The following is a 72089-nucleotide window of genomic DNA, read 5'->3' as shown; positions in this document are numbered from 1 at the left end:
ACTAAGAGTAATATCTGATTACAATTGCTCAAGCACACAAGCAAGAGACTTCCTTTGCTCAAGCACACAAGCAAGAGACTTCCTTTGCTCAAGAACACAATCAAGAGACTTCCTAACTAAACAAAATTACACAGAAAATTGTTTAAGGTTGAACACTTGATATACAATCAGAGGTGCTCACAATACAAATCAGATACAGACTCAATGGACTTAAGAATTTCTAAGATATGACTATAAGACACAGAAATTCTAAGTGAATGCAGAACAATTTCAGCAGAGGTTTGGCACTTGTAAAAATGTTGTGAGTCTTTCGTTCAGCGTTCTTGCATTACCAAAACTCTAAGTCTTCACTTCTTTATATAGAGGTGTGAAAGAGACGTTGTGAAAATGCCAGCACACCAAAGAGTCGTTGTTGAAGCTTGATCTTTCACCTTTGATCTTTTGCCTGATTTGGTTGTTGTCCTATGAAGAACAAATTTGAAATCCATTCCTTATCCAAAGGAACATATATGCAGGCGAAACCGTATTCTGGAGCTGTTTTCTTGTCCTGTAGCGTGGACACAAAACAGAGTAGTGGAGAACGTGGTTGTACAATTCGTACAAAGTACAATGTCAACGCTTTCGTCCAAATTGCAAGCACAAGCCTTCAAACACCTTTGAAATGACCGTTGCAAAATTCCACTAATCCTTTGTTTGTGTTTTCGAATCCAATAGACAGCTTTTGCATTGATAATTCTTCAATTCTTGAATCTTTTGCAAATCCAGTTGAGATCCAGCTTCTGGTGAAATAGCTTCTGATGAGGCAGCTTCTGATGATGTAACTTCTGATGATATGACTTCTGGACTTCTTGTCTTCAGGAGCACTATTCTTACTTCAGAAGCGTCTTAACTTCAGGAGCACTATCCTTACTTCAGAAGCGACTTAACTTCAGAAGCGCTTTTTCTCTTCAGTAACAAGTTGCCTTCAGGAGCGTCCAAGCTTCAAATTTTTGTTGTTTCCTTTGCTCTTTATTTGCTCATTTAGAACCAATGATGATGTAACTTTATAATTATGGTCCTGTACACTTGAACAAATATTAGCTAGTCCAATTTACAATTTTTAATACCTTGTTATCATCAAAACTCTTTAAGGTTCATTGTTAAACACATTTTGTTCCAACAATCTCCCCCTTTTTGATGATGACAAACAAAAGTATTTAAAATTGATCAATTGTTGTTAATCTAATTAACAAGTTGACTTTGGGGTTCTGAGGTTTGTAAGCTCAGAATCTGAGGTTTGTAAGCTCAAACTCCCCCTGAGTCTGATAGTCTTTAAGGTGAGGTTTGTAAGCTCCCCCTAAGTTCTATCCAGGTTAATTAAATTCATTTTTCGCACAATAAAATTATCAGAGCTAAAAAAAGATTGAATCATTGAAAGAATTAACTTATAGATAAGAAGAATGGTTCAATTAATTTTACTTGAATTTTGATACTCCTTCGTTCGTTCATAGCTTATACCAATAAGGTAAAAAAAATGATAGAAGTTTTTCAAAAAATTTCAAATGCCATTAATGGGGCTCAGAGCCTTTAAATACTTGTCACATATACTCCCCCTTTTGTCATTATCAAAAAAAATTGAAATAAATGTAAGCATAAAAGACAAAAAGATATGAGAAAAACTCAAACATGAGAGAGTATAATAGGAAATTAACTAAATAAATCAGACCAAAGTCTATGAACATGAATATCCAATTATCAGAAGCAGCTAAGCAGTCAGAATCAGTAAGCATTCAGAAGCATAGAAAAGTAAAACAAGATGGTTTCAGAAGCAAGGACTAAGAATTTAAAACAAACAACAAACAAAAATAACACAAAGGTGTGCAACTAAGGGTTGGTTTGTTGTTGTTTCTTCATCTTCTCCATTTCTTCAATTTTCTTCTGCAACAGTTCTTCAAGCTGTTGTTGCCTCTGGAGAAGAGCCTGTTCCCTTTCCTTAGCCTCTTGCTGCTGCTGTGCCATCTGTTTCTTCAGAAGCTTACACAACCTTGCTTCTCTGGTCAAGTAGTCCTTTTCTGAGAAGAAAGGCTGGTTTGCCAGGAGCAGTGTAGAACTTCTTACTCTGAGATTCTGCTTCAGATGCTCCATTAATTTCCTGACAGAAGCTTCCTTGCTTCTGATGCACTTAGCCTTTACATTTTCAATAAGCTCAGCTGCCCGGTTCTGAAGAGATGCCCAGGAGTCTTCATATGCGTTGGTGAGATCAATTGACCTTCTTTGATCCACCAGATTATGCATTTGACTAAGGATTGTGAGAAGCTCAGCATTAATATATCCAGATTCCAGGATGTTTGTGGGTGGTTGTTCAAGGGTTTCAAGATCAGAATCACTGATTTCCAGGTCTTGAACAGGGTTAGGAACTGGAATGGTAAAGTGTGTTTGTGTGTTTGAAGATGAAGGCTGGTCAGAAGCAATGTGTGTGGTAGAGGTTGAGGCTTGAACATTGACTTGAGAGTTGTCAACATCCATGGGAGTTGGTTCTGGGGAGTGTTCAGTTTCAGTTGGTGGTTGTTGTGGTGAAGTTGATGTTTGAGTGTTGAGTTGGGGGTCAATGGTAGTTATTGGTGATTGTGGGGGTGTTGTGGGTTTATGTGGTTCAGGTGTGTGTTGATGGGGGTTTTCTGAAACAACATTTTCAGAAGCAGATGCTTCTGGAGTTGTTTCAGAGGCCTTTTCTGAGGTAAGCTTGTCTTTGGGTAAGTCACCTGAATAGTGTAGAATAAGATTGTCTAAGACAGAAGTGTCTTCTATTGGTTCAGGTACTGATGGTGAAGAGGGTGAAATGGGGATAGAGGTGACTGGAATCTGGATTACCTGAACTGCAGGGCCAGCTTCAGAAGTGATCTTCTGTGGACCAGCAGCTTGAGGAACTACTTCTGAATTTCCATCTTCTGGAGCATCTTCAAAAATGATCATCATTTCGTCTTCCTCATTGTCTTCATTAGTCTTACCAGCAATTTTTCTTACTTCGGCCAATTTCTCTTTGTAGAACCTATCACAATCTTCCATACCTAAAGCCTTGAGCTTTTCATCTCTTTGATGAATGTATTGTGCTTTTTGTTCCTTTTTGTCTGATATAAGATCAGAAGCACGTTCATCTGCCATCCTTTTCATTCTTGGAGTCATCTCAACCATAGGACTCACAAGTTGAAGGGGAGCCTTCTTCTTCTTCAGCTTGGGCTCAGCCTCTTCTTTCTCTATTTCTTCAAGAGCTTCCTCCAGCTGCTCTTTGGTGATTACCAAATCTGCCTTACCTTTTCTTCTTTTCTGAGGAATAGAAGCAGCACCAACCTTCTGCATCTTTCCTTTATCCTTGATAGAAACAGGTTTAGCTTCAGACTTAGCAACTTTTTGCTTTTCAGATTTAGCAATAGCAGCTTCTGACTCAGTACTAGTTCTGGCCCTCTTTCCTTTAGTAGGAGCAGCATCATATTCTGAACTAGTTCTGGCCCTCTTCCCTTTAGGTGCATCAGAAACAGCAGCTTCTGACACAGCAACTGCCTTGGCCTTCTTGCCTTTCCCTTTAGCAAGAGCAGTTTCCTCCTGAGAACTCGCATCTTCCTCCAAGACGTACTCAGCTACTAATCTAGCTAAGTGTTCAGGATTACTTTCCTTAACTATGGAAGGAAAGTCCCTGATAATCTCAGATTCTTCTGTGGTCATCTCCAACCACTTCTCATCTTTAGGAGCTGTCTTGAATATGTGCATAGAATGCAGTGTCTTGCTACTGATAGTCTTCTCTGCAGTAGAAACTTCGAAGCATTTATCAGAAGCATCCCTTGTTCTTCTCAATAAATCCAGCACTCTCCCTTGATAAAAGATCTCAGAGAGCAATCTTCCATAGGGCACTTGTTTCCTTCCTTTGACTGTGCCTTCATTAATAGCCCAGCAGAGATGATCCAATACATATCTTGGGAAGTTTATCTTTTCCAGATTGGTCATGAAATAAATTGCTAGCTTCTGTTGGTTGTTGGGTTGGTCAGACCCTCCTGCTCTTTGAAAGAAGCAATCATTACTGAATTTCACCAACATTCTGTTGTGAATCTCCATTTCAGAAGGCTTAGCATCTTTGTTACCACCCAGAAGAGTGTTGTAGTAGTTTTGCAGCAGGACATCATCCTTCTTAACTATTTCTTGAAACCTTCCTTCTGCATTCATTCTACAAGCTTTAGCAATAATCTCCTCTGTGATGATTACGGGAATACCCATCACTTCAGACCTTATCTCAAGGCTACTGAAGGAAGTGGGATTCAACTCAATCTCCTTCTTTCCTTTCTTCGACCCAGCTTGTTTACCTGCTACCTTCACAGGCTTTCCATTGACGATTTCAGCCCTTAACCAGAAATCTTTGACCAAGTTCGCATATGTTGGCCCATTTAGCATCTTGAAGTATCCGGACAGTTTCTGAGTTTCTACATAACCTTCCATGTCCACTTCGTACTTCTTGAGTGAAGTGAAGTCCACTGGCGATTCTACTTGAACTATTAAGGATTCCCATGGAATATCCATAGTCTTTTCTTTGTAGACGGACCCAGATTCTGGTACGCTTTGCATGTTTGATGTAGATTCTGAAACTTTTGAGCTTGATGATGCCATTTGATGATTGACGAAGATTTGAAGAAGATGAAGATTTTAGGGTTCTAAGGTTGAGAGAATGCGCTTACTTCGCAAGAGGTTTGAGAGCAAATGTGTTTGTTGTGAGTGAGTAGTATGTGAATTGTCAAAGTGTTAAAAGTAAAACGATTGCAATTCAAAAGAGACAAACAAACATAACATTAATAACAAAATTGGGGGCGCGTGAAAAGTACTTTCAAAGCTATTAAATCATCATTGCCCTTTTAGTTATACACCAACACATACAGGCCACGTAAGAAGTTCACAGAGTAACTACCAAGTTAGTGAGCCAGAAGTTACTTTTTAAAAGGTAACTTCCAACGTTTCCACTAATTCAACTATTCAGAAGCAACAAATCCAACTTCTGGACTTCAGATGCTGACGTCATCATCAGAAGCGAGTTTTCCTCAGAACCTCAATAAAGAGCTTCTGATGGACTACCGCTTCTGAACTAACTTCAGAACCTAAAACCCTATTCAGGAGCAAGCAAGCATTTAATCAGATACAAAGTGCATGTTCAAATTTTTCTTTATAAAATCAAATCTTTCAACAGTTAAAGGCTTAGTAAATATATCAGCCCATTGATTTTCAGTATCAATGAATTGTATATCTAAAATTCCTTTTTGAACATAATCTCTGATAAAATGGTGTTTGATTTCAATGTGCTTAGCTCTTGAATGCAAAATTGGATTTTTAGACAAACAAATAGCAGCAGTATTATCACAATAAATGGGAATACTGTTAGCAGTTATCTGATAATCTTCCAACTGATGTTTCATCCAAAGTAGTTGTGTACAACAACTTGCAGCTGAAATGTATTCTGCTTCTGCTGTAGACATAGCAATAGTTGTTTGTCTTTTGTTAGCCCAGGATATAAGATTATCACCCAGAAATTGACAATTGCCACTGGTTGACTTTCTTTCAATCCTATCACCAGCATAATCAGCGTCACAGAATCCAATTAGCTTATAATCTAAGGATTTCCTATAAAGGAGTCCAAGATTAGTTGTTCCTTTCAAATACCTGAAGATTCTCTTGACAGCAGTCATATGAGATTCTCTAGGATCTGATTGGAATCTTGCACACAAGCATACACTGAATAAAATATCTGGCCTAGATGCAGTGAGGTATAACAAAGAACCAATCATACCTCTATACAGCTTCTGATCTACTTTAGCTCCTTCATCTTCTTTGCTTAAGTTGCACGTAGGGTGCATTGGAGTGTTCATCACTTTACAATCTTCAAGTTTGAATTTCTTCAGAAGCTCCTTTGTGTACTTTGATTGATGAACATAGACTCCATCTTTGCATTGATTGATTTGAATGCCAAGGAAGAACTTCAGCTCTCCCATCATGCTCATTTCAAATTCATCCTGCATTAACTCAGAAAATTCCTTGCAAAGAGATGCATTAGTAGAACCAAATATTATATCATCAACATATATTTGCACAACAAGAATATCTTTCCCAAGGGTCCTTCTGAAGAGTGTAGTATCAACCTGTCCTCTTTTAAAATCATTTTTGATTAAGAAATTACTTAGTCTATCATACCAAGCTCTGGGAGCTTGTTTCAAGCCATATAGTGATTTCTTCAGTTTAAAAACATGGTCAGGATATTTAATATCCTCAAATCCAGGAGGTTGCTTGACATACACTTCTTCTTCTATGACACCATTTAGAAATGCACTCTTGACATCCATTTGATATAATATTATGCCATGATTAACTGCATAGGAAAGAAGTAACCTGATTGCTTCCAATCTTGCAACTGGAGCAAACGTTTCAGTGTAATCAATGCCTTCTTGTTGACTATACCCTTGTGCAACAAGCCTGGCTTTGTTTCTTGTTACTTCACCTTGCTCATTCAGCTTGTTTCTGAATACCCATTTTGTTCCAATAATGTTCTTGTGCTGAGGTTTGGGTACCAGATCCCACACATCATTTCTTTGAAATTGATTCAACTCTTCTTGCATAGCTAGGATCCATCCATCATCTGAAAGTGCTTCATCAACTGTTGTAGGTTCAATCATTGAGATTAGTCCAATCATTGACTCTTCTTGTCTGAAATGTGATCTTGTTCTTCTTGGACTATCTTTGTTTCCAATGATTAGCTCCTCAGGATGTGAAGACTTGTGTTTGAATGTGTTTCTGGGAGGATTTTCTTGATGTGAGCCATCTTGTGCTTCATCAGAAGCAGGTTCATCTTGCGCTTCTGACGTGGGTTCAGCTTCTGGACTATCTTCAGACTCAGCTATCTGATCAGGTTCTGGAGTGGCTTCAGGAACCTGTATCTCTGCAAAACTTTCAACTTGCTTTGAAGTTTTATCTTCAAGCTCCTTGTCATCAAATTTAACGTGCATAGATTCTTCAACACAGAGTGTTTCTGAATTATACACTCTGTATGCCTTTGACCTTTCAGAGTAACCTAAAAAGATTCCTCTTTGGCCCTTGGCATCAAATTTCTTTAGGTAGAGCTTGTTGTTCAGAATGTAACATGTACATCCAAATTGATGAAAGTAAGAGATATTGGGTTTTCTTCCTTTAAAGAGTTCATATGCTGTTTTTTCCAAAATAGGTCTAATATAGATCCTGTTTTGAACATAGCATGCTGTATTCACTGCTTCTGCCCAAAAATGTTTTGGTAAATTGTTTTCATGAATCATGGTTCTGGCCATTTCTTGTAAAGTTCTATTCTTTCTCTCTACAACCCCATTTTGTTGTGGTGTTCTAGGAGAAGAGAATTCATGGAAAATTCCATGTTTTTCACAAAAAGCTTCAAATGGCTCATTTTCAAATTCTCCACCATGATCACTTCTGATTTTCAAAATTTTTGATTCTTTTTCAGATTGAATTTGAGTGCAGAAGCTACTGAATACATCACACGCAACATCTTTACTCTTTATGAATTTCACCCAAGTCCATCTGCTGTAATCATCAACAATGACTAATCCATATCTACTTCCATATAAGGATGCAGTACTCACTGGTCCAAATAAATCAATATGGAGTAATTCTAAAGGTCTTGAGGTTGAAACAATGTCTTTGGTTTTAAAAGATGATTTCACAATTTTCCCTCTCTGACATGCACCACAGAGTGCATCTGAATGATAGTCAATGTCTGGTAGCCCTTTCACAAGTTGTAACTTACTAAGCTTAGAGATTAACCTCCAGTTAGCATGTCCCAACCTTCTGTGCCACATCCATTTCTTATCATTCACTGATAGTAGGCAAATCACCTTCTGATCAGCCAGTTCAGAAAAATTGATTTTATAGACATTGTCAACTCTCTTTCCCTTGAACACAATGGATTTGTCTTCCTTGTTGATTACTGTACAGTTGGGTTTTTCAAAAAGCACATCATAACCATTATCACAAAATTGACTAATGCTCAAAAGGTTATGTTCAAGACTATCTACCAACCATACATTATTAATTGAGGTAGAGGAATTACCAATAGTTCCTGTACCTATGATCTTACCTGACTGGTTGCCTCCAAATTTCACATTTCCTCCCTCTTTCATTGTTAGGCTAAGGAACATGGACTTGTCTCCTGTCATGTGTCTTGAGCAACCGCTGTCTAGGTACCATGATCTTTGCTTTGGCACTGCTCTTAGACATACCTGCATCATTGACATTTTTAGTTTTAGGTACCCATTGTTCTATGGGTCCTGGAAGGTTAGTACTTAAGGCTTTACTCTTCACTTCTTGTACCTTGTGCTGTGAGTTGGGTTGCTTCTGATTAACCATCACCTTAGGTTTTGGTACTTCAGAAGCAGTAACTGTCTTCTTCTGAAACTTAGACTTCAGAACCCCAGATTTTGGTTTCACCAGACTCTGAGGAATAGGTTCTGATCTTTTCAGGATCCTAACCCTTGAAGTCTTGGAATCAGATTTGATCATAGCCTTTGACTTAGAGTTCTTTGGCTTTGAAGTAATCTTAGCCTTAGAACTAGAAGCTTCAGGTTCTGATTGAACAACAGTTTCCAACTCAGCCCCTTCTGGTACAAAGAATGTTTTCAGACCTTCCTTGATGCATTCACAACAAGACTTTAGATTGGTTTTCTCAAGTTTCACTTCTGGAAAACCAATTCCTCTGCCATTGTTCTTGTAAATGCTATAAATCATAGAAGTTACTTTGCTTCTGTCAATGCCAGATATAATGAAATCTTCAAGAGCAATTTCATGATTACTTAAAGGTTTTTCATTACACTTTTCTTGTAGCTTCTGACATAAGAACTTGAGCTGATCTTCATATGTTTTACACATGAAGTCAAAGCCCCTAAGTCCTTGTTCAGAAGCTTTCAGATCCAATAGAGTTGATTTTTGCTGTTGTACCAAATCAGCATATTTTTCTTTTAAATCCTTCAACTCATTGGTTCTTACTTCAAAATGTGTAAGAAGTTCTTTAAGTGACTCAACAAGTTCATCTCTGGGAATTTTGGAATATACCTCGTTTTCATCTTCTGAGTCTGAATCTGATCCAGCTTCTGAAGTTGCTGTTGCTACCAACCCAACAGCTACCTTTGCATCTTCATCAGCTTCCTCTTTATCAGATCCATATTCACTACCCAAATCATCCCAGGTTGCCATTAAACTCTGCTTAATCTGCTTCTTGAATTTGCTTGGTTTGAATGTAGACCTCTTTGACTTGTCCTTTGACTTTTCTCTTTGAAGATCAGGGCATTCAGCAATGAAGTGTCCTGGCTTCTTACAGTTGAAGCATCCCTTCTGATCTTCTTTCCTTGAGCTTCTGGAGTTACCCCTTTTGGCGAGAAACTTTCTGTTCTTCTTGGCCAGATATTGAAGTCTGTTTGAGAGCATGGCCATTTCAGCAGCATCTGGTTCAGAATCTGAACTTGACTGTTCTTCCTCTTCAGATTCAACCACTCTGAGAGCTTTTGATGACTTGCCTTTGGATGGAAGAGCTATTGATTTACTCTTCTTAGTGGACTCATGTTCATTAAGACTTAACTCATGAACTTTGAGAGAACTAACAAGATCTTCGACACTTAAAGTGTTTAAATCTTTAGCTTCCTCAATGGCAGTCACCTTCGGTCTCCATCTGGCAGGTAAGCTTCTGAGAATCTTGCTTACATGATCAGAAGCAACATAGCTCTTCTTTAGAATCTGTAGCCCAGAAACTAAGGTTTGAAACCTTGAGTACATCTCCTCAATAGTTTCATCATCCTTCATCTTGAATAACTCATACTGATGTACAAGCAGAAGAGCCTTTGCTTCTTTGACCTTCTTGCTCCCTTCATAATTTGAACAGAGAGAAGCAAACATAGCTTTAGCAGTGGATTTGTCACTCATTTTCATGTACTCTGCTTTGGGTATGGCAGTGACAAGAGCTCCTCTGATAATATGATGCTTCTTGTAGAGTTTCCTCAGTTCTGGAGTATGTTTCTTTCTATCCACAGCAGCTCCTTCTTCATCAAGGACTAAATCACCAACACCATCTTCCAGAATATCCCATAATTCTTCATCTAGGCTCATGATGTAACTGTAAAAATTGGTCTTCCACCAAGAGAACTCTTCAGCATCTCCATTGAACTTTGGAACTTTTCCAACACTGGTTTTCTTACTATCACTATAATCATGTGAGACATTTTTATAGCTAGTATCACCAGAACCATTAGGAGGAGGAGTAGTCATGTTTTTCTCAGATCTTTGACTGTTGCACGGTTAAGTGTTACACAACAGACCAAGGCTCTAGATACCAATTGAAGGTGAGAAAAACACAAGAAGGGGGGTTGAATTGTGTTTTGAAAAATTCTTCGTTTCTCCTAAACAACTGAATACACTGATCAGAAGCTAAGTGAGACAGCTTCTGAAGTGATGATCAGAATCTAAATGCAGCGGAATAAAACAGAGAGAGAGAAGAAGAACGACACAAAGCAATTATACTGGTTCCTTCCACAAACCAGAAGTAGTACAGTCCCCCTTGCACTTCCAAGGAGATTTCACTAAGAGTAATATCTGATTACAATTGCTCAAGCACACAAGCAAGAGACTTCCTTTGCTCAAGCACACAAGCAAGAGACTTCCTTTGCTCAAGAACACAATCAAGAGACTTCCTAACTAAACAAAATTACACAGAAAATTGTTTAAGGTTGAACACTTGATATACAATCAGAGGTGCTCACAATACAAATCAGATACAGACTCAATGGACTTAAGAATTTCTAAGATATGACTATAAGACACAGAAATTCTAAGTGAATGCAGAACAATTTCAGCAGAGGTTTGGCACTTGTAAAAATGTTGTGAGTCTTTCGTTCAGCGTTCTTGCATTACCAAAACTCTAAGTCTTCACTTCTTTATATAGAGGTGTGAAAGAGACGTTGTGAAATTGCCAGCACACCAAAGAGTCGTTGTTGAAGCTTGATCTTTCACCTTTGATCTTTTGCCTGATTTGGTTGTTGTCCTATGAAGAACAAATTTGAAATCCATTCCTTATCCAAAGGAACATATATGCAGGCAAAACCGTATTCTGGAGCTGTTTTCTTGTCCTGTAGCGTGGACACAAAACAGAGTAGTGGAGAACGTGGTTGTACAATTCGTACAAAGTACAATGTCAACGCTTTCGTCCAAATTGCAAGCACAAGCCTTCAAACACCTTTGAAATGACCGTTGCAAAATTCCACTAATCCTTTGTTTGTGTTTTCGAATCCAATAGACAGCTTTTGCATTGATAATTCTTCAATTCTTGAATCTTTTGCAAATCCAGTTGAGATCCAGCTTCTGGTGAAATAGCTTCTGATGAGGCAGCTTCTGATGATGCAGCTTCTGATGATATGACTTCTGGACTTCTTGTCTTCAGGAGCACTATTCTTACTTCAGAAGCGTCTTAACTTCAGGAGCACTATCCTTACTTCAGAAGCGACTTAACTTCAGGAGCGCTTTTTCTCTTCAGTAACAAGTTGCCTTCAGGAGCGTCCAAGCTTCAAATTTTTGTTGTTTCCTTTGCTCTTTATTTGCTCATTTAGAACCAATGATGATGTAACTTTATAATTATGGTCATGTACACTTGAACAAATATTAGCTAGTCCAATTTACAATTTTTAATACCTTGTTATCATCAAAACTCTTTAAGGTTCATTGTTAAACACATTTTGTTCCAACAAATTTTTCAACATGAAAAAATAAAAATCCCAATAAGACGGAAGATAAAAAAAACACCGCACAAAGACAGGAAATTAAAACAAATACAGTCGCGCAAAGACGACGAAATCACAAAAACAAACGAAAGAAGACTAAAAACATGTGGAACTCACTAATTTAGCTTTAAAAAGGATAAACAATTCACATGGATGATTTTGGGTCAAAATTGACCATAAATCACCCCTCTTTGATAGATCAAGAAGTATTTAAATAAAATATTGAAAGACAAATTCTCAATTAAAGCAAATTATAATTTATTTATTTTCATATTCTCATTTTAGTGAAATTAATCGTGATCTAAGGACCTTTACGGCTAAAATCTTAGCTCCGTAACGGTTGCCACAAATTCCCTTGTGTATCTCGTTCATCGTGTATTATGGTTCCTATTCTTCGAGGCGCACCCGTAACAGTTAAGAAAATTCTCTTCTATATAACTTGTCAGTTTTGACAGTATAATGTGGTGCAGATTGCTTGATCGTACGAGCTTGCTCCTTGCCTTCATGAAGCATCTCAAGTAAAAGGTAATCTCATATCTCATCGATCCAGGTCAAAATTAGCTGGGACAACACACACACACATACACTTCCATCTCCAAGATGGACGGTGCTTATAGGGTTTGAAAAGCACAAACTTGTGTTGACTAGAGGTTTCATGCTTGCCGGCTTCGAAAATTCATCCACCTTGGTCTTTTGATCTCGTGGCATATTGTTCATGTAAACTTCAACAAATGTTTTCATAAGCAATCCAACCTTGTTTAAATATCTTACTAAAATGTCTTCCTTTGCTTGACATTCATAGTTGACATGATTAACTACGAGTTTTGAGTTATTGTTGACACAAAGGTGAAAAATTCCCATCTCCCACGCGAGTTGGAAGCCAACAATCAACGCTTCATATTCTACCTAATTGTTGCCACTCTTCAAGTTGAACCTCAAGACCTGATATATGTTGGCCAACAATTCCTTCCAGAATGATACCTTCTTCAATTTCGTTAATCTTGGATGATCCATCCACTGACAACATCCATTGATCCTTGTTCGGAGTGTTAACAATTCAACAACTAAATAAGCTAGTGCTTGAGACTTGATAGCTTCTTTTGGTTAGAAATCAATTTGGAATAATGAAAGTTCCACATACCAAATAACCATCCTACTTGACATCAGAGGTTTATGAAAGATCTTTTTGATTGGAAAAAAATGTCTTTACTGTCATAGGATGAGAATGGAAGTAGTTTCGCAGCTTCCGAGACGTAATGACCAGGGCGAAGGCAAGCTTCTCAAGTTTTTTGTAGCGTAACTTTGCTCCTTGTATAACCTTACTGACACAGTATACAAGGTGTTAAGTTCCCTATCTTTCTTGGACTATTGCCAAACTGAGTGTGACATCTGCGCATAGTGATGCGACCTACCAGTCTTTTTACTTCTTTGATAGAGCTCATATTGCACATTTTCATGATAGATTTACATTTGTCGGGGTTGATCTTTATGCCTTTATGGGTTATCATGAAGCCCATGAATTTTCCTCTTTGCACCCCAAAAGTGCACTTCTCGAGGTTGAGACGCATATTATATCTTTTATCTACATAAAGGTGATTTTTAAGTCCTCAGAATGGGAGTCCTTACCTAGTGTATTTATAACCATGTCGTCCATCCAAATTTCAATATTCTCCCCTGCAAACACTTTATCTAGGGGTGTACAAAGGATGGGTTAGGTCAGGTTTTATGTGACCCAAACTTGATCCTCACATTAAACCAGACCATTTTTTAGACCCAAACCCGTTCATGAATTTGATCAACCTCGATGAGGTTCAGGTGTAACAAGGACATGAAAATATGAAGACAAGATCGGGTTTGTTCAAGATAAGTCGCCAATACATACATTTTTATAAAAAATAAAAAAAAACTAATCAACAATTTTTTTTGAATCAAAGCAAACAACAAGATAATCAAAGTATCCTAAGAAGCAACAACATAATTAAAAGTAGTATATGAAACAACAACATAATCAAAAGTAGCACATTCTTACAAACTAATCAAAAGTGGTAGCAACATTATATTACAAATTAATCGACATTTGGTATTATATATGACCAAAATAAACGATGCATAGATTAAAGAGTATAATCGTTACTAAAAAATCAACGGTTTGAGATGGTGTGAGATTGAATTGGAGAAGTGACGACATGAGACTGTGTTAGATGAGGCGAGGAGCGACATGCGAAGTGAACCCTAGGTTGAAGTTCGAAATAGAAATTGAGTATTGTGAACGTCAAATAGTCTCTTGTGGAAGAGACCGAGCCTGAGATGATATTTAAAATAATATTAAAAAAACATTGTCCTCAAAATAAAATTGGGACTGGACGGGTAACTCAACCTCAGTCCTTCTTTCAGTTATGCCCATGCATTGTCCCATATTTTTTGTCCATATTTTCCTTTTGACCAAGTTAAACCCAACCTATTGATTTCAGAACTGATCGTAAGACAGGGCCGAGTTTTGTACACCTCTAACTTTATCCACGAGCATCTCGTATGTAACTCTTGCATTCTTTAAACCGAAAGACATAACTTGATAATAATAGTTGGGGTTTTTTTTTTTTTTGAGAGGAATAATAGTTGGGGTTGATTGTCATAATGACCGTCTTCGATGCATATTTTAGGCTTGTAAGGATTTGATTGTATCATGAAAAAGTGTCTAAGGAGTTGAGAAAATTCATAACAACATATACCACCATTATGACAATTAAAAAATTAACTACCGACTAGGCGCTAACTTTTTCCTCGACAAAATTATTCTTACCAACTCAATTATTCTTTAAATTCAAATTTAAACTTAAATCTAAAATCCACCCCCCGAAAATATAGGAAATTTGAAGACTAACTATCTTTTAGTTAAATATGTTTTTTTCTAAAAATTTGCTCTTAATAATCTAATCAATTTTTAAAAATTAAATTTAAAAACACTTAAACGAATTAAGTTAAAGTTAATATTTTACAATATAATACAGTAATATATTAGTGTGACGAAATACAATAGAACAGATATATTAGATAGAAAAAAAAAAGATATATTAGATAGAATGACCAGAATGCCCTCAATTATCCTATACTGAATGTGACAAAATCCCAAATGACAAATGGACCACACTTTTTTTACCAAACAATTATTTAAAATATCAAGTTTCGTTTTCATGCTGAGGCTAAAACCATAAACATTATCTTCATTTCCATTGCTTCTCGTGTCTTAAAATTTGGGTGAGTGTAGTGTAGAGTGAAGGAGAGTTCCACTCATATTCAGATGTTATTCTCTATGAAACCTCTTAGCATCAAGCAACCACTATTATTATTTGCATCACTTTCTAAACCGTCATTATTACATAATAATGATAAAGGCATATTCAAAGAGAGGAGGCACATAAAATATTCTTCTTCATTTAATTCATGCTGCATAGTTCATGCATTAAAGGAAGATTCAAAGCAATATGAGATAGACCCAGAGAAGGCCAAAGAAGCCCTCAAAGAGCTTGACCAGAAAATTCAATCTATCTCTACTAGAGAAGTTTCCTCTCCAAAACTCAAGGGTGTTGGAACAAAATGTGTTTAACAATGAACCTTAAAGAGTTTTGATGATAACAAGGTATTAAAAATTGTAAATTGGTCTAGCTAATATTTGTTCAAGTGTACAGGACCATAATTATAAAGTTACATCATCATTGGTTCTGAATGAGCAAATAAAGAGCTATGGAAACAACAAAAATTTGAAGCTTGGACGCTCCTGAAGGCAACTTGCTACTGAAGAGAAAAAGCGCTCCTGAAGTCAAGCTGCTCCTGAAGAAATAGCGCTCCTGAAGTAAGCTGCTCCTGAAGAATAGTGCTCCTGAAGACAAGAGGTCCAGAAGCCACATCATCAGAAGTTGCATCATCAGAAGCTGCAGAAGTCATCTCATCAGAAGCTGCATCATCAGAAGCTGCATCATCAGAAGCCGCATCATCAGAAGCTGCCTCATCAGAAGCCATTTCACCAGAAGTTGAATATCAACTGGATTTGCAAAGAATCAAGAATTGAAGAATTATCAATGCAAAAGCTGTCTATTGGATTCGAAAACACAAACAAAGGATTAGTGGAGTTTGCAACGGTCATTTCAAAGGTGTTTGAAGGCGTGTGTTTGCAATTTGGACGAAAGCGTTGACATTGTACTTTGTACGAATTGTACAACCACGTTCTCCACTACTCTGTTTTGTGTCCGCGCTACAGGACAAGAAAACAGCTCCAGAATACGGTTTCGCCTGCATAGATGTTCCTTTGGATAAGGAATGGATTTCAAATTTGTTCTTCATAGGACAACAACCAAATCAGGCAAAAGATCATTGGTGAAAGATCAAGCTTCAACAACGACTCTTTGGTGTGCTGGCAATTTCACAACGTCTCTTTCACACCTCTATATAAAGGAGTGAAGACCTAGAGAATTGGCAATGCAAGAACGCTGAACAAAAGACTCACAAGATTTTCACAAGTACCAAACCTCTGCTGAAATTGTTCTGCATTCACTTAGAATTTCTGTGTCTCAAAGTCATATCTTAGAAATTCTTAAGTCCATTGAGTCTGTATCTGATTTGTATTGTGAGCACCTCTGATTGTATATCAAGTGTTCAACCTTAAACAATTTTCTGTGTAATTTTGTTTAGTTAGGAAGTCTCTTGCAGTTGTGCTTGAGCAGGAAGTCTCTTGATTGTGTTCTTGAGCAAAGGAAGTCTCTTGCTTGTGTGCTTGAGCATTGGAAGTCTCTTGCTTGTGTGCTTGAGCATTTGTAATCAGATATTACTCATAGTGAAATCTCCTTGGAAGTGCAAGGGGGACTGGACTACTTCCGGATTGTGGAAGGAACCAGTATAATTGCTTTGTGTCGTTCTTCTTCTCTATCTCTGTTTTATTCCGCTGCATTTAGATTCTGATTATCACTTCAGAAGCTGTCTCGCTTAGCTTCTGATCAGTGTGTTCAGTTTTTAGGAGAAACGAAGAATTTTTCAAAACACAATTCAACCCCCCTTCTTGTGTTTTTTCTCACCTTCAATTGGTATCTAGAGCCTTGGTCTGTTGTGTAACACTTAACCGTGCAACAGTCAAAGATCTGAGAAAAACATGACTACTCCTCCTCCTAATGGTTCTGGTTCTAGTGATACTAGCTATAAACATGTCTCACATGATTATAGTGATAGTAAGAAAACCAGTGTTGGAAAAGTTCCAAAGTTCAATGGAGATGCTGAAGAGTTCTCTTGGTGGAAGACCAACTTTTACAGTTACATCATGAGCCTGGATGAAGAATTATGGGATATTCTGGAAGATGGTGTTGGTGATTTGGTCCTTGATGAAGAAGGAGCTGCTGTGGATAGAAAGAAACATACTCCAGAACTGAGGAAACTTTACAAGAAGCATCATATTATCAGAGGAGCTCTTGTCACTGCCATACCCAAAGCAGAATACATGAAGATGAGTAACAAATCCACTGCTAAAGCTATGTTTGCTTCTCTCTGTTCAAATTATGAAGGGAGCAAGAAGGTCAAAGAAGCAAAGGCTCTCCTGCTTGTACATCAGTATGAGTTATTCAAGATTAAGGATGATGAAACTATTGAGGAGATGTACTCAAGGTTTCAAACCTTAGTTTCTGGGCTACAGATTCTAAAGAAGAGCTATGTTGCTTCTGATCATGTAAGCAAGATTCTCAGAAGCTTACCTGCCAGATGGAGACCAAAAGTGACTGCCATTGAGGAAGCTAAAGATTTAAACACTTTAAGTGTCGAAGATCTTGTTAGTTCTCTCAAAGTTCATGAGTTAAGTCTTAATGAACATGAGTCTACTAAGAAGAGTAAATCAATAGCTCTTCCATCCAAAGGCAAGTCATCAAAAGCTCTCAAAGTGGTTGAATCTGAAGAGGAAGAACAGTCAAGTTCAGATTCTGAACCAGATGCTGCTGAAATGGCCATGCTCTCAAACAGACTTCAATATCTGGCCAAGAAGAACAGAAAGTTTCTCTCCAGAAGGGGTAACTCCAGAAGCTCAAAGAAAGAAGATCAGAAGGGATGCTTCAACTGTAAGAAGCCTGGACACTTCATTGCTGAATGCCCTGATCTTCAAAGAGAAAAGTCAAAGGACAAGTCAAAAAGGTCTACATTCAAACCAAGCAAATTCAAGAAGCAGATTAAGCAGAGTTTAATGGCAACCTGGGATGATTTGGGTAGTGAATCTGGATCTGATAAAGAGGAAGCTGATGAAGATGCAAAGGTAGCTGTTGGGTTGGTAGCAACAGCAACTTCAGAAGCTGGATCAGATTCAGACTCAGAAGATGAAAATGAGGTATATTCCAAAATTCCCAGAGATGAACTTGTTGAGTCACTTAAAGAACTTCTTACACATTTTGAAGTAAGAACCAATGAGTTGAAGGATTTAAAAGAAAAATATGCTGATTTGGTACAACAGCAAAAATCAACTCTATTGGATCTGAAAGCTTCTGAACAAGGACTTAGGGGCTTTGACTTCATGTGTAAAACATATGAAGACCAGCTCAGGTTCTTATGTCAGAAGCTACAAGAAAAGTGTAATGAAAAACCTTTAAGTAATCATGAAATTGCTCTTGAAGATTTCATTATATCTGGCATTGACAGAAGCAGAGTGGCTTCTATGATTTATAGCATTTACAAGAACAATGGCAGAGGAATTGGTTTTCCAGAAGTGAAACTGGAGAAAACCAATCTAAAGTCTTGTTGTGAATGCATCAAGGAGGGTCTGAAAACATTCTTTGTACCAGAAGGGGCTGAGTTGGAAACTGTTGTTCAATCAGAACCTGAAGCTTCTAGTTCTAAAGCTAAGATTACTTCAAAGCCAAAGAACTCTAAGTCAAAGGCTATGATCAAATCTGATTCCAAGACTTCAAAGGTTAGGATCCTGAAAAGATCAGAACCTATTCCTCAGAGTCTGGTGAAACCAAAATCTGGGGTTCTGAAGTCTAAGTTTCAGAAGAAGACAGTTACTGCTTCTGAAGTACCAAAACCTAAGGTGATGGTTAATCAGAAGCAACCCAACTCACAGCACAAGGTACAAGAAGTGAAGAGTAAAGCCTTAAGTACTAACCTTCCAGGACCCATAGAACAATGGGTACCTAAATCTAAAAATGTCAATGATGCAGGTATGTCTAAGAGCAGTGCCAAAGCAAAGGTCATGGTACCTAGACAGCGGTTGCTCAAGACACATGACAGGAGACAAGTCCATGTTCCTCAGCCTAACAATGAAAGAGGGAGGAAATGTGAAATTTGGAGGCAACCAGTCAGGCAAGATCATAGGTACAGGAACTATTGGTAATTCCTCTACCTCAATTAATAATGTATGGTTGGTAGATGGTCTTGAACATAACCTTTTGAGCATTAGTCAATTTTGTGATAATGGTTATGATGTGCTTTTTGAAAAACCCAACTGTACAGTAATCAACAAGGAAGACAAATCCATTGTGTTCAAGGGGAAGAGAGTTGACAATGTCTATAAAATCAATTTTTCTGAACTGGCTGATCAGAAGGTGGTTTGCCTACTATCAGTGAATGATAAGAAATGGATGTGGCACAGAAGGTTGGGACATGCTAACTGGAGGTTAATCTCTAAGCTTAGTAAGTTACAACTTGTGAAAGGGCTACCAGACATTGACTATCATTCAGATGCACTCTGTGGTGCATGTCAGAGAGGGAAAATTGTGAAATCATCTTTTAAAACCAAAGACATTGTTTCAACCTCAAGACCTTTAGAATTACTCCATATTGATTTATTTGGACCAGTGAGTACTGCATCCTTATATGGAAGTAGATATGGATTAGTCATTGTTGATGATTACAGCAGATGGACTTGGGTGAAATTCATTAAGAGTAAAGATGTTGCGTGTGATGTATTCAGTAGCTTCTGCACTCAAATTCAATCTGAAAAAGAATCAAAAATTTTGAAAGTCAGAAGTGATCATGGTGGAGAATTTGAAAATGAGCCATTTGAAGCTTTTTGTGAAAAACATGGAATTTTCCATGAATTCTCTTCTCCTAGAACACCACAACAAAATGGGGTTGTAGAGAGAAAGAATAGAACTTTACAAGAAATGGCCAGAACCATGATTCATGAAAACAATTTACCAAAACATTTTTGGGCAGAAGCAGTGAATACAGCATGCTATGTTCAAAACAGGATCTATATTAGACCTATTTTGGAGAAAACAGCATATGAACTCTTTAAAGGAAGAAAACCCAATATCTCTTACTTTCATCAATTTGGATGTACTTGTTACATTCTGAACAACAAGCTCTACCTAAAGAAATTTGATGCCAAGGCCCAAAGAGGAATCTTTTTAGGTTACTCTGAAAGGTCAAAGGCATACAGAGTGTATAATTCAGAAACACTCTGTGTTGAAGAATCTATGCACGTTAAATTTGATGACAAGGAGCTTGAAGATAAAACTTCAAAGCAAGGTGAAAGTTTTGCAGAGATACAGGTTCCTGAAGCTACTCCAGAACCTGATCAGATAGCTGAGTCTGAAGATAGTCCAGAAGCTGAACCCACATCAGAAGCGCAAGATGAAACTGCTTCTGATGAAGCACAAGATGGCTCACATCAAGAAGATCCTCCCAGAAACACATTCAAACACAAGTCTTCACATCCTGAAGAGCTAATCATTGGAAACAAAGATAGTCCAAGAAGAACAAGATCACATTTCAGACAAGAAGAGTCAATGATTGGACTAATCTCAATGATTGAACCTACAACAGTTGATGAAGCACTTTCAGATGATGGATGGATCCTAGCTATGCAAGAAGAGTTGAATCAATTTCAAAGAAATGATGTGTGGGATCTGGTACCCAAACCTCAGCACAAGAACATTATTGGAACAAAATGGGTATTCAGAAACAAGCTGAATGAGCAAGGTGAAGTAACAAGAAACAAAGCCAGGCTTGTTGCACAAGGGTATAGTCAACAAGAAGGCATTGATTACACTGAAACGTTTGCTCCAGTTGCAAGATTGGAAGCAATCAGGTTACTTCTTTCCTATGCAGTTAATCATGGCATAATATTATATCAGATGGACGTCAAGAGTGCATTTCTCAATGGTGTCATAGAAGAAGAAGTGTATGTTAAGCAACCTCCTGGATTTGAGGATATTAAATATCCTGACCATGTTTTTAAACTGAAGAAATCACTATATGGCTTGAAACAAGCTCCCAGAGCTTGGTATGATAGACTAAGTAATTTCTTAATCAAGAATGATTTTAAGAGAGGACAGGTTGACACTACACTCTTCAGAAGGACCCTTGGGAAAGATATTCTTGTTGTGCAAATATATGTTGATGATATAATATTTGGTTCTACTAATGCATCTCTTTGCAAGGAATTTTCTGAGTTAATGCAGGATGAATTTGAAATGAGCATGATGGGAGAGCTGAAGTTCTTCCTTGGCATTCAAATCAATCAATGCAAAGATGGAGTCTATGTTCATCAATCAAAGTACACAAAGGAGCTTCTGAAGAAGTTCAAACTTGAAGATTGTAAAGTGATGAACACTCCAATGCATCCTACGTGCAACCTGAGCAAAGAAGATGAAGGAACTAAAGTAGATCAGAAGCTGTATAGAGGTATGATTGGTTCTTTGTTATACCTCACTGCATCTAGGCCAGATATTTTATTCAGTGTATGCTTGTGTGCAAGATTCCAATCAGATCCTAGAGAATCTCATATGACTGCTGTCAAGAGAATCTTCAGGTATTTGAAGGGAACAACTAATCTTGGACTCCTTTATAGGAAATCCTTAGATTATAAGCTAATTGGATTCTGTGATGCTGATTATGCTGGTGATAGGATTGAAAGAAAATCAACCAGTGGCAATTGTCAATTTCTGGGTGATAATCTTATATCCTGGGCTAGCAAAAGACAAACAACTATTGCTATGTCTACAGCAGAAGCAGAATACATTTCAGCTGCAAGTTGTTGTACACAACTACTTTGGATGAAACATCAGTTGGAAGATTATCAGATAACTGCTAACAGTATTCCCATTTATTGTGATAATACTGCTGCTATTTGTTTGTCTAAAAATCCAATTTTGCATTCAAGAGCGAAGCACATTGAAATCAAACATCATTTTATCAGAGATTATGTTCAAAAAGGAATTTTAGATATACAATTCATTGATACTGAAAATCAATGGGCTGATATATTTACTAAGCCTTTAACTGTTGAAAGATTTGATTTTATAAAGAAAAATTTGAACATGCACTTTGTATCTGATTAAATGCTTGCTTGCTCCTGAATAGGATTTTAGGTTCTGAAGTTAGTTCAGAAGCGGTAGTCCATCAGAAGCTCTTTATTGAGGTTCTGAGGAAAACTCGCTTCTGATGATGACGTCAGCATCTGAAGTCCAGAAGCTGGATTTGTTGCTTCTGAATAGTTGAATTAGTGGAAACGTTGGAAGTTACCTTTTAAAAAGTAACTTCTGGCCCACTAACTTGGTAGTTACTCTGTGAACTTCTTACGTGGCCTGTATGTGTTGGTGTATAACTAAAAAGGGCAATGATGATTTAAAAGCTTTGAAAGTACTTTTCACGCGCCCCCAATTTTGTCATTAATGTTATGTTTGTTTGTCTCTTTTGAATTGCAATCGTTTTACTTTTAACACTTTGTCAATTCACACACTACTCACTCACAACAAACACATTTGCTCTCAAACCTTTTGCGAAGTAAGCGCATTCTCTCAACCTTAGAACCCTAAAATCTTCATCTTCTTCAAATCTTCGTCAATCATCAAATGGCATCATCAAACTCGCAACGAGAAGATTCAGTATCTACTTCACGAATGTTCCCTGAATATGACTACAGAGGAAGAAGCATGAAATTGGAAGAATGGGATTTGCAGGTTCAGATAGAGAATCCAGTGGACTTTGATTCTCTGAATTTTCATAGGTGTTCTATCAGAAGCTACTATGAAGAGCAAGGACTCATGGATTATTTCAAAATGTTGAATGGACCAACATATGAAGCTCTGGTTAGACACTTCTGGGTAAGAGCAAAATTTTACAACAAGGCGGCATCCTTAGCTGAGGAAAGTCAGATGGTGCTAATGTATCCTGAATTAGAAGGGAAAACAAGAGAGGAAATGGGTCTTGCGCCATTTATTGAAGGTGAAATCAGGTCCAGCATCTGTGGTATTCCAATAAGAATTGCACAATGGCACATAGAGTATGTTCTCAAGGCTGCAGCCTCTGGATACTACTCTGGAATTGATCTTTCAGATGCTGCTGAAAAACGCATTTGGAAGAAGCAAGCCAACTTGGTGATATACAATTCTGAGAAGGAGAAGAAATATGCTGAATTGAGCATGGAAACTAAGATGCTTCTGAAGATTCAGAATGAGAACCTGTTTCCAAGTGGTGACTGTGTGAAACCAAATCTAGCTCAGAAGGTCCTTCTCCAGCACTTCATCAAGAAGGAAAAGGTGAATGTGCCCAAATACATGTTCAAGTATTTGGTAGAGTGTTTAAAACAGAGTCAGCTACTGGATAAACCCTGGGTTCCTTATGGAAGACTCCTCTCAGAGATATTCTATCAAGGAGGTATCTTGGATAGTCTCAGTCAATCTCAAGGCTTCACAGATCAGCTACTTGACACAAAAACTGGAAAATTCATTAATGCTCATACTCTCTTGAATATGAAGCTAATCAGTGAAGTCACCAAACTTCAAACTGATTTAAGTGAATCTTTTGTTAAGTCTGATCTTATGAAGGACTTTCCACCCATCTGCAAGAAGGATCCCATTGAAGTGCAGATGTACTATATCAAGGAACATTTTGAGGCAACCAATGAGAGAATCAGATTGGAAGATATTCCAGAGGAAATGTATGGTGGTGCTCTGCCACGAGCCAGAGGCAGAAAGTCAAAAAGGAAGATGACTGCAGAGGAATATCTAGAGGTTGAACAACCTGCTAAAAAGGCAAAAGTTGCTTCTGACAAGCTCAAAATTGGTAGTTCATCAGTACCTTCTATTGAAGAAGCCATTGAAGACATGGATTCCAGGATGATCATGAGTATTGGCATTTCTCTTGATCAACCTGCTATACCAAAGAGGAAGAGGAAGCCAGCCTTGAGGAGAACCAAGGATTTTCCTCATATCACCTTAACAGCTCTAGCTGCTTCTGATTTGGAGTTAAAGGAGTTACAAGAGAAGAAGGCAGCAGCTGAAAAAGTCTTGGAAATTGCTGCTGAGCTACAAGAATCTGTAGTATCAGAAGCCAAGCAACTGTTGCAGATGTCCAGTGAGCCTGCTAAGGAGGATTCTGATCCTGAACCAGAAAAGGTAATTAATATATCATCAGATTCCGCATCCAAATCATTATCAGATTCTGATGATTCTGATGATGATATACCCTTAGCTCAACTGTTTCGAAAACCAGTAAAAAGCCAATCAACATCAACCAAAACCAACGATAAGCCCTCTCAATCAACTACTTATGAACCAGTTGGTCACATAATTAATGAAAAGTTGGCTGAATTGGCTGAGCAGAGAGAAAGAGTCATTGATACTATTTTTCGCCTTCACCCTCAACCTCTTAACATTCAACCTCTCAACATGATTCCTCCAGAAAATGTTGAATCTACCTCAGAAAAGGCCTCTGAAACAACTCCAGAAGCAACTGCTTCTGAAAATGTTGTTTCAGAAAACCCCCATCAACAAACACCTGAACCACATAAACCCATATCACCCCCACAATCACCAATAGCAATCATTGACCCCCAACTCAACAATCAAACAACAACTTCACCACAACAACCATCAACTGAAACTGAACTTCAACCTTTACCTGAACACTCTCCAGAACCAACTCCCATGGATGTTGACATCTCTCAAGTCAATGTTCAAGACTCAACCTCCACCACACACATTGATTCTGACCAGCCTTCATCTTCAAACACACAAACACTCCTTACCATTCCAGTTCCTAATCCTATTCAAGATTTAGAAATCAGTGATTCTGATCTTGAAACCCTTGATCATCCACCCACAAACATCCTGGAATCTGGATATATTAATTCTGAGCTTCTCACAATCTTGAGTCAGATGCATAATCTGGTGGATCAAAGAAGGACAATTGATCTCACAGGTGCATATGAAGACTCCTGGGCATCTCTTCAGAACCGGGCAGCTGGGCTTATTGAAGAAATCAAGGCTAAATGCATCAGAGTCAAGCAAGCATCAGTCAGAAGGGTAATGGAGCATGTGAATCAGAGTCTTAGAGTAAGAAGTTCTACACTGCTCCTGGCAAACCAGCCTTTCTTCTTTGAAACGGATTACTTGACCAGAGAAGCAAGGCTGTGTAAGCTTCTGAAGAAACAGATGGCACAGCAGCAGCAAGAAGCTAGAGAAAGGGAACAAGCTCTTCTTCAGAGGCAACAACAACTTGAAGAACTGTTGAAGAAGAAGATTGAAGAAATGGAAGAAATGAAGAAACAACAACAAACCAACCCTTAGTTGCACACCCTTGTGTTTTACTTTTTGATTGTTGTTTGTTTTATTTTCTTAGTCCTTGCTTCTGAAATCATCTTGTCTTATTTCTTTTGCTTCTGAATGCTTACTGATTCTGACTGTTCAGCTGCTTCTGACAATTGAATATACATGATTTTTGCTCTGATTTATTTAGTTCATTGCTTAGTATACTCTCTCATGTTTGAGTTTTTCTCATATCTTTTTGTCTTTTGTGCTTAAATTTATTTCAATTTTTTTTGATAATGACAAAAGGGGGAGTATATATGTGACAAGTATTTAAAGGCTCTGAGCCCCATTAATGGCATTTGAAATTTTTGAAAAACTTCTATCTTTTTACCTTATTGGTATAAGCTATGAACGAACGAAGGAGTATCAAAATTCAAGTAAAGTTAATTGAACCATTCTTCTTATCTATAAGTTAATTCTTTCAATGATTCAATTTTGTTTTTAAGCTCTGATAATATCATTGCGCGAAAAATGAATTTAATTAACCTGGATAGAACTTAGGGGGAGCTTACAAACCTCACCTTAAAGACTATCAGACTCAGGGGGAGTTTGAGCTTACAAACCTCAGATTCTGAGCTTACAAACCTCAGAACCCCAAAGTCAACTTGTTAATTAGATTAACAACAATTGATCAATTTTAAATACTTTTGTTTGTCATCATCAAAAAGGGGGAGATTGTTGGAACAAAATGTGTTTAACAATGAACCTTAAAGAGTTTTGATGATAACAAGGTATTAAAAATTGTAAATTGGTCTAGCTAATATTTGTTCAAGTGTACAAGACCATAATTATAAAGTTACATCATCATTGGTTCTGAATGAGCAAATAAAGAGCTATGGAAACAACAAAAATTTGAAGCTTGGACGCTCCTGAAGGCAACTTGCTACTGAAGAGAAAAAGCGCTCCTGAAGTCAAGCTGCTCCTGAAGAAATAGCGCTCCTGAAGTAAGCTGCTCCTGAAGAATAGTGCTCCTGAAGACAAGAGGTCCAGAAGCCACATCATCAGAAGCTGCATCATCAGAAGCTGCAGAAGTCATCTCATCAGAAGCTGCATCATCAGAAGCTGCATCATCAGAAGCCGCATCATCAGAAGCTGCCTCATCAGAAGCCATTTCACCAGAAGCTGAATATCAACTGGATTTGCAAAGAATCAAGAATTGAAGAATTATCAATGCAAAAGCTGTCTATTGGATTCGAAAACACAAACAAAGGATTAGTGGAGTTTGCAACGGTCATTTCAAAGGTGTTTGAAGGCGTGTGTTTGCAATTTGGACGAAAGCGTTGACATTGTACTTTGTACGAATTGTACAACCACGTTCTCCACTACTCTGTTTTGTGTCCGCGCTACAGGACAAGAAAACAGCTCCAGAATACGGTTTCGCCTGCATAGATGTTCCTTTGGATAAGGAATGGATTTCAAATTTGTTCTTCATAGGACAACAACCAAATCAGGCAAAAGATCATTGGTGAAAGATCAAGCTTCAACAACGACTCTTTGGTGTGCTGGCAATTTCACAACGTCTCTTTCACACCTCTATATAAAGGAGTGAAGACCTAGAGAATTGGCAATGCAAGAACGCTGAACAAAAGACTCACAAGATTTTCACAAGTACCAAACCTCTGCTGAAATTGTTCTGCATTCACTTAGAATTTCTGTGTCTCAAAGTCATATCTTAGAAATTCTTAAGTCCATTGAGTCTGTATCTGATTTGTATTGTGAGCACCTCTGATTGTATATCAAGTGTTCAACCTTAAACAATTTTCTGTGTAATTTTGTTTAGTTAGGAAGTCTCTTGCAGTTGTGCTTGAGCAGGAAGTCTCTTGATTGTGTTCTTGAGCAAAGGAAGTCTCTTGCTTGTGTGCTTGAGCATTGGAAGTCTCTTGCTTGTGTGCTTGAGCATTTGTAATCAGATATTACTCATAGTGAAATCTCCTTGGAAGTGCAAGGGGGACTGGACTACTTCCGGATTGTGGAAGGAACCAGTATAATTGCTTTGTGTCGTTCTTCTTCTCTATCTCTGTTTTATTCCGCTGCATTTAGATTCTGATTATCACTTCAGAAGCTGTCTCGCTTAGCTTCTGATCAGTGTGTTCAGTTTTTAGGAGAAACGAAGAATTTTTCAAAACACAATTCAACCCCCCTTCTTGTGTTTTTTCTCACCTTCAAAGGGTACTCTCTCCGTTTCTTTTTCTCTTATTTTGTTTCATTGCTAATTCTTGTAGTGCTTTTAAATTTTGTGGAAGTTTATGTCTTATGATAAGGCCTCGTTAGACGAAGGATTTTGTGAGCAAGTAGAATTGCAATTGATTATAGTAGGTTATTTCCCTTTTTTAATTTTACGGTTTTGTTTATTTCTTTTTGGAAAAAACAATTATTTTGGTTCCTACTTTGCACTCGCTGTTACAATGGTCCCTGACTCAAGATAAAATGCAAAATAGTATCTAGACGTGTACATCAGTTAGTCGGTTTAGTCTTTGATGTTAAAATTGACCACTGTAATAATAAGGTGTAAAGTCAAGGGTCGAACTAGTTGTTTTCCCTTTTCTAAATTTACATTTCATTATTTCCCTCTCCTAAGATTATACAAGTTATGCCAAGATTAACTATATATGATGTAAAAGTGAACCAATTCAAATATTTTGAATAATTACAAGGTTTCACTTTCTTCAATTTCTCTTCATTTTTCATTTTAGGAGTTGACACTCACTCGAAGAGTTCGAGTATCCTTTTCTTCATTCTGAGATAATTATATGCTTATTTATAATATAAAGCATATATCAAGATTTTGAAATTTATCTTTTGTTGTAGTTCTTTATTTGCGGAAACTTTTTCTTTCAACTTTTTTGCAGCATCAGAAATGAAGCCTACAAGAGAGGAGGTGATAAGTGACAACAATGGTAAGCTAGAAATTTCAGAGTCCTTTCTTGCACTTCTAGCTGGTGGACTTGTTCTCTTTACTATATTGTACAATTTACTATTCCTTACTGTAATTAAGCCAGCCATTGATGGTCCATAACCTATATCCAAGTGCAGTGTGTGATATTAATTAATTTACGGAACATTCGCTACATATATAAAGTTAAGGTTTGGAACTATATATGATTTTTCTCATATTATGACCATGTTTTTATATCCCACGCATGTTGCTAAGATTCTGATGACAACATTAAAATCAACCTAGGAAAGAATATTTGGTTCCACTTAAATTTTCATCAATTGTCTAACATTGTAGACTTTGAAGTACCAAAAGAAGTATTTAGCTTTTCGAATAAGATTTATTCATTTTTTGGTTGGAAAACTCTCAGATAGACTTGCATAATGGTAGAAAGTGTTTTGTTTGAGTATACCAAAAAAAATCCTATATTTATTAGAAATTGAATGGGCAGTAGCTTATGCAACATAATTTCACGATTCATAATTTCTCTAAAAAAAATAATTACCATGTGCAAATTCAATTTTCAGTTTTTCACAGTGTAAAATTACCAATAAAACTTGCGCAAAAAAACACCAATAAAACATGAGGGTGGGGTTGTCGTGTAGGAGTAAGGAAGATAAAATACGATTGAAGTTGAAGGAAAATGGTATATTGGGCAAACAAGTTATGTGAACGTGACCATATCAAGTTTTAGGTTAAATTTATGTATGAAACGTTCATGCATGATGGTTTTATTCTATTCATTGGTAGTTGTAATTTTTGGATAGTTTTAATGTTGGTTTTGTTTTATTCTATGATGATAGTGTTGATTTTTGGATAGCTAGTTGATTCATGGAGAATTCTGCAGCTGATTATAGCCTTTGTAGATTCAATATTGATACAAATATACCCGTGAACAATGGCAAAATAAACACATATTAATTGAATTGAGAATTCAACCAATTGATAATTTATTGTTGCATTTTTAAATAAAGGGTAAAATTGGAAGAAAAAAATTATAACTCATTCCGTTCCGTCAACTTTTCAAACAATGGAATGTGAAATTAGTTTCATTCCGTTATAAAATATCCAAACAACGGAATAAAAACTTTATTCCGTTCCATTCCATTCCGTTCTATTTCATTCCGCTGTGTTAATTTTAAGTTATCCAAACAAAGCCTTAAATTTTATTTTTGCTCATAAAATATAAGTTATTAACTTACTAAATATCTTTGCATAATTAGTGTTTGGTCTAACTTCTCATAAGAAGGAGAACAATTAGAATACAAAAACAAACTAGGTAAGATTTGAATCATATATATGAGCAAGGATAGCCCTGAACATGTGGGTGGGAGGGACGGCCTTCCAGGTGATTTAGGAAGAGTGGTTGCGTGTATTGAAGACTAAGTGGCGTGTAAGAAAGGTTTAATGTGAATAGTGCAGATTTGACATCCGGTGTCTGATTCACTATTAATATACCTTTTCGGATAGGGAATCTTCCCTCGAGTGGGTTGTGCGCCTTCACGGAGTTCCAAAACTAATTACTTAGACACCAAATTCCTCAGTCATTTATGGACAACCCTGCAGAAATTATTTGGAACACCATTGAATAGGAGTTCTACAACTCATTCCCAAACTGATTGACAAATTGAGGTCATAAACATAACTTTGGGAAATATGATTTGATGTGTTTGTGGTGACAAGCCAAAACCGTGGGATTTAGCTTTGCTTGAAGTTGAGTTTGCTTATAACAGCGTTATGCATCCTGCTATCAGGAAAACAAATTTTTCACTTGTTTACACTTCTGTTCCTAGGCATGTGGTTAATTTGATTAAGTTGCCTAAAGCTCATGGAGTTAGTGTAACTGTTGAAAATATGGCTGAAGAAAATATAGTTGTGAAGGATCTATCAAGGTCAAGTTAGAAGCTACTGGACTGAAAATAAAGTTGTTGCAGATAAACGCCGAAGAGTCAAAGTATTCAATATGGGAGATGATGTGATGGTGTTCATGCGAAAGGAAAGATTTCAAGTTAGCACCTACAACAAGCTGCAACCTCGCAAGTATGGCCCATTCAAAGTAACTTGCAAGATCAATCATAATGCGTATTTGGTAGTGCTTCCAGAATTGATGAACATTTCCAACACTTTCAATGTGGCAAACATATATGAGTACCATGTAGATGAGGTCCTTTATCAAGATGAGAACTCAGGGTCGAGTTCTTCTGAAGTGGAGAAGACTGATGTAGGAAGATTGGTTTCGCGTATTGAAGACGAAGTGGCACGTAAAAAACGTTCTGTCTTTTATTTTTAATGACAGGTCATCTTACGTTATTATTAGCATGTTTTTCATTAGGTTTTACCAGCAAAATAGAGGAGTATTAGAGCAATTGTCTATGATTTTGAGACGTTTGTAATGTTTTCTATATTTGAGTATGTAATTTTGTTCTTCCCGAAGCATAGCAGTTTTATGGTATATTTTATGTAATTCACGAAGAAATCATGCAAATCGGCAAAGCAAAGACATCTGAAGATTTATATGGTCCTTGGGAAGATGAAGAATAAAGATTCAAGAGGCCTCAGAAGACTTCACAAAGGGAGGAATTTTGTTCCCAAGTTCCAAGACAACTTACATAGAAGCAAACACCTAAAAAAGCGAAGAAACAAACATTTCAGCACCCGAAGTATAGGATAACGAATAAATAATGTAGGGGTAATGTTAGCGATGAGACAAGATATCAAATCACTAGAGAGATAATGACCTAAGTTAGAATGAATGAAGGATGATAAGAGTGAATGAGGTAATATGGCGCAATGTTGTTTTATAAAGGGAGAATAAAAGTGGTAGCTGTAACGACAATGGTAAGGTAGAAACTTAACCGAGAACGAAGAATGGAGAGCTGTCATTAGGATGAAGCACTTAGTGCACGAAGAAAGTTAATGTTGAGTATAGGTTTTAAGGACGATATTGAGTAATTATGATGTCGAGTAATTATATAATGACTATGTGAAAAAGGTTGAAGTTGAATGATGAAGTAATAGCCATGTTGTATAATGTTGAATAATGACGAATGACATACTTGTTTTATAATAACAAGTAAAATGACGAAAAAAACTATGTTGTGAAGATGATTTGTTGTTGTTGATGTATTTTCTATATGTTCTTAGTGAGTCTTCATGCATCATATCATATTTAGGACCATGTTAAATGACGAATGTTGTATGTATGTTCAGTAACACAACTCTGACATACAAATGTTGATTAGAAATCGGTACCGGGATGCATATAGGTCTAGGAACGAAGTGCATTTGCATATGTCTCATGTTAGGTGTATATGAAGTATGTGTGATATATGTGGTATATGTGATATGTGTCAATGTGATGTATTGTGTGTGATATGTGCATTTCTTTAATGTGTTAAAACTGAAAAATTATTATAATGATGATGTGTTAATGATGTTGTATAACCTGATGAAGAATTGTGAATATGTTGTAAATGATGATCAAATGATATTATGCATATTTATATAATATTCATGTATCCCAATATATGTTACGATGAATATTCTCACCCCTTGGTTGTTGTTGTGTATTATGATGTCTGTACTCTTGGGGTACAAACACTCAGGACGAGACGCTCTAATTTGCGGGATGATTAAAAGGTGGCGACGGAGATATACTTCCGTAGCTATTATCTAATTATTTATGTAGTCGAATAATCACGCGCTCTAATCTGTAACATTAGGGTTGAGGTCAAATATTGAATGTTTAATTTTTAGAATCTTAAGTATTTGAAATCATTATGATATTTTCCACAATGACGATTGAGAATCATACATGTTGATTTGATGAAATATTTTTGAAGTATTTTCCGCACTATGAAATATAAAGTATAATTTATTATTCGAATGAATGATTGATGAATATGTGTAACAACCTTTTTGTTTAAATTTATTCGCATTATTTATTAAATCAACATTGAGAATAAGGGTTTTACAGGGTGCGATGCAAATTACATTTAACGATGTTTTGCATATATAAAATAAAAAGTTATCCAATAGAAACACTATGTTAATGTTTATATTTTGACAATATTAATCAGTTTTCACAATTTTATCATATCAACTTTCTGATATATTTACATAAAAATTTGTTTATGCAGATAAAATCCATAAAATCGACAATAGGTGAGGTGGAAACATTGACCATAGTTTTACATATAAATTAAAAAATTATTTAACAGAAACACTATGTTGATGTTGATATTTTGAAAATAGTCATGAGTATCTAAAAAAAATTCATATCGATTTTCTCATATATGTACATAAAAATTTATTTATGTATATATAATCACATAAAATCTGCAACTAGTGCATTTTTATGGCTAGTCAGTTGTTCAAAGTCTGTGTTTGTATTCAGATTTACAAGGGAGCTGCTTACTCCCGGAAGGCTGAGAATCGGATAAATTTGGAGGAGTTCATCACCCAGCAAAAGGAGATCAACACTTTTCTGAAAGAACAAGCAATGGAACAGGCCAAAAGGATAACAACATTTTTGGAGAAGCCAATAACTATTGTGGAATCTCCTTTATCACTAAAAGTTGAAATGATGAAAACAGATGCTATCCAAAAACAGCTCATGGAGTTGGGCATATTAGCTTTGAAAGACATTTTTATCTTTTACGTTGCATACCAGGTCGGGATCAGAAATTTAACTAAGCTTGATTTTGAACATAGTGTTAAGGATTCTATGGACAAACAGGTCAAATATGCGGAGACAGCGATGGGGGATGCAGTGGGGAAATCAGTTCAGAAAGTTGTGGATAGCATTCTGGAGAAAGCTGCAGCGAACCTTAAATCCAAGGCTGACGCAGCAAGGCCCGGCCAGCCTGTCAAGCTCCAAGCCGCGTGGGACCAGGCGCTCCTCCAGCCTGTGTCTAGAAGATAATATGAATTTAATATTGAACGGTGTTTTTCATGTAAAATAAAAAGTTATTCAATAGAAACACTATAGTAGTAAGATTTATTTATCATATCAATTTTCTCGTATATTTACGTTAAATTTGGTTATGCATATAAAACGCATAAAATTTGCAACGGGATGCGAACATTAAACAGTGTTTTGCATATAAAATAAAAAGTTATTTAATAGAAAACATTACATTAATTTTGATATTTTGAAAAATAATCATGAGTTATGAAAAATTTATTTTATTAACTTTCTCATATATGTATATAAAATTTTGTTTTCGTACATAAGAAAATAAAATCTACAACATACGTGATTCAAATATTTCACATATTTTTCTATATGTGATAAAAAAATATTCAATCGAAACATTATATTATTGTTGATAATTTTCATTGAATATCTTCAAAAACCTTATATTAATGTTGATAATTTTCATTTAATATCTTTAAACATTCGACAATATTAACAATGAAATTAATTTTTATATGCACGGGTCTATTACTAGTTATAGAACAAATTGAAATACCATCCAAGAGTTGGATGAAGAAAGTGATGATGATCCAAAACCAAAATTTATACCATCTAAATTTATATACACAATGATTATGGATGGAACAATAGCCCCTATAGTAAAAGTTATAACCAACCAAAAACGATTTACAAAAGTATCTTTTGTGAAATTGAGATCAATAGAAGACATAGTGTGGAAACAATTAATGATTGGGTGAAATTGTTAAATGTTTAGAAATGAGTAAAAAAAAAAAATGGAATTAGTTGTGGTTATAAAAGATGAGAATGAATTTGAAAAATTAGACATTAAATATTTTTGTGTAGGTTATATTTAGAAAAATATTATGAGATACATCTCATGATGATAGCGTAAGAAATTGTAAAATGTTTTATAATTTGCCAGATGCATAAAAACAGTTACCATTTTTTTTGGTCAAGTTACCATTTTTTATACGGCTATAATAAATCGATCATGGTCATGTTCATTAATGGAATGTGTTTGTTCATTTTTCTGTCTGATGTGGTTCTAATATAATGCATTGATAAAAAAAAAGTAATATAATACATAAATTCAGTTGAGTTAAGAAATATGAATAGTTTTTGTAACTTAAACTTAATTACATCATCACTATACTATTAGATTTTAGATAGAATAAAAGAGAAGAAACAAAACTCATTTAGATATTCCACATAGACACAATCTTTGCATTAGAATGAGTCAAGTTTAAAACTTAAAGTTATACAGATAGATAGATAGATAGCCAGATAGATGGTAAGAAAAATTAAATTCCTAGCATTCAATGTTTGAATTTTATATTTTGTTGTTATTATTGTTGTTTTTAAATATGAAATTTATTATGAGATTATTGTTGTTGTTGCAGATTTCAAGCATGATCGCGGTGTTCTTTTGACATTTCCAAGTTTGAAGATGCAAGACTTGCAAGAACAGAACATTCCTTCGAGTGCGCCCTTATTCTTACGAAGAGAAACTCCGGCAAGGCTCTTGCGGTAATGTTATAAGTTATTATTGTATTTGTATTTGACTTAGGAAATTAAGGAATAAATAGTGAATAAAGAATAATGATTTATAGACGGTGAGAAACCATAAAGGTCAGTAGAGCTAGAACACTCTTTTTGAGAATGTTTTACAAGATGATCATCATCGTACTCTTTGGGCTTATGTCTCTTTGGGCTTATGTCAGAATAGTAAAACAATGGTACTAATCTAATTTTTGTCAAAAAGAATCTATAAGTTCTTACTCTAATTAAAATAACCATTTTAATTTCTATTTTATATATCAACGCTTCATAGCTAGTAATGTATTAAGAAATTAAATGTTTAAAAACAGGATAAAAGCAGAGTTACAAAAATAATTTTAATATTTTTTTACAGATGTTTGGACTTTCTGCACTCAGGGAATGTGTATTTGACAAAGACCGCTACGATCGCATCGGTGTTTTACCAGTTTTTGGCAAACAAATAAAAGCATCCAAAATTTTTTGCCGCATAGGTAACAACAAAATTGTCCAGAATCTTATGTTGATATTAGGCATAAAGCCTGACGACTAAGACAACAAGAAAAATAACAACAAAAAAAAAACGAGAAAGATGAAGAAATCAGTGAAAGTGAAGAAGAATACGATAACAGTACTTTCAATTCTTTGAGATACGACCATGTGTTGATTATGACGGATTCAGACGAAGATGGATCCAACATTAAAGGTATGTTGATCCATCTGTTTCATCAACTATGACTGTCGCTTCTGAAATCTCCAAAGTTTTTGTATGACTTCGTATTGCATATACACAAGATATCATTTATTATTATGTTATTTGTTAGTGTTTTAGAGTGATTATAAAAAATCAAATGATATGTCTGCCTAGGAAATGAATAGCCCTCATGTATGGCGCCACAGACATCTGAGTGTTTTTTCATCTCATCTATGTTTTGATTTTAGTTTTTAGTTCTTTGTGGTTTTAGTGTTTGATAAAATTAATGGCTGAAGTATATTATAAATATGAAATGATGTAAAATGCTATATTTAATTAATATTGATGATCCTTCGAAAAAATTAATATTAATGTTTTTTCAGTTAAGATTGTTGGGTTAAAATTGAGATAAATAAATTATAATTGAATTAACTTATAAAAAACCACTACAATTTAGTAAAATAAGTTAAACGCTCGTAGGAAAGTGATGGTTACCAAACGAGTCTTCTTTAGTCAAATGAACTTATACAACAAAAACTATAAGCTCAAAAACATGTTATACCAAACATAACCTTAGTAATATGTCCTTTTCTTCGTCAATCTCATCTTCCTAGATTATTATAACTTGTGATTTTGTATAACCATGCATACTTTATGGTTTCCTAATGTTATGAACCATTTGAGATTGAACTATTTCTTTATGCTTTGCTACAGACTTTATGCAAAAACTTTGGAAATTTCAGAAGCAAAAGTCATAGTTGATGAAACAGATGGATCAACAGACCTTTAATGTTGGATCCATCTTCGTCTGAATCCGACATAATCAACACATGGTCGTATCTCAAAGAATTGAAAGTACTGTTATCGTCTTCTTCTTCACTTTCACTGATTTCTTCATCTTTCTCGTTTTTTTTGTTGTTATTTTTCTTGTTGTCTTTGTCGTCAGGCTTTATGCCTAATATCAACATAAGATTCTGGACAATTTTGTTGTTACCTATGCGGCAAAAAAATTTGGATGCTTTTATTTGTTTGCCAAAAACTGTATATACTACAAGAATTTATTTATCTAAAAAGTTTGTGTACAGAAAAAAGTTTCTTAGTTTTTAAAACTAAGAAAAAGTTGATGAAAAAAAGGGATATAATGAAAAAGTTTCATTATACTACAAGAATTTTCTAAAAAGTTTGTGTACGGAAAAAAAGGGAAAAAACAGTATGCTCGAGGTAATCTTAGTTTTATTTTTCACATGTTTTACTTATTACAGAGATTATCTATATAGCTCTAAAAAAAAATATTGCAAATATTTGATGAAACCAACTATTGTAGAAGAGGGGTGAGCTATATCATACACTTCAGGGAAGCTCCAAAGAGTGAAGATATAATGAAAAAGTTGAGATTGAGAAAAGTTATTCAGACTAACCAACTGCATTTACACAATCAAGCTAATCTGATTGAGCATTTTAAGACAGCCCAAGATCTTTACTTTGCTATGTCTATTGGGCAATGTGTATTAATGCAATGTTTATTTTGTGTTAGTTATGGATAGCTTATGTGACCTTCGTGCGAACTATTATCAACAAAGATAGGTGAATGAAAGCAAAAAAAACATATTTATTTTAACATTGTTGAATTGGTTGGTGAATGATTCTTAAAATATTAAGTCATCTCGTCCAATTGATGTTACGAATTGAATTCCTTACGTTGCATTTAAAGCTCGTGACTTAATATCTCATGTTTCATTATCTTTACATACATTACGTTGTCCAATATAAGAATATAGCACTTATGATTAAAAGGAATAGTATCAAAATCCAACGAAGCATAAAAGAATTCATTGACTTGTTAACACTGCATTATTCTTCATGTCCAATCTTCCTTCCTTAAATTTGAAACAAAACCATGAGGCTAATACATACGGTGCATACACACTTATTTGTTTTGATACACTTTGTAAATTATACACAATACAAACGACAAATTAGAGAGCCATAAATAGATCCATAAGAAGTGAAATCTAAAAACAAAAATATGTTTGCACTTTTTTATGTTGGAGTGGTGCCGCTTATATATGGTTTTGTATCATTGTTCTGGGCTCCTTGTATATTTTGTGCGAGGAACTTTTGTAATATATATATATATATATATATATATATATATATATTGTTTAAAAACAAACAAAAAAAAACCAGTTATAAGAAAGAAAAAAAGAAATGGACATATAATTTTTCTAATCACACAAAAAATCATGGATAGTAAATGGTTCTCTTATCTATCTTATATGTTATCCACCAAAATTCAAATAACAAAAATAGAGTAACTAACCTCTCAAGAGGTGTGGAATTTCATACACTCATGGTCAGAAAAATTAAAATTTTAGTAATTCGTTTAACGTCAAGACCTAAAATCATAAACAACTATCTCATACTATGATACTTCAAAAAAAAAACTATCTCCTACTATGAATCACATATAAACTCCAGAAAATGAATTAAATTATGCTGACAATTTCTTGGCCACATACATTTTTTAACAACCAAAAAGTTATTGAGATAACACAGAACTGGTGCATAAAATGTACGTTTCCTATCAAAATAGAACACAAACACCACATGATAATAATTGTCCAAGACAACAAAATACTGGAAATAATAAGAAAAAAACAATCAAATAAACTTTCACAAAGCTACAAACGAAACCCCATAATGGCTGCAAATAATAACAACTTAAGCTATGAATTTGCATTTGAATTACGAACCAGATTAGAATCCAAAAATATAACCTCAACTAACATGAAATAATGACACCAGTAGACACACACGTGGCAATAAAGGAGAACAATGGCTGAAATAATGACAAAGAACTACACCAGCCTAAGATAAATGGAACCTTCAAAGTTTATAATAAAGTGTAAGACAAACAATTAGAAACCATAAGTAGCATATAGGAATAGGAAATCTCACAAAATTTAGAAAATATAGTATTTAAATATTTCTATAGTTGTTTACATTTTGCTACTAATCAAGTATGATCTTTTGTTTAGTATCCAAACCAAGTATATGGACAAAAATTAAAGTACAGTAAAACAAAATCCTTCAAAACTCTATATCCTTTAAATATTTATGGATATGTCCAACTCCTATATTATGACTCCACAAACCAAATACTTCTCTAGTTTTCATGTTATCAAATCCCCAATGAATGAGCTCAATTGGTCAACTCCAAATCAGACTTTCAACAAACCGAAGCACATTGCACATTCACTATCATTACCTTTGCCTCCTTGTTTGACAAACATACCATTAATTGACTTGCAACTTTGTCAATATTTTGTTACAACACTCTCATACCTAAATGCAACAATGTCAAATATATTTTAAAAATGGTCAAGCTAACCTAAAGATAAAGTAGATACTCCTCCATAATTCTTCATAGCAAGGCAATTCAACCATTCAATTCCACCACGCAATTGACAGAACTGCAAATTTAAAACAAATAGGGCAGAATTGCAAGTTTAAAACAAATAGGGCTCTGCAATCTCCTCTAATTCTCCTACAAATGAAAGTGAACCATATAATTTATTCAAAGATGCAAGCAATCAAGGTGCAAATGATTTGCTTATGCATAAGCTTAAAATAAAGACTACTCCCTCCGTCTCATATTACTTGACCTAGTTGACTCTGTCACGTATGCTAATGCACAATTTTAAACTTAAATTTCTTTAATAATATAGTAGAAAAAATTACGAAAATTTGATATTCTGAAAATATTAATCGAGACGAATCTAACAACATCTTATATGCTATATTTTGTTTTTATATATTAGTAGAAAAATAGAGTCAAAGCATGTTACATGAATAGTGCAGATATTCTTAATAGGTCAAGTAATATGGGACGGAGGGAGTAAATCAAAATTTTAAAATAAAATAAAAAAGTTTATTAAATTGTAAAAAATTCAAACATTCCCATCACACACTTCTTAGTTTTTTTTTTTTGAACAAGCCAAAATGGAATTATATACCAAAGAAAGTAGTATCTCCTAAGCACACACTTCTTAGTTACTTGAAATGAATGAAAGAGTGTGAAAGCAATTAAATGCTTCAACTAAATTATTAGTAGATTGACAAATTGTCTAACTACTCAAATTCATATGCGTAAAAAATAGCATGCATATATACATATTGGTTTGTCATTGTGATGATCGAAATGAGTTCAACAAATAAATAAATCATAAACCAAACAACACTTTCTTCTATGTAATTAAAATAATTACCAACATAGACAAATTTATATCAATTAAGCATAGAAAACCCCAAGGATACTTATAGTCCTAGATTGCATGGAATGAGCTTCGTCCTTTCGTCCTTTCTTCGGGCTACGTCTACTCTTCTTAGAGAAAACACCTCCACCAAGGCCTTCCACTAATAATAACAATGTTGAACTACAAATGTGATTACAAGAGTTCCTTGAAACTATCCTAGTTCTTCAACCCCTATGTAACCACTCCCCCAAACTTCAAATACCCTTTGAATTTGGTGCTTCTTGATGTCTTTGAAACCTCAAATACCCATGCAACCCTTCAAGCTCTTCGATGCTACGTTCGACAAATGGATCCCATTGAACACAAGAACAATTAGAAAGAACCCCCAAGACCTTTGGAGGTGTAATGAGATTATTCATTTCATTTTAGAAACTTGATTAAGCACAATCAATTTCCTTGAAAGAATCAATTTACAATCCCTAATAGCACCCTAACAAATCATATGACTCAAAAAGTGTTTAATCTTGAAGAATTTATGAACAATGCGTTTTTTGAGACCTAGAGAGAATAGGTGCTAATGATTCAATACTTTAGGTGTTATGAGGAAGTGAATATATATATATATATATATATATATATATATATATATATATATATATATATATATATATACGATGGGGTGGCAAGTGCAAAATTTTGACAAAAAACAACATAGTGAATCGATTCACAAATGTGTGAATCAATTCAGATAGCAAGAGGACAAGCCAGATGAACTATGATGATTGATACCATTCAGACATAATTTGAATCGATTCAAAGTGCCTAGGATGAAGATTGAAACAATTCAGATTATACTAAACGATTCAATATAACTTAGAAAGTTTTAGTGATACGATTCAGACAAATTTGACTCCATTCAAAAGTGAATCGATTCAAAATATCATGAAACGATTCACCCCAAATCAGAGACTTTGGGTGATACGATTCAAGCATAAATGAATCGATTCAGACAGCAAAAACTTCAATTTTGACGGTAGAAATGAGATTAACTTGGGTCATTTGCTAACTAAAACACAAGGAATCACACAGTAGAAAGATACACATATTGCTTAGGTGCTTTAACATAATCTAAGCTAAACTATCAAAGGAACAACATGCTAAATAACAAGCCACCAATTATTAAAGACATCATCAAATTAACCTAAGACTACATCATCAAAACAACCTATGGCTATGTCAAAACAGCTTCATTGGGAAACAACCTATCATCAAATTAACTTTTACTAAGACCAATTTAAAACTAAAAGGATTAATCTTGTATAACCTAAGATGTATTTGGCCTATAATACTTTACAAATTCTAGACAAAAAAAAAAAAAAAAAAAACTTTACAAATTTTTACATTTTTTGGATATGAAACAAAAAAAACCAATTATACAATATACAGTGTCGTAGCGGGAATCGAAAGTGTTTCCCAAAATTCCTAGCTTCGATTCCACCCACGAACCCATCGTACGACAATCACAGTTTCCGTGTTCCAAAGCCATGGAGGAACAATTCTCATTTAAGAATCTTCACAGCAGAGAGTATTCTGGTCACAAAAAGAAGGTACCCTTCCTCTCTCATTCCAAACACCTTCAAAGTTCTAATTTTTTCCTACTTGTTAAGGTTTAATATCTAGGTTTATGTTGGAAAAAAACCCTCTTTTCAATGTTTATGTTTCAATTCTGAAATGGGTCTTTGTTTGTGTTTGAAAAGGTGCATTCAGTGGCTTGGAATTGCATTGGCACAAAACTTGCTTCTGGTTCTGTTGATCAAACTGCTCGAATTTGGCATATTGACCCACATGCCCATGTAGTAACCTTACTCCTAATTGCACTTTAATTTTCTATTAATTAATGTACTTTCTCATAAATCACAAAATTAGTCACTGTTTAATTTTAGGCTTATGCTAGTCTTATTAATTGGATTTATCTTATGACACAAATATTTATATTATTAGTGTTTGAACTTTGGATAGAATCATGAAAATATTCAATATCATGTCTATAAGTTGTTTCCAGTTTATTTCATTGATTCCCATAATGACTTATGAATATAAGTTTGATAAAGCTCCCTAGAGTAGTTTATCTCGAATAAGTGCTTAATTAAGTTGCTTACCTAGCGCACTGTGAATACACATCTTAGCTATATTGTAATGCTGTCATAAAGAAATACAGTAGCTTTGCTGTTTGTAAAAGATTTGACTATTCAAGTTTCCCTTAAGTAATGGTATAGTATAATTTAAGATCTTCCCTTTTGAAATTACTGAAGGAAACTTTGATGAATTTTAAGTAATGCCCATTTTCACTTTTGATGAATGAGATTACATGACCATTAGAGATTTGGCTTTGAGAAAATATGTCTTTTTAACATATGATGTTGTTGCTTTGGCGACCTTCATGATCTAAAATGACAGTAATGTTAGAGTATTTTTCCATTAAGATTGAAACTTGTCGCATTAAATCAAGAAATACATGGCGAATCATGTACGATAAGATAGGACATTGTTGTTGAAACTTGAAGCTATAGAGTAAACCAAGGTCAATAGTTAACATTTTCAACGAGCATCTTTATAGAAATGAAGCATTTTGCCAACAGATTTTCTTTTAGTTTTGTCTGATGCGTTTTATGTCACTATAAATTATTTCATCCTTCTCATTATTTTGTGGATAGAAATTTGATTGTTCCATTTGGTGGGGGGTTATTTTAGGGTAAGGTCAAAGATATTGAATTGAAGGGTCACACCGATAGTGTGGATCAGCTATGTTGGGACCCCAAACATCCCGATCTTATTGCAACTGCTTCGGGTGACAAGACTGTTCGTCTATGGGATGCTCGTAGTAAGTGATCATTTAGCTATACAATTTATTTTTAATTAAATTGAGATATTTTGGGAGACATTTAATATAATCTATGGTTATATTTACTCAATCCTGTGCCGAATAAACATAAGTGAATATTGAGATGCTCCTTATATTTGATTTCGACAGGTGGAAAATGCTCACAACAGGCAGAACTTAGCGGGGAGAATATCAACATCACCTACAAACCTGATGGTACTCATGTAGCTGTCGGTAATAGGGTATGTTACACAGTCCCTTCATTTGCTTAAAGCTCTGAAGCGAAGATGTTGTGACTGGATATGTTAATATCCACTATATCTAGCATATGTTTGAGTCAATTCTTTTTTCTGGAATCACTGAGCTTTGCATTGTAGCTACTAAATAGACCATGTCCATGCCTATTATAATCTTGCTGTTTTTCATCCTGTAAAGTCTTGCTTTTTCGTTGGCTTTTATAGGATGACGAATTAACAATACTTGATGTTCGGAAATTCAAACCAATGCATAGGCGCAAGTTCAACTATGAGGTATTGCCTAGTTTTTGCTTCATCATTGCAGTCTGTTCTGTTTCCGACAGTTTAAGACGAATTTGGAGGTTACAAAATGAAATTGTTAAAAACCTGTAGAAGAGAAATGTGAAATTGGTAGAGACGACCATAAGAAATAAACAATTTTAACGAAACATTGAAAATAGGAGAAAGAATTTTCCCTCAAGGGTTGTTCCCCATACAACTGAGCCACTGCTTTGTTTCCTCAATACTAACATTGTTTCAATGATGAGAATCATGTGCTCTGTGTACTAAATGTTAACACTGCTAACAAATTCCCCCTAACTTACTTTACTAGCTAACTGCTCTGGTTACCCCTAACTAATTTCCCATTCTGTTCTATCGCCGCAGACACCAAACCTAGAAAACTATGAGCAACTAGTCTTTTGTTTGAATTACAATTTTCATGCCTTGAAACCTGATCATCTGTTAAAAATAGAAAGAAGTCAAAGAACATTGTTTTTAGTTACAGCCACGTCAGTGCAAGTTATAAGGATTCACCCTAGATAGAGACGAGTACGATTCTTCGGCACTGTCGCCATAAACAGTCTTGTTCCTGCTTCACAACTCTCACTCCCACCTTCGGCATGATAAAGCAGAGACAACAGAAATGGAATCAATAGAGGAAGGCTATTGAATTATGATGGAAATTGAGTAAAACTGAGTACAATTCCAGCGCTACAGCTCCTCAGTAAAGAGAAAGTGTTTTCTCTCACTGGCTAACCGAGGTTCTAACAAAATGATTCCTCGGAACTTATATTCCCGACACACACCCTCTTATTAGGGGAAGATTCTAACAAACATGCCAGCTCACCCTTCACACCTTCCTCACCATCTCTTTCTTCTTTATCCTAGTGCACAACCTCCACACCCTCGGCCCCTCATTATTGAGACCCACCAACACATCTCCCTCTACCGAGTCAGGCCCATACAAGATCCTACCATCACTCCACCCCACCCGCACCCCCCCTCACCATCAACACTAGCTTTGTCCTCAAGGCTCAATCAGGAAACTGACTTTTAAGCAACAGTTCCTCCTCCCGAGGCGCATCCTCTTCAGCCATTCCTTTCCATTTTACATGTCACTCTCTTTTCTGCTGTCCTGCATGGAAAGTGTCCCTCCAACTTATGAGACGTTCAGGTGAAATCTCCCCCTTATCTCCCTCCCAATCCACAGGCAGTTCAGCAGTGATTTGATAGTCTCCGATGGCTTTTTTTAGCTGAGACACGTGAAAAATAGGGTGGTTTTAGGATGCAGCAGGAAGCCGCAGCCTGTAAGCAACTGCACCTATCCTCTGAATGATTTCGTAAGGACCAAAGAAGCGTGGTGCCAGCTTCTGATGAATTCGTTGCACCACAGATTGTTGCCTATGGGGTCTCAATTTAAGAAACACCCATTCCCCGACTGCAAACTGAACATCTTTCCGCTTCTTGTTGGCATAATGCTTCATCTGCTCTTGAGCCATCTGGAGATTATATATACTCCCTCCGTCCCATATTAAAAGCAAAAAAAAAAAAAAAATCACACTTATTAAGAAAATTAAAACATAGTAGTTTGCAACATAGTTTCTTGTGTTATCCTTGAAATAAGTTTTATAGGAAGATGTAAAAACATTTTTCATTTAATTTTCCTTTGAAATAAGTTCTATCATTGGTTATTGAGAAAATGAAAGAGAGAGCAAATTGAATGCACTTTGCATTTAATTTTCCTTTGGAAAAGATAATTTTTTGAAACAACATAATTAAATATGATAAAAGTTGGTCTTTTTTGCTTATAATTTGGGACAAAGAAAATGAGTTTTTTTTGCTTATAATTTGGGACGGAGGGAGTACTTAAGCTGACGGAGAGCCCCATCTCTGTCCCTAAGCTCTTGAGCCACGGCTGCCACCCTCGTTTCCCCTTCCAAAAATGCACCAACATCAGAGGTTTTATCCCATAAACAACCTCAAAGGTACATCCTGTAGACATGAAAAATGGTATTACACATACCACAATTCACCCCATGGAATCCAATGAACCCATGTCTTTGGCTGCTCCAACACGAAACAACAAAGATAGGCCTCTAAACAATGATTAACCATCTTGAATTGTCCGTCTGATGGTGATAAGCTGATGACATCTTCAAAATTGTTCCCTGTCAGCTTGAACACCTCCTTCCAGAAAATGCTTACAAATAAAGGTTCTCCATCACTTAGAATAGATTCTAGAATGCCGTGTAATCGAACCATGTCTTTCACAAACAAGAAAATTATGGAACAAGCTGTGAAAGGGTGCTTAAAAGGGATAAAGGGGCTATACTTGGAAAGACGATCCACCATCACAAGCATGGCATCATGTCCATTGCTTTTAGGCTACCCCAGTAATGAAGTCCATTGGAATCTCACTCCACACCAACTGGAATAGGGAGTGGCTGAAGCAAACCATTTAGAGTCATAGCTGCATATTTGCGCCGTTGACAAGTGTCACACGCCCGCACAAATTCTTGTACTCTCGTCATCATGCCCTGCCAATATAATGTACCAGCCATCGTATGGCCCCTATTAGGAGTTGAAGGAAAATCCTTCAACAACACATCAATGAGAGGGGAATGAGCCGGTATAACCAGCCTGCCCTTTTAGAAAAGAACTCCTCCTTTCAGCTCAAATCTTGGCCTTGAAGCCGGATTCTCCTGAATGGTGTCAATGATGGCTGTGAAGTTTGGATCCTTCCTATCCTCCATTTGTAACTCCTTGTTGCCAAATGGGATAAGAAATTAAGGCATTAACTTCCACATCTTCTTGTTGGCGAGAAAAAGCATCTGCCACTTGGTTCTCAGCCCCAACCTTATAACAACTTCGAAATCATACCCCAACTTGTTTAGCCATCCACTCTTGTTGATTGGAGGTGGTGATCCGCTGTTGACTCAAATGCCTCAAACTTTTTTGATTCGAAAATACCACAAACTTCCTAGACAGAGACGAGTACAAATTGCCAATTAGATGTAGCTTATCTGAGATTTAAGTATACAGTCATATTTGACCGTGCATGTTCTTTGGCATTGTCGCCATAAATAGTCTTGTTCCTGCTTCACAACTCTCACTCCCACCTTCGGCATGATAGAGCAGAGACAACAGAAATGGAATTAATGGAGGAACGTTGTTGAATTATGATGAAAATTGAGTAAAACTGAGTACAATTTCAGAGCTACGGCTCCTCAGTAAAGAGAAAGTATTTTTTCTCACTGCCTAACCGTAAGGTTCTAACGAAATGATTCCCTGAAACTTCTATTCCCCTCACACACCCTCTTATTAGGGGAAGATTCTAATAAACATGCCAACTCACCCTTCACACCTTCCTCACTATCTCTTTCTTCTTTCTCCTAGTGTACACCCTCCATACCTTGGGCCTCTCCTTATTGAGACCCATGAACATATCTCCCTCTACTGGGTCAGGTCCGTACCAGATCCTATCACAGAACCATCTATGTTTTCTGGTTCCCCGCTGCAGTTCCAACTCCTTCAACATCACTCAATATGATGCTCTTCAGGTGCTCATTGTTTTGCACACCACCGCAAATGCCAGATCTTTTTGGAGTTAATGTCCATCTATGATTACATAATTTTAATATTTCATAGTGTACAGCCTTGCAGTTTAGTGGTATGGTTGATTGAGAGTTGAGAGAAGCAATGAATTTAACTATTTAAGTAACTTGTCTTGTACTCGTAGCATACATTCATTACTGTGGCAAACATTTGTTTTTCTTCTGTGAAGAATTATTTCCAATTTGCTCAATGATTCCTGTATCCTTCCTAGGTAAATGAGATTGCTTGGAACATGACTGGCGAGATGTTCTTTCTAACAACAGGAAATGGTAAGTAAGGTCATTGGTTTCCTTCGATTTTATTTTTTATTTTTTTGTAGTGTAGAATATTATCTTACAATCTGTTACCTGCTCACCTACTCAGGGACTGTGGAAGTATTATCTTATCCATCTCTTCGACCTCTTGATACTCTCATGGCTCATACAGCGGGTTGTTATTGCATTGCAATTGACCCAACAGGAAGGTATGCTTCTTGTGTTTGTTATTCCTGGTTTTGCAAATTGCACTTGAATCAGCAAGCAAGGCTGCATAACTGCGTATTGTTGTTTCTGTCTTCATTTTTCTTAGAAAGTATAATGAACATGACCAAATATATATCCTCTTTATATTGAGACAGACATTTCGCTGTTGGAAGTGCTGATTCCCTTGTCAGCTTGTGGGTTATTTCGGAGATGCTTTGTGTGCGGACCTTTACAAAGCTCGAGTAAGTTTTCCCTAGCTTCCATGTTTGTTTATAGTATTCAGCTTTTATTTTTCAAGGTATAATTAGTGTTTAGCTTCTTGTGACTAATTCGGAATGTTATGTTTCTCAGATGGCCTGTCCGGACAATTAGTTTCAATCATACTGGGGACTTGATTGCTTCAGCAAGTGAAGACTTGTTCATTGATATTGTAAGTTTGTACATTTCATCTTCAACAATTCTTTTTTACTTAAATATGTTTTTGGCCCTTGTAAAATATTTAATTTTTTTTGTTTTAGTCCATTTAGTTTATAAGTGGTCCCTGTAGTATATATTTTTTTTGTTTTAGTCCTCTTGTTTTGTTTTGGTTTGGTTTATGCAATATACTTTTTGTTTTGTTTTCGTCTCTGCAAAATAATTTTTTGTTCGAGTCTCTTTTTTCGATTTAGTCCTTGTATGAATTGAGCTTAAACTAAATATCATGGAAACTAAATCGAAGAATAAGTATTATTACAAGACTAAAAAAGAAAATAATGAGGACAAAAATGAAGAAAAAAAAATTACAGGGACGACCAAAAACATTTAAACCATTTTCCAAACAAAAACATATTTTGTTAGTTATTCATCTTTCAAATATACATTGAATAAACAAAATTTGCTTCTTTGTGACAGTCCAATGTTCATACTGGAAAAACAGTACATCACATTCCTTGTAGGGCTGCCATGAATAGTGTTGAGTGGAATCCTAAATACAATGTACTTGCATATGCCGGAGATGACAAAAACAAGTATCAGGCTGACGAAGGTATGATCTTTTGGACACATGCAAAGTGTTATTGGAAACACAAGAATCATTTGACGCTGTAATTAACTTGTGTGCATTTTGTTGCAGGTGTTTTTCGAATTTTTGGTTTTGAAAATGCTTAGTATTTGGCATACAAATCATTTGCCTTGGTAGTTAAGAATGCGAACGAAGGACAAAAGAACTTGACGAAAACAAATGAGATGTCTGAATATTGCTAGTTGCAAGGAAATTAATTTAATACATCATTGTATCAACCTATGTGCTAAGAAGGATCTTCACAGAAAATATGAGATGGGATGGATGTAATGGCATATTTGTTTTGTTTTTAAGATTTTGGCTAAATTACACTTCAGTCTATTTTAGCTTCAGTGTCTGGTAGTTAATTTTTAATACCTTATTTAGAGACTTCAGAAAAATGAAGTTAGATTTTAAGAGAAATGTTACCAAGTATCCATGAGACATTGTTTAAGAAGGCAAAAGAAATAACTTTTGCTTAAAAATTTGTGTAATTATGACTTTGACAAGTGTTTGATTTGTCTTTTCAAAACAAAACTTTCTTTTACGTATTCCTTAAACAATGTCACACTGCAATAATAATACTAGTACAATTTTTCACCTTTAGGTGAACCACATAAGAACACCAATATCAGTTGACAATTAGAGTATCTTCACTTAAACTAAGGCCATTTTGTCAAAGTAATTAGGATATTTGACATTTAAAAATTACTATTTTTCATTTCAAAATTACTCATTCTCTTAATTCAGCTAGAGTTAACTTCATGGTATTTTTCAGCTAGGGTTAACTCTCGTTGGTACTTTTATGATCAGTTCAATCATTTATTAAATCGATTCAACCGATCTTAAAAGTGACACCAAGAGCTAACTTTAGATATAATACATGTATCATTTCTTTTATGTATCTTATCACACAAATTTTTTAAATAGAACTTTCTAATTTTTTTAAGGCTAAAATATGCTTTTGGTCCCTGCAAATATAGCCAATTTGGGTTTTGGTCCCTGTAAAAAAAACTTTTGAAATCAGTCCCTGCAAAATTTTTTGTTTTTTAAAAAGGTCCTTGGCCCCACTTTTTTGATGATTTGGTTGGTTTTTGCTTAGGTGGCAGATGATGACTGTACAATCTTGTACATGTGGCGCAGACGTGGCATTTAACTTATTTTAACATTTTATAAAAAAATTAACTAAAATAAAATTTGCTATTCAAAATTAAAAAAATATTTAATTAAAAAAGGGGAAGGTTTCCAATTTTCCCATTCTTCTTCGGCAGCCTTCATCCCTCCATCCCTCTTCATCTTCTTCATCCTTGTATCCACCACAACACCACACCTTTAGCCTTTATTCTTCAATCCAAACCCAATTTTTGTTGATTTTTTTGGGTTTGTGACATTTCTCCCTCTTCTCATCTTCTTCATGTCTTCTTCAACAACAACAACAACACCAACAAATCTGGAATTACAAATAGCATCTCTTTTACACTAGGTAAGTGAACCTTTGGATCCTCCATTAGAACACAAACAGTGAAGTATGTTACCACTTAACCCATCTTTATTAATCTCTAAACAAGTACAAACCCATTTGATTGATTCCCAAATCAAATGTAAATAACGCAACTTTTCCCTCTGCCTATCGATGTTGAATCTGGGTTCGAGTTTTGTCTTGCTCGAATTTGAGATTCAGATGAATTTGAGATTCTGAATTTGTGATGGTGGTGGTCGGTGGGCGATGGTGGTGGTGGTTGCTCACTTTTTGGAAAAGATGCTTCTCCAAGACTTGATGCCATGGCTTTCTTTGTTGTTTCTCATGGTTTCAAGTGGTGTATTGTTTTGGATTTTATCTTTAGTTGGCTGTTTTTTTATGCTTATTGTTCCTCCAGTATTTTGTCCAGAAATGTGAAGAGGATGAGAGGAGAGACGGGTATGGAGGAAGAAGAAGAATGACATAAACCTTAATAAATTGAAAATAAATGTTATTTTTTAATTTCATAAATATATTTTCTGATTTTTTAAAATGTTTTTTAATTAGTTAAAATAAAATAATTGCCACCTGGATGCCACATATACAAGTTTACACAGTCAGCACCTGCCACATAAGCAAAAATGCGCCAAATCAGCAAGAAAGTGGGCCCAAGGACCTTTTTAAAAAACAAAAAATTTTGCAGGGACTGATTTCAAAAGTTTTTTTTTGCAGGGACCAAAAGCATATTTTAGCCTTTTTTTAATATTGAAGTCGAAGATATGTCCAAAGTACGATATTCATTCTTCATCATACTATTGTTGAATGGTACCTACTTGCCTCGGTTGAGCTAGAAAACAGTAAAAAAAATGAAGGATATCGTTTGACCAAAGAAAGAATTTTTTTTTGTCTGCCCTATATTGAAAAGCAAATTCCAAATCTGCCCTACATGAAAAAGAAAGTCCAAAACTGCCTTACTTTTTCTCTCTCTCTTTATTCCCCGCAAAATGAAATTGCTGGGAAGGACACCCCCCAAACCTGTTTTGCGGGAAATAACATAACAAGACAAAAAAACAGGGTCTTCCCCCCAAAATGAAATTGCTGGGAAGGACACCCCCCAAACCTGTTTTGCGGGGAATAACATAATAAGACAAAAAAACAGGGCCTTCCCCCCAAAACGAAATTGCTGGGAAGGACACCCCCCAAACCTGTTTTGCGGGGAATAAAGAGAAAGAGAAAAAATAGGGCATTTTTAGACTTTCTTTTTGATGTAGGTCAGATTTGGAATTTGTTTTTCAATATTAGGCAGACAAAAAAAAATTTCCCAAAGGAAACACAAAATGCATCTACCAGAAACACAAAAAACACAACCGAAGCGCTTATCCGCACAAGTGAACAAAACAAAATCGGACCGTCAAAATATTGCTTATCGACGTTCACTATTCATTTACGCAATACGCACGGATCGAGCGTTTAAACCGTCGATTACTTCAAATCCAACGACGGAAACCAATAGTTGAAAAACTCATTTGCTTCTTCTAGTTCCCGCTCTGAATTTGTGATACCATAAATACCCCAATCTCATTCTTCATTCTTCACACTTGAAATTCAAATTACAATTTCAAAACCCTAGATCCCCAAATTTTGTATTTCGTTTCCTCAAATTTTCTCTTGAAAATGTCAGGCCGTGGAAAGGGAGGTAAGGGACTTGGAAAGGGAGGTGCAAAGAGGCATAGGAAAGTTCTTCGTGATAACATCCAGGGTATCACCAAACCTGCCATTCGTCGATTGGCAAGAAGAGGTGGTGTCAAGAGAATCAGTGGATTGATATATGAAGAAACCAGAGGTGTCTTGAAGATCTTCTTGGAAAACGTCATTCGTGATGCAGTTACATACACTGAGCATGCTAGGAGGAAGACGGTGACAGCCATGGATGTTGTCTATGCTTTGAAGAGACAAGGAAGAACCCTCTATGGATTTGGAGGTTGAAGATGAAGAAGTAGAAGCACTCTTTGTTCTATTATGCTTTACCTGTGTAATTGTTCTTTAAGATGCTTATTTAGATTGTTCCTTTGTAAGTTTCAACAAGATTTGAATCTAATGAAGTAATCTTTTCTGTTGAATTATGATTCCACTTTATGTTCTTTAAATTTGCTCACTGATTAAATTTCTGATTGTTGCCCCATGTCTGTCTTAGAGCTCATGTCTGTCTTAGAGATTCAAGTTTTGTGCATAATGGATTTACATCTGTAAATTGCGACATATGAAATTAATGTCATTCATTATGTTTCTGCCTTGCAATGAATTATGGTAATACACCTATTTGTAAAGAGAATTGTACCTGATATTATATGAATTTTTTATTATGTTGATCTGCATTTGATAACTATTGAAATTAGTTTCAATTTTGTAAAGAGAACTAAAGCAATTATAGGATTCTGTTACACAACTATGAGAAACTAGAATTCGAGAAATTGTTTGTTTTCGATGCTTCGTAAGTTCAATTCATCAAATTTATTGGTTTCGCCAATACTACTAGCTATTCCAACGTGCACTCTGCTTCAATCTTTAAACCATTCATGATTCTTATCTCTTAACTCAATGCAAACAATGAAATGTATAACATACACTGGTAAAGAAAGACTGATTAACATGTTCTTATTAGCCGTAGGATGAGATTAGAGATTGGTAATTGATAATGCGGCATGAGGTAGGCATGAGGGCCGATGAACATTCTGAGTAGTCTGGGTGCTGTCATTTGCCCTGGTGCATTTGTTGAATTGCAGAATCTTCGTAGAATGGAGTATGTATTAAAGGGCCAACAGTTTGACTTGTTCTTGATGTGGCTTCTACACAGCATTGATAACAAACATATCAAAAATTCTAAATTGTTGTGTACAATTAAGTAAGATTTAAAGGGTAATAGTTCTAATTGAGGGTCCATTCTAATTATTTTCATGTAGCCTTTTTGGAGATATATAGCTAAAAAGACATTGAAACTGTAATTGTTACTGGTTACATTTGACAGCAGATAAAACACATTGAAGTTCTGCACACCATTAAAATATGTTGTCTGCATACATCTTATGAGAATTGCATCTGATGTTGTTTATGCTCTCAAGAGACAGGGAAGAATCCTTTATGGATTTGGAGATTGAAGAAGAAGCACTCTTTTGCGTGTTATGTTTTGACTGTTTAGTTGGAGCATGCGATTGTTCCTTATAATTCTTACTTTGGTTTTCACTTGGTTCTGTTCCTTTGTAAGTTTTAACAAGATTGCAATTGAATGAAGTAATATTTTCTGGTCAACTATGAATCTAGCTTATGCTATTCCTTTTTGTTTCTTTTACGTGTTTTAATCGTATGATAGTATTCTTTTAAATATAATTTTTTTTTTTTTTATGTTTTATATGTGGTTCATAAGTTAATGAGAAAGTTGCAGCTGATTACGTGTCTGCTTATTATGTATCTTATTGTCGCCGTGTTTGTAGGTTTAGCACAGTGGCTGGTATAGATGATATTAGAAATTTACATGTGCACAATTGAGATTAATGTTGGTCTATTATGTTTCCGTCTTGAATGAGTTCTGGAAATTTTTCAGCTTGTTTATAGTTTCTTTTTACTTTTGTGAAGAAAGCTAATGATTTTTTCGGTTATGTAGATAGTAGTTGATATTATATGAATTTTCTGTTAGGTTACTCTGCATTTGTTAGAGTTCATTGAGATGTAGTTTCAAATATTTCAGCAATAATGCAAAGAAGTACTATTCACACTACTGTAGGGTACCATGTATACTAAAGCATTTTAAAAGTGCAACACCATCTGGATGAAATGAAGATGATGACTCTGTAAGAGAGACCTTGTACCTAGGCATGGGAGTTGGATTTGGAGTAGGTTTTCTGGTTGATTTGTGGTCCTTTGTTTCTTATTAGGAAATGGGGCATACATACTATCAGTTTATCGATGGAGTGGGTGACAAGCTCTTTGTAACTTTGATGGTAAAGTTACATAGTTTTCACATAAATTGAGTTCCAAACAGAAACTGAGTTCCTGCTTCTGAATTCATCTCACTTGTAATGTTTTTGTTAATTGAAAAACTTTTGATACTAATCAGGGAATATGAATGCATTCATGATGTCAACTGTTCCGTATATATCTAACCTTAATTATTGTACAAAATGTAGTGATTTTGGACCATCTTGCTCATGTTATGGGTTTTTTGGAGAAAGTGGATTACTTCTTTCTATTATCTCTCTATATTAGATTATGCAGATGGTTGCAGAATAAGATATGATATGCAGTAGATAAGAAAAAACTAAAATCGTCATATCTAAAGTAAGTTGTCTTAGAAATTGTAGGCACTACTTTATTAGTAAGTTGTCTTAGAACTTGTAGGCACTACTTTATTATATGTGTATATTAAAGAAGGATTTTCTTCGTCAATGTCTGCACCACATAGCTTTTCCTGCGTCATAATGCTTCATTCCCATAATGTTATAATACTTCTCCATGTTTCACCAAAATCAACAATTCCCGCTAGCGAATCTACAATAGAGATCAAATGACTCGTATCATGATTTCATTAAATCGAAAGCTCAGACCAGCTATGCTTCATTCCCTGGCTGAGAAAACAAGAGAACCATAACAAAGCAAATCGATTTGAAAGTGAGTTTGAACTACTTGTGGCCTTTACCAACAATGTGATTATCATTTGAAGCAAGATTCTCAGCCTTGTGATAAAATGTAAAAAAATTAAATACAAAACTATGGCCAAGTTTCATATTATTTTAGTACTTAATCATTAACAGACTACGAATTGAGTTTCGTAAATGAATGAAAGCATTTATTTCATAAGATAAGATATCCCAATGGATCAAGATTGAAGATTGAAATTACATTAGTCAGTGCTCCCAAGATTGAGTAGATGCCAAGAGCACAGAAGAGGGGCTGCTTCAATGAGACAATGACAGAATATCTAGCACTGCAACGTATTATGCTCTTGCAGTATATCTAGTTAGTAGTCACAGTGACACAATCGTCAAGAAAAACCTTCTGAGTTGCAACCATGTTGATTTTGTCATGTATAACTTATACTTCATTACAATCCTTGCTAAATTTGTAATTAGCATTGAAACCTCTGAGGCCATTTTTTGTATTTGTCCATGATTCACTAGAATCAACTGTCATGAGTAATGAGTAATCCATCAGTTCAACAATGAACACACGATAATTGCAGAAAGCAATTTATTTGAACAAAGGCTAAAGTCTAAATTAATGAATGAAAGAGAATTCAAGTTGAACACAAGAATTTGGTAACCCAGTTCAGAGTAAAACTCCTACATCTGGAGGACAGGATCCGACTTGAAAATTACTATATAATAAGAGAAATTATAAGGATCATCCATCAAAGATATCATGAATCGATGAGATCTAACCATGACACCTCTCACAAGTTATTTTTTTCTCCTGTTTTGTGCACTGAATATCTGAATTGTTTGGTCTGAACTCTTCCACTTAACTCTCATATCTATTCCCAAGACTTTATATATATATATAGCAAATACAAAAGAGTAAGTTATAACAAACAGGATTTGCTTGTTGTGCACGCACCCAAATTTGGTAAAGGGGATGAGCTGAGCCATGATCCAAAGTCCACTGATCTAAATCAACAATTCCCATCTTCACCATGGCTAGCTAGATCGAGATCAAATGACTCATACTGCGATCTTACAAAAATCAAAATCTCGTGATCTCGACGGTATAATCTTCATCAACAATTGAGCCGAGCCAAGTGCAGCAACACCCAATTCCCTTGATTCAAAAGGGCTTGTCTAAACCAATTGGACCAACATTGCTTCATTCCCTTCCCAGAGGCTGAAAATTCAAGAAAACAGAAACCATAAAAAACTAAATTAATAACACAAGAGAAAATAACCGTGTATTCCGCCAAATCCCTCATTTTAATGGTGTGAAATGGAGAAACTGTGACGAAGCATATTCATTAAACTTGAACATAAATACAGAAAGACAAACTTTTTTTACCCGAGTAAAAAAAGACCCAGGTACGATTCGTATCACGTGTAATGTGCTAACGTGGTGCTTCTTTCATACTCCCTCCGTTTCAAAATGAGTGTCGCTTTAGCCAAAAAAAATTGTTTCAAAATGAGTGTCGCTTTCAGTTTCCAATGCAATAATAACTTTTTCTTTTCAACTGTACCCTTCAATTAATACTCTGCACACGACTTCCAAAGTATTACTTTTAAAACTAACCAATAGTTAATAAGGATAATTTGGTAAAATAACCATTCTTTTTCTCTTAATCATTGCATTTCTTAATATGTGTGGAAACACCTAAAACGACACTCATTTTGAAACGGAGGGAGTATTTTTTTAGCACAAAATCCACCTCTTTCTCTTACTGACTTGAACGTCGGAGTGCAAATGTGCTTGCCGGCACCATTCTCCTCCATCGTAGAATCTCACTCTCCACCACATCGGAACCTCTTCTATCGGAGAACCACCACTACTATTCTCTGTTATGCAACCAGACAGGATAAATAAATAACAAAATTGTTGTCCATAAAATGTAATAAATTAAACATTTACCAATCATAATAAAGTTCAAACAATTTGGCACCAAGCTTAAAACATTGATTCATAGAAATTCTACAATTCATAAAAAGCTCAGAATCTGAACCCTCTAGTCAATCGGACCAAAATGCTTCACTCATTCCCTTGGTAGAGGCTGAGAAAACAAAAGAACACTACCCATAACAAAACAGAACAAATTAGCAAATCGATTTAAAAGTGAGTTTGAACTATTTGTGGGCCTTGACCAAGAGTGTAATTATCATTTAAAGCAAGGTTCTCAACCTTGTGATAAAATGTTAATAAATTCAATACAAAATTTACCCTTATTTTGGTGCTTAATGACCAAAATTTACCCTTGTGATAAAATGTTAATAAATTCAATACAAAATTTACCCTTATTTTGGTGCTTAATGACCAGTAATTGACTACGAATGATAGCATTTAGTTTTAGTGCTCCCAAAATTGAGACACACGAGAGGTGTTGCTTCATTGACACAATGACAGGATATTATGCTTCATATCCATCCTATTAGCTAAATTTGTTACTTTGCATTGAAACCTTTTGAGGCCATTTTTTGTACTTGTCCATGATTCACTCAAATCAATTGTTGTGATTAATCCACCATATCAATGATGAACACATGATAATTGAAAAGTGCAATTTATTTGAAGAAAGGCAAGCGCATGAATGAAAGAAAATGAAGGATGAACACAAGAATTTGGTAACCCAGTTCAGAGTAAAACTCCTACATCTGGGGGACAGGATCCGACTTGAATATCACTATATGTCATGATAAGAGAAATTACAAGGATCATCCGTCAAAGGGTTGAATCTAGCAATGACATCATCTCTCGCAAATTGAATTTTCTTCTCCTGATATTTGCACTCAATTCTAGCTAAATAGTTTGATCTGAATTCATCCACTTAACTCTCTTAAATCTACTCACAAGGCTTTATATATATAGCCAATACAAAATGAGCAAGTTAGTTATAACGAACTTAAGAAACATGATATGCTTGTTGATTAGGTAAAAATGGACGAGCTGAGCCATGATCCAAAGTCCATTGATCTAAATCAACAATTCCCGTCTTCGCCATGACTAGCTAGATCACGATCAAATGACTCATATCGTGATCTCAACGGTCTAATCTTCATCAACAATCGAGCCCAGCCAAGTGCAGTAATCGGACCAACATTGCTTCATTCCTTTGGCAGAGAGGCTGAAAACAACAGTAACCATAAAAAACTAAACAAATCTCATAAAACCAAATAACACAAATTAAGAAAGACAGATTTTTTTTACCTCATCATTAACAATAAACAAATCCAAACATCATCATAACCTTCATCACAAACCACATAGAACAAACTTGGAAGCAGGAAAAGCCAAACCTGTAAAACAAACAAGACAAACAGTAAGCAAATAACGATTAAACCAAGTAACCACTGTCCATTTAATCTCAACACTCGAACTTTTCATCTTTTTCCCATTCACTTGCAACTCTTTAGACAAATCAAAACTAGCCCCTTTCATCCTCAATTCCTGAATACACCTCCCAACACCTCTACTATCATTCCTCTCCCTTTGTAACTGTTCCCACACTTTCCAATACCTAACCAATTTCACTTGAACCAAAAACACAAACACAAGTGAAGTTGAAACTGAAATCAATGATGGTATCCACCATATCTTACAACTTCCACCACCATTCATTTGGGTTTTTTGCCATGAAGTGAAAAGGAGTGTTAGGAAAAAGCCATGGAAGATGAAGAAGAATGAAGTGAGTTGAAAAAGTTCTGATTTGATTGAATCCATTCTTGTTTCTTTTCTTGAAATGCGTTTGGCGAAGAGATTTTCTTCTCTTTGCCAAAGCTTTAAGAGTAAGAGGTGCCCGGGTGATTCAGAGATTTCGGTTAAAGGGTGGTCATCGATTGCATCGAACATGTTAGAACATAACAAAGCTTTGTTATTGTTGTTGTTGTTTTGATGATGTTCTTGGTCTACTGGGATTTCAACAATGTGATGAGTGTTGTTTGTTTCAGCCATCGTAGTAATAATAAATTAATAATAATCACAGGAAAAAGAATGAAATGAAATTAAACAATTATAGATAGTGATGATAACGAAGAGAATTTTGAGAATTTGTTGCACAGAAAGAAAGAACAGAGAGAAGAGAATGTTAACGTTATTGTTGTGTTGGAAGAGAAAGATGTGGAAGGCATATATCTGTGAATTCTAACGGTAACAAAACGATGCTTTTATTTATTAATTAATATTTCACACCGTCTTCCAACGGATACATCTGAGAAAAAAATAATTTTTATTTTAAAAAATTATGGAAAATAAAAAATAGTTCCCATAGCTTAAAATCAAACACTTTGTTCCTCTATCATCGTTAGCTCAGTTGGTATGTACAATGCAAGGTCTAGGGTTCGAATCCCGACCATAAAAAAAAAAACACTTTCTTCCTCTATTTTTATTTTTTATATTTGTTGCATTTTGGTTTGAACTCATGTTCTTTACAAAAAAAGTAGTGTTTTTTGATATAAAAAAAGTGATTTATTGCTCCAACGTTAAATCTAAACACAATTAATATATCCATTTTAAATTGCACTTGTGTGACATAGTATCATGTGACATTAGTCAATTTAAGTGTAACATGTAGCAATGTCATTTTTTTTAAAAATAAAAATATGTGAAACAGAGAGGGAAATCAGTTGAATTGACTTGATGTCTCAGAATTGGATTGGTCGATATCAATGACATTTTTGTGTTAATGGTTAAACAAAATTTAAACTATTAAAAAACATATTAACCAAAATAAATATCAGGTATCGGTGAATGTTAACCAAAATTTAAACTATAACGTTGGAAGACGTTATAGTGATGTAGGTGTGCTATGTTGCTCTGGCTCTTCATTCTGGTAATGTTCCTCAATAGATTGCAAATTGCTCCCCAGTGACATAGCACAGGTCTTGAGGAGGGTCATAATTTGGGAAGCACCCTTGGGAGGTTCCCTCCAAACCACTCATTCGATTGCATCCCTTCTTAGGCATAGGTTTCACAACCTGCCTTTCCCTGTGCGCTAGAGAGTTCTCAAACATCTACACAACATTGATTCATTGTGTTTATGTGGGTGCTCATACATCTGCACAACAAAAATCATGACAAAAAATCAATGAAAAATTCATTCAGGCATTTCATCAAACATCTGAAGTGCAAAATATACAACATTGATTCATTGTATTTTTCAAATTTTAAACTACCACATTGAACGTAAACCTAGTTTAAACAACATTTACATGAAAAACATGCATTTATAAGATCACAAACAACGTCATGTGTTATGTGTGGTCATGGTAACGAAACAACGTCTCACCTTTTCTTGCATTGTGATGTTGCGTCATTAATTTGGCGTAAGGTTTTTGATTGGTTAGGGGTTAATTTTATTACTCCGCAAGATTTGCTTGTTCACTTTGCTTGTTCGAGTGATGAGGTTAATTCTAGGCGGTTGAGGAAGGCCTTTTGGTTGATTTGGCATGCCACATTATGGATGATTTGGAAGGAGAGGAACGCGAGGATTTTTAAGAATCAAATGAGGAGTTTTGATGAGGTGGTGGATGATATAAAGGCGGTGTCTTGGTTTTGGTCCTTGTCGAGGTTGAGGATTGCGTCTTGCCTCTTCTATGAGTGGTGTTGGAATCCTAGAGAATGCTTGTATAGAAGGCGGTATGACCCTTTTGGTGACGGGAGGCTAGGCTGTGTTGGTGTTATGCTGTGTTCTGTTTGCTGTTATTGGGCAGCTTCTCGGCACCTGACAGTGTGGTTTTTTGTTTTAGGCTTGCTGTTAATTTTCTATTGCCTCCCTGTACTGGTTTTGCGCCTCTTTGACTGTTTATTGGCTCCCACGAATTTGTGTGGTGTTGCTAGGCTAAGCCACTGATGCTTTGTAACACTTTTAGCCTTATGCACTTCTTGTGCAAGGCATTCAATGAAATATGTTGTTTAAAAAAAAAAAAAATCACAAACTACCCTAAATTTCAATAATGTATCCAACCCTAAACACTAACATTTCCACCTTTTTTTAAAGCATATAAAACTAACAATGTGAATACAATGAATTATGAATATGTACTTGTAATATTTTTGATAGTTTGCTTAAATTTGAAGAAAGGAACTGGATGAAGATTGGTTTGAGGGTGTTTGGGGGTATTGGATGTTTTTTTTAGTTTGCATGAAAGTGGGGGTTGTTGTTGTTGTTCTGTAATAAACCAAAATGTAACAGCAGTTAACTACAATTGATTCATTTAATAAGCGGCAATTAATTGTCAATGAGGCATTTTAATATTTTTGAGGTATTATGGAGCAATTTTTGAAGTGAAAAGAACAATTTTCAGGGTAGAAAGCTCATAATAATATTGGACCAATGAGGGGGAAAAATGTTTAGAGTTTCAAAAGAGAAATTTGTTTTTCTCACGTGTTTTTTCCCAAAAACAAATGAAAAATACGTTTTTGCCTCCAACAACAGTTAACTACCGTTCCACATTTACAATTTAAAAAAAAAACTCCAACGTAGTTAACTACCGTGTAGCACAAAAATTATTTTTATGGAGGTTTGAGTAAATGCTCGTGAGTCTTTCTCGGTGCCGGGTCTCGAACCGAGTTCCTATACAGGTAAATGGTTTACAGGTTTGAGTAAATGCTTGTGCCAGCTAGTTAGCGAGGCTAAATGGTTTGCAACTTTTTTATGTTTATAGAAAGAATCTAATCAAAATCAACGCACAATAAAAAGTTGGAGTGCAACTTACTGTTTCGATTTTTTATTTAATTTTAAATTATTCAGATGTGCACAGAAAATTGAAGAATCAAGGTGGTCCATAAAAATCAATTTTTATGCTCCACGGTAGGCAACTACCGTTAGAGCTTTTTTTTAGTTGCAAATGTGAAACCTTAGTTAATTACCGTTAGAAAAACCAAACAGTAGTTAACTACCGTTGGGGAAAAACGTATTTTTTATGCGTTTTTAAGAAAAAAACATGTGAGAAAAGCAATTTTCTTCAAAAGAAGGCAATGGATCCAAAAGCCAAAACTAAATTATTGGCTGAAATGGATTTCTTTTACAATGTATGTGCTAAAAAAATCATAGTTTCTTTTTCCACCTTTCATCCTTCTCGCACACTCTCCATTTCTTTCATTTTACCTGGTGCGGATTTTATAATCTGAAGTGTATTTGACGTTATAAAATTCAAAATGTCTATTTCTATAGTTTGATCCCTCATCTTGCAAAGGACCCTATAATTTTTTCAAAAAAAAAACTCGGATTATATACTTTAAAACTCCCTTATATATGTTTTTGTGTGTATGCGTGTTTTCCAAAATCATACATCACCTCACCATTTTTCTCATCTTCCATTTCATATACCTCCAAAACACATTCCTTTTGGCCAGAACGTGATTTGGTACACCATTCCAAGTATCAATAGAATTCATACACACTACTTTCGTTTAAATGCAAATGTAACGTGGCAATAGTACCTTCATCATTTGATTTCTAAGCATTTTTGTTTCAATCACATCACCGACTTTGTACTAGTGTTGTTCAGATTATATAATTTTAAAAGTTTGAACAATCACATCACCGACTTTGTACTAGTGTTGTTCAGATTATATAATTTTAAAAGTTTGAACAACCTAGTTCAGATTCTTTAATTTGAACCATGCACATACAGTCGTAAAAAAAAATAAACATATTATTCTAATAATTATTTGCAGTGTTTCATATATGGCTATTACATAGATTAATGGATGCCCTCCAATCAAATATCACATTTACTTCAAGCTACTTAAATTTTCGGTAGGAAAAAGTAAAGGCTCATCATGCCCCCTTCATTTTTGTAAATTTATTTAGTGATAGATATTTAAAGAAGATGAATACTTACCGTTGACACCTAAAAATTATCAAAGAATCTGTAAATTAATTTGCGATAGATATATAAAGAAGGTGAACACTTCCCATTGACACCTAAACAATATCCAAGAAGAATAATCCATTTTGAGAAGAAATAAAAAAGAAGAAAAAGAACCCATACAATAGCATGCATTTCCTTTATTCTTTGAATGTATGGACTCAAATATTAGATCAAGATTAAACGATGCAGAAACTAAATCGATTTTGACAATCTTTTTTCTCTCTTCTTATTGGTCAATCTTTTTTTCTCTCTTCATATAAGTATGAGAGTATTTTTTTTTTGTCAAGTATAGTGGTTACCATTTCTATCAAATATATTGATTGTTTCACGTATTTGCATACTTAATACACTTACCGTTCTCAATATTTTTTTTCTTTTATTAAGGATAATCATGATAAAGAAGTTTAAGAGTCATTAATATGTCATTAATATCCCTAAACAAAAAGAGAATTTGGAATGATTTTATAAAGATTTGAATGTCTTATTTAATCACTAGGAATAAGAATGAAAATGTCTCATTTGATTGATCTTTGATTTATCAAACGGAAAAAGAAGAAAAAAATGTCATTTAAATAATACTGTTACTTAAAACCCTTAATTAAAGGAAATAAAAAAATTAAAGTATCCCCTCAAAAAAAATTAAAGCATATTATAACGAATAAAAAGGTAGAAATTTGAAATTCAAATAATTTAAGTTAGGAAAATGTTAACGAGTGCCCCTCGGGGCACTGGTTAAGGAAGCTAAAAGAAGAAAGTGAAAGTAAAAAAAACACACTTTTAATCTTTTAATGCATTGATTACACATCTTTCAAGGCAAATATTACTATATTTGCTTCCTTAACCAATGCCCCCGGGGCACTGGTTAACAAGACCCTATAAGTTATTTCGTAAAAATTGTTGAATCTTTTAATTTATCTTATTGTTGTTTCACATCCATTTTTTTAAAAGGGAATATATATATATAAAAAATTATCCTTAAATTTCGAATATTTCAGTTTGAATAATTTAAAATATTTATTATTTTTCATTTTTTATGATTTTTTTTTCATTTTATTAAGTATAATCATGAGAAAACAAATTAAGAAACATTAATATGGTCTTTTAAATTATGATGATTCTATAAATGTCTCATTTCATGGGTTGGATTAAAAAACATGTTCTTTAAATCATATCATTATATGGTAACAACATTGTCAAACAACGATCCTTCAAAAAAAAAAAAAAACTTTGTCAAACAACATTGACTTGGTTAATAATGGAGTTCACTCACTTTTAAGGGTGTGGATTCAATCCCCGCTATTAGCGTGAGGATCTCTTTGTTGAGGAATTTTAATTTCCTCCGTAAGCGTCCTTTGAGATATGAGGTATGTCAGACTTTGATGTGTCGTTCAAAACTAAAATATACTTAATTTTTTTAGGCTTAATGGTGTGTTTCACCCCTGCAATTAGGGGGCGTTTAAAAATTGGTCCTTGCAATCGCTAATCCTGACAAATTGCCCTTGCAAAGTTTAATCATTTAAAATTTCGTCCTTTGACCAACTTAATCACTGCCACGTCATCAGATTAACAAAATGACATGCGAATTGACGAAAATACCCCTGGCTTATTTTTTGTTTTTGTTTTTTTTCCTTCAAAAAAAATTCAGTTTTTTCCCGAATTTTTTTACGATTTTTTCCCGAAAATTTTTCAGTTTTAATTTTAACAGTTTTTTTCCGAATTTTTTTTTTGACTTTTAATTATTTTCAGATTTTTTTAATTTAAAAAAGAATTTTCAAAATTTTGGGAAAAATTTTTTTTGAAGGAAAAAAAAAATTAGCCCAGGGGTATTTTGGTCAATTCCCATGCCATTTTGCTAATCTGGTGACGTGGCAGTGATTAAGTTGGTCAAATGACGAAATTTTAAATGATTAAACTTTGCAAGGGCAATTTGCCAGGATTAGCGATTGCAGGGACCAATTTTTAAATGACGCCTAATTGCAGGGACGAAAGACATCATTAAGCCATTTTTTTATCATAAAAAAACGATTTTGTTTAAATCGTAAATTCTAGATTTTGATAGTATAGTCATTGAAAAGACTCATTTTTTTTTTTATGAAAAATTAAAGTCTCAACGAGGGGAAGGGTTATTTAATATATTTATGACTAATTTTATAAAAAAAAATTACATAAGATAATTTCTTATTGATGATTGCACCATAATGATTCTTGAGGCATAACATTTGATGTCGTTATTTTTTTTTAAGGAAACATTTCACGCTGTTATTGAAAGAAAAAAAAAACCTAAACCACAATGAATTTATTTTTAGTAACAAAAATTATGGTGAGAGAGTGATGATTTTGGGCAATGTAGGGAAAACTTTAGAGATAAAAGAGCTCTCACAAATATACTTACATTTACATCTCTTCAAGGATACTAGCAAGACTCCAAACTCAAAATCTCTAAAAAATGTAGGTTGGTGGTGATTTCATACAATGAGTTTTTCTCCATTTCTTTCTCATGAAAGAAAGGATTAAGCAAATGATATCCAAAAATGCAGAAAACAATCCATCAAAATGTTAGGACTTCCGCGGTATCCTATATCGAGTTGGATAATCACATTAGACTAAGAGCAACTACACAAGTGAGATTAACATCACACCTGCATCCAAATTCTAAAGACATTAGATATATATGTCACCTCACTTATATGTTTTCCACTTTCTACTATTGCATCAAATCTAGAACGTTAACTTATATAAGACATAACATCTCTCCGTTTAAATGTGAAATTCTTTGCATCAATGATTTAGTAACATAATCAAATAAGATCAAATGAAGACATATAATGGTGAAAAAAGGTGGGTTGATGGTGATTTAATAGAGGGAGGTTTATGTTATATTTCATGAGAAGTTGGAAAAAAAAATTAGAAGAGGAAAGATAAAAAAAAATGAACATGAAAGAAACAAGACGAGGAAAATATGTAGTGTGTTTTATATAGATTGAGTTACTGGTAATCATATAGGTTTGTTAAAGAAGTTGAATGGTTCTGGGTTATTATTACCAAAAAGTAAGACTTAATTAAAAAATAATGATGCATCATTTTAAAATGTCTAATAAGCATGTATTTTGTAAATTCAACATAACTCATCTGCATTTTCCATTGTCACATCCCTCAAAGGCTAGATGTAAAGGAATTTGAAATAATAGAGGTTGAATACAAAAATAGAATGAAAGTTAATGACATTCTAAAACAAAGTTTTACAGAACAAATAGTTAATTAAGAAAATATTCCATATAAATATGAAAACAAATTGTTTTTAGTCCCTATAAATAAAATCACATTTTTTAATCGTTGTAAAATTTTCCTTTGAATTTTTTATGGACTAAAAATGTTGACGGAAATTTTTACATCGACTAAAAATGCCGACGAAAATTTTACATGGACCAAAAAGCGAGATTTATTTTTGTAGGAATTAAAAAAAGTCTTGATATTTATAGGGACCATTTAGTTAATTAAATCTTCCAAAAAATAACAAATGATATCCAAACACCAATAAAATAGTTCATCATATGTTGAGTATACAAAGGAAGCCTACATTGGGTCAAAACATCATATTAGGTTAAGAGCAATCATCACAAGTGAGACTGATACCACATTTACACTTAAAATGTCTAATAGAGTAGTGCTAGCAACACTCTCTAATACTCACTCACTTATTGGTTTAAATTATTGCGGGTCTACTCTTTGGAAAGAGAACCCACATAAAGTGGTGATACATTGATGTAGTATTTTCATACGATTAAAAGTAAGTATTTTCGTTTATATCGTCTCCACAGGGATGGTGTATATCTTTAAATATTTCCACAATATTTGTCACGTTAAGGATCTGAATATAATTTGTGATTTATACAAAACTATTTTAACTAAATGACATAAAAATAAAACGAGAAGAGATTAGAGTAATTCCGCTTGAGGTCAGAGACATCAACCAAGCGTAACAACTGTAATCTCTCGATCGATTAACAGATTCTAGCTTTATAACCAATATTATCACAATCATTTCTACAACCTCCTTCGTGTCCAAAGTGATATTGTTATTTCCAAGTTATCGTTTAAACATTCGTGTCCTAATCATTTAAAAGATAACATAATCGATCGTGTCATAAAACGATATGTATTTTTATAACCTATCTTTTAAACAGTTGTGACCAAATCATTTAAAAGATAACAAAGTCGATCGGATAACTTAATCGACCGTGTCCAGCCTGACTAAATGTCCGAAAGCATTAAGTTCTTGATTAAAAGTGATTATCAAAGATTTACAAACTTGTCAAGAGTGATATAATTTAAGATAGATTGTTATTCTAGTTATAAATTCAAGAGTTCGTGTCCAAATCATCTTGAATCTCAATGAAAGTATTATGAACAAGAATAACAACAATATTGAATTATTAAGCTAGAACCTTATGTATTAAAAGATCAAAAGATTACATAATAGCTTGTTTGATTACCTCAATACTACAAGAGTAGATGATAGTTACACATAGACATGTAAACTATGCAAAGGATGAAGGAAAGATGAAGATTCCATGCAAAGATCCTTGATGTCTCAATGAATCTAAGATTGAATCTACTCCTAAACCACTTGCTTTGTGTTTCTCTCAAGGAATATCCCTAACCTCTCTCTAAAAACTAACTAAGAAAATATATGGAAGAGTGCCGCCTGTTGTTCCATGGCCACCAAGCGTGTTTTTTCCCTTGCTCACTGCATGTGTATTTATAGGCACCAATTGCTCAAAACATTTTGCTCTTTCTCCTTTCCCACGTGAGGAGCTTCTATGCCACCTAGTCTCATATGTGTGCAGATATTTTTAATCCAAAGGCCATGGTCCTACATGTAGCTAAATATTCTAACTAAAATACAACTTGCTCTCTTGCTTGTCCACGTGTAGTAACTTGTGTGGTAGTAGTACAAAGATATTTTTCAAATGCAAGCTGGTTTCCTATTTCTCTTGTGTTGTTTCTTCCCTTCAATTTTGTTATGCGGCAGCCCCCTTTTTATCATAGCATGATGCCTTTCCTTTGTCTTTTGCGCTGCCATTGCTTTCTTTGTTGTGTGTACAGCTCATTGATGATAGAAGAAAAATTCCATTTGTCTTCCTTTTCCTTTTGATTGAAGCTTCACGGTTCCTACCCTTTTGTGGGCTTATACCAAAAGTTGATACAAATTATATAATTAAGTGGTTTATCAACCCCAAACTTCTCTTTGTCCTTGCTTGTCTTTTTCCTGCATAAATTGGTTTGATCATGGCATATAAAGCATAAATGGTGAATTTACATCAAATAATTGCTTTTCCTTAGATAACTTGCAACACAAGTAACTAAAAATGCCTATTTTATCTTATGATTTGTATCACTTTTGTGCACTTATCAAATACTCCCCAACTTAGCTTTTTGTTTGTCCTCAAACAAAATAAAACAAAGGAAACCTACAAGGCTTTGGACAAGATCTTTCACAAGTTTCAGATAGTTTCAAAAATAAAATTATCAGGTGGTGATTCATCTATGATTGCGCGGGCAAGCATGAAGTTCTTGTTAATCCAAGCATAAACTATGAATGTGAAATAAGTTCTAAACACAAAATCTTCTAATAAAGTTCAAGTCACAAACATAATTATCTATGAACCACACCTAACACACTTTAAAAGTAAAAATAAATAATGAAAAAGGGTTAGTGTACACACATCCAATAATCAAGCTAACATTTTGATTAAGTTATATGTCTATCCAAATATCATCTCAAAAAGTACAAAGCATGGATCAAAAGGTCTTTATAAGGTTATAACTTGGCTTGGCTACAAAAGAAATGTCATATGTGGGGCAATTGAAATCAAAAAGCCTATCAAAGAGGATCATTTCTTGTATCAATCATTAAAAATTCACAACCTTTCCTACCAATCATTTCAAACCCTTGGTGTTTACACATGATACACTTTGATCTTGACAACTTATTCTATTTTTGGATTTTTCTTTCTTTTTCTTTTTGTATTTACAACACCACGTTGTTTTGATCAAAAATAAAATTACACCATTGTACTTGACATAGAATTTATCTACTTTCTCTCCCCAACTTGAATCAACAAAAACCCTATTTGAATGTTCCCTTATTCTAAGGCAAACGGGACGAATTAACAATGAAAGTTTAGGGTTCAACAATTAAAACATATCAGAGTCCTAAAGTGCGTCAAAGATGAACTGAATTTTGAAAAGTTTAAAGGCAACTTCATCAAGCATTGTGCTTATGAATTGACAGTTCATAATTGATGACTCCGATTCTATTGGCTCAAGTGGGTTAGCAAGTACTCACTCTTCTCACAAGGTAGGCTATTTTGTGGTCAAGTAAGTTTTCACTCAAAAACAAAAATATGCCTTGATCACTTCCATTTTTTTTTAAGCCAAAATAGAAAATATATTAAAAAAAGAAGATCAGGAAGTACAAGACTGGGGGGACATATGCCTAACCCAGTAAACCACAAAAACAACCCGTAACGGGGATACAACAAATAAGCACATAAGTGGTATAAAAAGAACACAGCTCTAAACAATCACTACCACGGACAACCCAGCGAACCCACATGTGGGCACGAAACTGACTTGCAAAAAAAAAACGTAGAGTGAGCATTCAGAGCTTTTAAAAGGCGTATGGATCGACTGCTAACACAGAAACGAACCAAGATCCAACAACCCCCTTCTGAAACGAAGCAAGCTAAAAGCCCTTTCAGGCTAAACCAACCAATTACGAACCAAAGCACACATAGGTCTTGTTATCACAGTCCACCATCGATGCAAAATCGCGGCAGATGATGTAACAGCCCGATTTTCGTTAGTTTTATTTTATTATTTATTTATGTGTGTTATATGTGCTCTTATGTGATTATTTGCCTCTGTGTGTATTTTTGGTTGGGAATCGTAGAATTCGGTGTTAGAAGGGTATTTTAGTCATTTTGGACTTAGGGGCATTTTGGTCATTTTGAGGGCAGTGGCAATTTTGTAATTTTGCAGAAAGTTATTTTTTTAGTGTTTAGTGGAAGTTATTATTTTACCAAGTTAGTAGAGAGGGTGTAGTAATTATTTTAATTACCGTTAAGTGACCGTTAGTGTTATATTTTACCGGTAAGTGAGTAGTAACATTTTTGAGGTTGAATTAGAAATGGGTTAGGCCCATTAAGGTTTGTGAGATAAGCCCATTAAGTGAGCCTTTATAAACTAATGTTAGTGAGGAGAGATAGGGTTACAGCATTTTCATTTCATTTTTCATTTGAGAAGATAAGAGATAGAGGATAGAGAGAAGAAAGGGTTTGAAGAGATTGAAGAGGAAGGTTAGAGCTAGAAGAGGGATTCATCATCTAGGAGCTAAATTGAAGCTTGGGTTAGAGAATCTTGGTGCTAGAGGTAAGAGGGTTAGAATTCAACCATAATTCATAATTTTTCCTTGTTACCCATTTTGTGAAATTGATGAATTGAATCTAATTGTTGTAAATTCGTGCATAATTGTTGTTGTTATGTTTGTTAACATGATTTGTGGGATAATTGTGTGTTAGTATGTGAATTAACATGTTGAAATGTAAAAATATGGGTATATTGTGTTCTTGAGTAAATTTGTTGAAAAATGAAGTTGTGGTGTTAAATTGTGCATGAATTCATGTTCATTAGTTGTTGTTATTGATTTGAAACATGTGGTTGTTGGATTGATGCTTTGGGTATCAAAATTGATAATATGAGATGTTGTTGTTGATGAATTGTGATGAATTCATGATTGGTTGTTGTTGTTGAAGTTGTGAGGTGTTCTTGTTGATGTTAGAAACCTTGAGTAATCATAATCTTTGATGTTGTTATGAATTTGTGTTGTTCTTGAGGTTTTTATAAAAATGGGTTGATAATGAAGAAGTTTGATTTTGATGATGTTGAATGAATTAAGAAGCTTGTTTTGGAGGGGAATCATTTTGGGAAGAAAATGAGTTTTGAGTAAAAGTCATTTTAAGAACTTTTACAAAATAAGTCATCTTGGGATGAGTTTGATTAAGTTGTTTTAATGTTGAAATGTGAAGTTTTCAAGTGTGGTTTGTATGGTCTAAGTGTTAGGAATGCATTGGTGAAAACGGAACTGAAATCGGACTCGAAAACAAGATTTTATGCACGAAAACGTAAAATTGCATTTTTGCTGTACTGGTGGAATGACACGACCGTGTGTCTGTATGACACGACCGTGTCAGAGTCTCCTGTAAGGGATGACACGACCGTGTGTCCTGATGACACGACCGTGTCAGTTCTGCAGAATCCCAAAACATTGTTTTTTCGTATTTTTGTGTACTTTTAAGCATGCCGATGGATTCCAAACACCTAGCCTTATTCAATCAATTTATAATTAAGCTTCTAGGAGTATCATAGCTTGGGTCTAACTTGGTTTTGTTTTGGAAATGAATTGGTTTTGCAAAATGATGCCAAGAGACGAACTTCGTGATTTTTGGGAATTCTTCATGTGTGGCCGATGAAATGCTTTTGTAACCTCTACTACACACATATGTGACTTGTGAGAATACATGGCATAGGCAATTGAACTTGTTTACTTGGTTTTGGTTAGACGACTCAATTATTTTCAATGTTGTGATTTTTGGAGACGAACTTGGTAGAAAATGATTTTTGAGAGCCAATTGCTTGTGAACCCTTTATGAATAGATTAATATGATGACGAGATGATGTATGAATGGTTGTTGAGTGATGAATATGATGTTTGTGATCATATGTTATAATTGTTCCTTTATTTGGATTGTAAGGAATTATGTGGAAATGTGGCAACTATATGTTGATTTATGTGGAGATGATTGATGATGTGTATGTGTGACAACTATATGTTGATTGAATTGTGGATGTTGTTGGTGATTGTATATTTGTCAAGTGGTGGTGAATTGTTGTCGATGCATATATACTAATTGAATGGTGATGAACATGTTTATGTTATGTTGTTTGTTGAACATGTTAAATGTTGATTGTTGGTGGTGAGTTTATACATGCTAGTTTTGATGTGATTGGTGATGAATGCGTGTATATACATATAGCCGTTGATCATAGCCGTTGATTATAGCCGTTGATTATAGCCGTTGAATTGTTGTGAACATATGCATTGTGGATTGAGTCATATGTTCATGCATCATATGTCGTTTCGGATGTTATATCCATATTGCCGTTGACCGGATACTTGTATCCATATTGCCGTTGATTATAGCCGTTGATAATGATGTTTTTGTTGCATCATAAGGTGACGACCTTGGAGGAGTTTGGTACCACATGCATCTAGAAGAGTCTAGAACATTGCATGCATTTGATTAGTTGATGAGTTGTGACATATTTGAATATGTGACTTGGTGAATTGTGCATGGGTGAAATTTGGTGAACGTTGTGATTATGTGGATTGATGTATATGTACATTGGTGGATTTTGTTGACGGTTGTGAATAATTGAACTATGTTCTAATTGCATATCTTAATTGTTTGTGCTTATACACTTGGTGAACCCACTTGATGATGATTAATTTGATAATAATGATGAAGTGAGAATTGTATATGTATATACATATGATGTGGTGATTTCTTTGATAATGGTGATTGCTTTGAAATGATGAATTGTACTTGTTGAGTTAAGCATGCTAGATGAGTAATGAGGTGAGTAATATTTTCATTCGATTAGTGTTGTTAAATGACGAGCTCTTGTCGATATCTTGAATAGAGAATGATTATGCATGCTATACTATGATGATAATGTGGTAGCTTGAGATGCTAGTAATGGGG

The 72089-nt window shown here is 34.9% G+C and overlaps 4 protein-coding genes and 1 long non-coding RNA gene across 5 annotated transcripts; 3 read left to right on the top strand and 2 right to left on the bottom strand.

Moving 5' to 3' along the window:
* The first annotated feature begins 15024 nt into the window (after window positions 1-15024).
* Window positions 15025-28464, top strand: LOC146938830 (uncharacterized). Its single transcript, XM_085752726.1, has 2 exons — window positions 15025-15391; window positions 28219-28464. The coding sequence occupies exons 1-2, from the start codon at window positions 15109-15111 to the stop codon at window positions 28383-28385; spliced, it is 450 nt and encodes a 149-aa protein (XP_085608852.1). The 5' UTR covers window positions 15025-15108; the 3' UTR covers window positions 28386-28464.
* Window positions 28465-41173: 12709 nt separating this feature from the next.
* Window positions 41174-48596, top strand: TEX1 (Transducin/WD40 repeat-like superfamily protein). Its single transcript, XM_085752725.1, has 11 exons — window positions 41174-41336; window positions 41487-41582; window positions 42481-42610; window positions 42761-42852; window positions 43072-43140; window positions 46955-47012; window positions 47107-47206; window positions 47360-47446; window positions 47556-47634; window positions 48096-48228; window positions 48316-48596. The coding sequence occupies exons 1-11, from the start codon at window positions 41274-41276 to the stop codon at window positions 48348-48350; spliced, it is 942 nt and encodes a 313-aa protein (XP_085608851.1). The 5' UTR covers window positions 41174-41273; the 3' UTR covers window positions 48351-48596.
* Window positions 48597-51288: 2692 nt separating this feature from the next.
* Window positions 51289-51822, top strand: LOC146938828 (histone H4). The gene has a single exon (XM_085752722.1). It carries the CDS (start codon window positions 51377-51379, stop codon window positions 51686-51688), a length of 312 nt encoding a protein of 103 aa, XP_085608848.1. The 5' UTR covers window positions 51289-51376; the 3' UTR covers window positions 51689-51822.
* Window positions 51823-54520: 2698 nt separating this feature from the next.
* Window positions 54521-55719, bottom strand: LOC146938827 (uncharacterized). Its single transcript, XR_015031427.1, has 2 exons — window positions 55310-55719; window positions 54521-54879 (listed from the first exon to the last, which is right to left on the bottom strand). It is a non-coding gene; the product is annotated as an uncharacterized LOC146938827 (long non-coding RNA).
* A 1289-nt stretch (window positions 55720-57008) lies between these two features.
* LOC146938826 (RNA polymerase II elongation factor) lies at window positions 57009-58488 on the bottom strand. The gene is made up of 2 exons (XM_085752724.1): window positions 57596-58488; window positions 57009-57512 (listed from the first exon to the last, which is right to left on the bottom strand). The coding sequence occupies exon 1, from the start codon at window positions 58337-58339 to the stop codon at window positions 57641-57643; it is 699 nt and encodes a 232-aa protein (XP_085608850.1). The 5' UTR covers window positions 58340-58488; the 3' UTR covers window positions 57009-57512; window positions 57596-57640.
* Window positions 58489-72089: the final 13601 nt, after the last annotated feature.

The sequence above is a fragment of the Medicago sativa genome, chromosome 3 (genome assembly GCF_051527215.1).
Source record: "Medicago sativa cultivar Bolivia chromosome 3, Bolivia_mono, whole genome shotgun sequence".
NCBI lineage: Eukaryota > Viridiplantae > Streptophyta > Magnoliopsida > Fabales > Fabaceae > Medicago > Medicago sativa.
The sequence above is the reverse complement of the archived record's forward strand: the minus strand, read 5'-3'. Positions and strand labels throughout refer to the sequence as shown.

What these genes read in the sequence shown, in the direction of transcription:
- LOC146938830 (XM_085752726.1), top strand. Translation starts at nt 15,109, where the DNA reads ATGTTATTCTCTATGAAACCTCTTAGCATCAAGCAACCACTATTATTA. An exon ending in TTCCTCTCCAAAACTCAAGG is followed by an intron (nt 15,392 to 28,218) that starts GTGTTGGAACAA and finishes ACTTTTTTGCAG; the next exon opens with CATCAGAAATGAAGCCTACA.
- TEX1 (XM_085752725.1), top strand. Translation starts at nt 41,274, where the DNA reads ATGGAGGAACAATTCTCATTTAAGAATCTTCACAGCAGAGAGTATTCT. An exon ending in CTTTCTAACAACAGGAAATG is followed by an intron (nt 47,013 to 47,106) that starts GTAAGTAAGGTC and finishes TCACCTACTCAG; the next exon opens with GGACTGTGGAAGTATTATCT. An exon ending in CGGACCTTTACAAAGCTCGA is followed by an intron (nt 47,447 to 47,555) that starts GTAAGTTTTCCC and finishes TATGTTTCTCAG; the next exon opens with ATGGCCTGTCCGGACAATTA.
- LOC146938828 (XM_085752722.1), top strand. Translation starts at nt 51,377, where the DNA reads ATGTCAGGCCGTGGAAAGGGAGGTAAGGGACTTGGAAAGGGAGGTGCA.
- LOC146938826 (XM_085752724.1), bottom strand. Translation starts at nt 58,339, where the DNA reads ATGGCTGAAACAAACAACACTCATCACATTGTTGAAATCCCAGTAGAC.